This window comes from Quercus lobata, chromosome 2 (assembly GCF_001633185.2).
Source record: "Quercus lobata isolate SW786 chromosome 2, ValleyOak3.0 Primary Assembly, whole genome shotgun sequence".
Lineage (NCBI taxonomy): Eukaryota > Viridiplantae > Streptophyta > Magnoliopsida > Fagales > Fagaceae > Quercus > Quercus lobata.
Genome location: NC_044905.1, coordinates 97,258,859 through 97,330,947, shown reverse-complemented (window position 1 = coordinate 97,330,947; position 72,089 = coordinate 97,258,859). Strand labels below are relative to the sequence as shown.

The window sequence follows — 72,089 nt, the reverse complement described above, 5'->3', positions numbered from 1 at the left end:
ATATTAATTTGGGAGACAGAAAATTGTAATATATCCTAATTTTAAAATGCCATTTATAGTTTTTCTACAGAAACAACTTTTGCCACAGGAGGTTTAAATGCCGTAAAACTTACAACCAAAGATTTTGGAAGGAAAAAAAGAAGAAGAAAGGTTGCTTCCTTTAATAGGAAAAAATAAAGCCAGAAAAAGGGTTTATGAGCAAACACTTGATAAGCACATAATTCAGGTTGCTCCCAAGCTGAGCTCTTGCTCTCACAGGTAGTGAGTACCTTTCATTTTTCAATTCACACCAAATTTCACATCATTTTGAGTTGTCAACTTATAATTTGAGTAATGTTATTTTCACATGGTCTACCACTTGCACTCAACTTATTATGTACCAATCATAACTTAACACAATAGTTGGACGGTTGAATTTGGTGTGAAATTTGTGTGTCCTTGGACTTATTGTTCCTTCTTGTCAAATTAATTTTCATTAATGTGAAAAAACCGATAGAAAAAATTTGCTACAAGACCATGGACTTCATGCTCACGTAGGTCTAAAAAATTGTGCTCCATGACTCTGAACTTTAAAAAAAATGCTATGTCTACAACAGTTTCACAATACTTTCATAACAAATCTTATGTGGTAGGTTGTTATTGGTTGTTATGGATGAGCAAAAATGTAATTTAAGTCAGGTATTCAAATTAAAATCAATAACAACTTTCCACTTATGATTTGTGCTCTGTTTGTTTTATTGGAAGACCTTCTGTAAAAATAGTTTTTCACATTTTTCAGTATTTGGTAGCACATAAAAAATTGATTAATGGAAAACTATCTTTAATCAATGAAAAACTCTAATAAAAATAAGACTTATTTTCTATAACTTGTTTGCCAAAAAAAAAAAAAAAAATGGAAAACAATCTCTCTGTCATGCTTTCGGCTTCCCATCTCCTATAAATTTCCTTCTGTCTGAAGTATGTGTAATGAAGTGATATGTATACCTATGTAAAAACCAAATCAATGGCAACAACTCCATTTCCAATCTTCGTCTGGTATACATAGTGAGAAGAAGTATATTATGGGTACTCCTATTTCTTACACTAAATATATACTATTTCAAATGCTTCTGTCCACAAGACTGAGGATAGGCTGGCCTCCAAAAATGTTGATTCGATCAACCATAAATACATGTTAAAAATATATATGCATCTCCATGCCAGTTTCCCATGTGTCTGACATTTAACCTCTATTCACTTTATAATTGCAAATTACTAAATTGCCCATTAGTCCAATATTTAATAAGTGTAAGTTATACTTATACATTAACCCTCGTTACATTTAGTTGTAAAATATCATATTTGACCAAAAAATCTACACTAGGGCTCTGCCAATAATTTCTCATGTATGGTTCAACAATGAGCACCTTCAAAGAATTATCATTATCAAAGATCTATATTGTTAGTTTTTAGTTTCATCATATAATTTAAAGAACTAAAACTGATCACTTCAAACTTCAAGTTCTTTTTAGTATGATTACCCATACTTACTCAAGTCTTATGAGTAATTGATGTTCTTGTATATTAGATAATCGGTGTTATTATATACATGTTCATTCCTCTCTTCCAAAATATTTATGAAGAAGGTATGAAGATGGACAAGTTTGAGGAAACTATGCTTGTGTTTGCATTTAACAATTTGAATAAGGATGAAAAACAAGCTTGGTCATTCATGTTGAAAAATGACAAGCTCCGTAGACAATGGCTACAAAACTTCTTTGACAACTATTTAAGCCAATTTTGATTATGTGGGTGCATTTCGTTAGAATTTGGAGGTGTCTATTTGGACAATTTGGCATTTTGGTATTTATCAAACTATTTGTACTAGATTATCTTGCAGGTTCAACTATTTAGCTTATATGGCATTTTGAACTATTTGAAATGGGGTTTATGATTATTTTGAATTATGAGGAGTATGTCTATTTTGAATTAAAATTTTAGTTTGATAACCAAATTCATGCTTGGTTATTTATTATATTTATTTATATTGTTTACATTAGTTGGGTTTACATAAATTTCATATTATATAAGAAATGTTATAAAAATATTTGTGCATACCAAACATTAGAAAATGTTCTCAAGTTCATTTTCAAGGAAATTACCAAACACCAGAAAATAAGATAGTTTTCCAAAAAATGTTTTTAAAAAAATGACAAGTTTTCCAAAAAACGTTAATGCTGAACCAAACAAAGTGTTGTTGTGAAAATACTGTAAAAATATTATAGATATAATACTTCTCAATCTTCTTGAATCAAAATTTTTAACTTCTAATATTTTCACCTCTTTGTCTTCTTAACTTTTTTTCTCTCACAATTGCAAGGTTATTGCACCTTCTCCAAATCCGTCTAAAACCGAAAAAGGGGTTTATGAGGAAACCCCGTGAAGCACATGGGCTTGACTACATGCTCAAGTAGGACTACCCAGATAGAAAAACTGTCCTCCAAGTCTATGTTGTATGGACTCTAATAAGTCGTGCTACTTTAATTAGTCAAGCTCTGAGATTCCATATATCTGCTGCGTTTGATTCTTCTCCGTCATTACTAGGTCGTTTTTCTTTGTCATGTACTGTAGAAAATTAGAAATCTCGTGTGATAGCTCCTCTGTTCTGTTTTCTCCGTTTACTTGGCACCATTTATTCCTAATCATGTTGTGTGGAAGTCTTGTGTGATTGACCTCTGCGTATGTGTTTTTCTTTTTTCGTTACGTTCACGGGAGTGGAAATTTTGGGACGAGTGCATCTATACTCTATAGATTAGCCAAGTGAGATTGCCAATCAGGCAATGACCTCCATGAGTCCATAATCAAAGGGCATTCCCTTTTATCTCAAGGAAAAAAAAATCGCGCCTTCTTTTTCATAGGATTAATATCTCCTGGTTGCGTGAGTAAAATTACGTACTAAAATTAGAAAAATAGAAAATCTTCAAAGTGAGATTACTGTTTATTCCACCAGAATAAAAAAAATAAAAATAGAATAAGTTTAAGGACACAACTTGTTCTACAATTTGTTTAAGTGGAAGGTTTGAAAGCGATGGAAAATAAAAATGATATTAATGGTAGCTCTAGGGTTTGTTTGGTTAGGGGATGAAAAAAATGGAAGGATAGAAAATGGGAAGGGGTTGAAAAAATAGAGTATGTATAAATTTACTCTCAAAGGTTTCTCTTAGTAACATGATTGTAAACTAGATGCAACAACTTCACTTAATCATCAAATCTTAAGTATGCATATAGGTCTCCAGTTGAGGCTTTAAGAGACCTTGAAAAATTCTAGATATATACACACACACACACACAAATACACTGCTATCTTGTATATGTAAAAATGTGCTTTAGGGCTTGCTTATATACTCTACTTGAGATCCACAAAATCCTAGATCCAACGGCTGAGATGAAAAGCTGAAAAACCAATTTGCATGAATCTCAATTCGTCGAGATGTGTCTTTTGATCGGTTGAGATAGGTGACTCTCGACCTGTTGAGTTGCAATCGAGAACCTGTGTAGTAGCACTTCTATTTATGCATTCTTGAGTTATAACTAACTGACATTATCAATCCCATTGAATGTGTGGAGTCTTGAAAATCTGCTATTTTTTATTTATTTATTATCTAATTCCCTTTGTGGATCTTTGTCTCAAAACATGAAAATATTTGATGCTATTAAACACGTGAATTTAGATTGTAACCAAATTAATGTTCCAAGTATCATTGGCGCATTTGAAAGCCTAGGTGATCTTGATTTGTCAAAGAACTTATTTCAAGGAGACATTCTACAATCTTTCGAACAATTAAAATGATTGGATCAATGGGACCTCTCAAACAATAATTTATTTGATGTTATTCCTAAGTTTCTTGAGACACTTCCATATCTCAAGTATTTGAATTTGCCCTTCAATAAAGCTATCAAGTGAGATTCCATCTGGTGGCCCTTTTGCCAACTTCACGGCTAAATCATTTTTAGATTATGAAACACTTTCTAGGAATCCAATTTTTGGAGTTCCACTTTAAGTCTTTGTCTCACGTGTGGATCGTGTGAGAAATTAAGTTCTCTAACAGAAAACAGCATCGTTCTTCATAGCACTGTAGTAATTCTTTCTTAAGTAGAACGGCATCGTTTCAACCTCCTGATTGCCTCTTGTTATATGTAAAACGCAGTCGTACTTCTGAAGCTGTTTTCTTCTTTGCTTAAACGACATCTTTTCAAGCCTTTGCTCCTCTTTATCTTCTTCAGTTTTAACACTCCCCTCAAGACTTGATCTCCATGCTTCAAGTTTTGCTTTGACATATAACACTGAACTGTAGAAACTGAAGGAGTGAAAATATTAATGAGCTTCTATCTGTTCACCAAATTGTAGAATCCAGCCACCCCAAGTGCTTTAGTTAAGATGTCTGCCGATTGATGTTTGCTTTAGTTAAGGAGTGAAAAGCTTTGATCATACTTCATACCTGTTCAATTTTTTCTCTTATCAAATGACAGTCAAGTTCTATATGTTTCGTTCGTTCATGAAACACTAGGTTAGGTGCTATGTGCAAAGCTGCTTGGTTGTCATAAAATATATAACATTGCAGACTTAGGATGAGAAACACGTAAATCTTGTAGCAAATACAAATAACCAAGTGATCTCACATGTGGTGGTTGCCATTACTCTATATTCTGCCTAAGCAGAAGAGTGAGAAACAGTACTTTGCTTCTTGGTTCTCCATGAAATAAGAGAGTTTCCCAAAAAATACACAATAACTTGTCAAAGATTTCCTGGTGTCTAGACAGCCAGCCTAGTATGCGTCACGAGATATTAAGGTAGCAAGTTGTAATTGATGGAAAATAAAAATGATGTTTGCGGTGGTTTCATATGAAATCGATTAACTACCGCTTGCAACTTATCGTCTCAGTAAGTTGTGTCCATAGCAAAATATAATAATAATAATCAATTCTTGTGCATACACGGCCCAAACCAATACCCTATTGATGAATTTGTTTTGTTGTACACCACTCTTGCCACCAAGCACCAAGGTATAGAACATAAGAGGAGTTATGAATACAATTAATTTTATTATATAAGGTAAAACTGATGCTAAGAAACTTGTGTCTCAACTAATACATTTTGGTGTTTCAAATGAAGATGTTCAAGATGCAAAACTCCCCTCCCCATTGTTATAACTAACAAATTATCAAAAATAAGTAAATAAATAATTAAGACTTATATACAGATTGTTACTAATCAAAAAAATAATTCAAATATTCATTCATTTTGTTATTTAGTTCACCAATCACATGTATTGTCATATTAGTTTGTAGTAAAATAGTAGTAGTTTTAAGTTTTAACATTTTCCAATTAAGAGAATATGGGAAATAAATCTCATTGGCCTCTATGCAAGCTTAGGAGTTAGGATGCAATGGCACACATTGAAAATTAATCCTTTGTAATAAGTAATGTCAAGTAGTAAACAAATTTCACAAGTTTTTTGCAACGGATGATGTGAAAAGTTGTGATTGGATTAACATCACTTTTACATAGATCCACTATATATTAACACCGATTACATGTCATCTCAACTATTTTGAAAAAGATCAAGCCATAGAGGGTGAGGATGATAACATTATACTTTGTGGCTTTTCTCTTTCTATGGCCAAATTTCAATGGAAGACTAATTAAAGTCAAGAAACATATAGAAAGCAAGAGAAACCATGGCAAGATGAGTGGCTTTAAGCAAAGCAGAAACCATGGTGAGATTGGCTATGTGTGAAGATTGGCGGCTTATGAGAGAGGAAGAGAGTGAGAGAGAGAGAGGCTGAGATAAGGAGAGAGAAAAAGTCAAATAAATAATTGAGAGGAGAGAGAAAAAAAAATTATTTTCTTGATTTAGCATTTGCGTTTGTACCATTTTAAATTTGGAATGGTACTGTTCATCCATACTAAATTTTTTAGCATTTAGAACATCTGTTATAAAAGGTTTTTTGGTCTTAGTGTGCCAAATGTCAAATGTTTGGCATTTGGCACACTTGATACTAGTACTCTTGGTAGATGGTTTTGATTGAGTAAATGGGAAGCTGAGAAATAAAATAAAATGAAAAAACAAACATTAATTGCAAAAGGAAGGGGAAGAAAAGAAAGGGAAAAAAAAAGTGTTGTGTCTTCCATGGCATCATACGAGGAGGATCTTTATTTTTATTTTTTATTTATAAAGAAATATATAGTTTCTACCTATATTGTGTGTTCTTGATAATTTTTTTTTTCATCATCAGACCAAAATAAGAAACTTTACTCGTTGAATTAACTGGAACTTACAAGAGGAAGACTAAATTAATTGCAAAAGCTTTTCTTTTTATATCAAGCTTTTAATTTTTGATATAAAGAAGATTAAGTGTTAGAATTCTAAAATCTCTAATGAACAAATGCATCTAGGATCTTGCGATTAAGAAAAAGCTACTAAGGTTTCTTTTGATATATCAATAGGTAAAGCATGACTCCCACGAGTCCCACAACTCCCACGGTTTCTTGAGCATTGTATCTTGGTATGTTAAGAGTTTTCTCAATTGAATTCAATCACAAAATTGAATTTACCAACAATTTTATCGATTAAAAAAAACAAAAATTGGCCATCTTAATCTTATCTATTGTAGTCAATTCCATATTTTCCATGCCCGCGCATCTCTCTTCCCCTGGAAACAGGTAACAGAAATTTCTGTCAATTTTACAGTCCACTCTCAGATTCCATGTGTCTGCTACCTTTGAAGTTGTTCTCTGTCGTGAGAATTGAGATAACGTGTAATAGCTAAAGGTATTGCATCAGGTGTTTTTTCAACTTTCAAAGTTGAAAAAACAGCATTGAAGTCCCTGTCATGATGTCCCTTCCACAATTACTTGCGCCATTTGTTCCTTGTCACGTTGCATGAAAGTCTGGTGTGATACTGATAGCCACTTTATTTTTACTTTGCTTTCGTTGACAAGAATGGAATCTTGGGACATACGCAACTCTTATTATAGCTTTAACGAGGAAAAACTTACAACCACAATAATTTCAACTTGAATTTCCAGTCATAGGAGATCAATTCTTGACTTTCTTGTGTACAATGGAGCACGGCGCTATCCAATTGCCTATTATTGATGAATTTTGAATTTTTTTATTTAAATATGAAATTTAATAATTATAATAATTATGAATAGATATTTATTTATTATAATTGTGATGGTATATGGATTTATATATATTAGCATTAAAATCTATTATGCAATTTGTATATGAAATTATATATAGTACTATTTCAAGAAAATATGATTAATTCTAAAAACAATGATTTACTAAGATTTTAAATGAGAGTTTAAATATAAAATAAAATTTTAATTCAATTGAAAACATTTATTAAAATAATGTTTAAATTTGTGGCATCTCAAAAATTTATGTGGCATAATATTATGAGGTTAATTAAAAATCAAATATCTTTGGTTTTATATATACTAGCTACAGACTCATGCAATGTGTGAGATATATATAAATATTATATAATGAGATGTAATATATAAAAATTAACAATTACTTCAAGAATTTTTTTTTAATAAAAGATTTCTACAAGTATTTTTTTTTATCTTTTTATCTCTACAAATATATCATACTATTATTTTTTGTATGTTTGATTAATATTTTTTTTAAGGTGAACCATATTCTTCTAACTTCTGTTGTAGTGTATTATATTTGCCTAACATACAACTAAACTTTATAAGTTTCAAATTTCTCATCTCTTAAGAAATAAGGAGTTTATTATTATAATAAAAAAATTATCACAAAATTACAATGTTATCTTAACCAAAATTAAAATGAAACCAAATGAATAAAAGATAGACTTTATAATAATTTATTACATAAGCAATTGGTAGACATATTCAAATCCATAGCCATGTAGACTGTGTTTTGATATAAATTGAAATTCCTATATCCAAAAAAAACTAAGTATTAACCAAAACCAAAATTCAATCAACGCTATAAAAGGAAGAGAGAAGACTTTGTGATGGGAAATTAAGAAAACCAATACCAAAACACATTAAAGAAACCATCAACCTTAATCAGAGTTATAAGAAAGAACAAAAAACTACCGAAAGAGAGAGAGTACTCACAATTTTTTTGTGGGAAAAATATGAATTGAATGAGTGAAATGATATTGAATGTATACAAAATAAAATAGGGAGAAGAAAAGTCAAAATATAAGAAAGAGAAAAGGATAAAAGAAGTGTAACAGTAAAGTAAAGAGTAGTGAGAAGATAAAGAGATAAAGAGGGAGGGGAAAGGTTGGAAGAAGTATAACAGTAAATATGGACTAATTGGGAGGATAAGAGTTTTTATTTTTATTTTTTTAGAATAGGGAGAATAAAAGTTTAAAAAGAGAGGAAAAAAAAAAAAAGAGAGGTAGAAAAGAAGTGGATGATAAGGCTTAATAAAAACTTAACAACAATAAATGCTATGCTTCAGCTTATAAAAGTTTAAAAAGAGGGGAAAAAAAAGGCAGAAAATAAGTGGATGATCTGGCTCAATAAAAGTCTAATAACAATAAATATTACGCTTTAACTTTTAGATATGTATAAATATATAGATTAATTAATTATAGATTATTGATAAAAAGATGTGAGAAATAAATAATTTTTTTAGAAGAATATGAGAAATAAATCTCATTGGTCATTGGGCATGCTTAGAGTACAATTACTCATTTTCACAATGATACTTAGATACACAATAATTTTTATAATCTTTATCACAAAATTTGACATGATAAGTTATATTACTATTAGACCACCAATATTTTCATAATGGCCCATTATACTTCACCTTTATCAGTACCCATCAAACTATGTCACTTCAATAGTTGTAAAAAATATTAAAAATTTTACTCTCTATACTTACTGATTTAGCCCACTTATCAATCATGATTATCCCACATCTTTTAATTAATTAATTAATTTTAAGAAGGTTGCAATGTAACTATAGATTGAATGAATGAAACGCATTGGTATTCTATACAATATGTTTGATCAAAAAGTTAATTCTAACTTCTTAATTACCTTTTTAGGTTATACTAGTCGTATACCCGCCCGCTGTGCGTGATAATTTTTTTAGGATGATCTCATTAAATATTTTATTAATACTATAATTTTGGTTATTAACCATTGGTTTTTATTAGTTTTTAAGTTATTATAAACCTTAAATATTCTTTTTTTTCCCTTTACACACGCGCGCGTGCACACACACGCACATATATATAATGTGAATCTTTACACATACTTTTAAGAAAACTCTATATATTCTATTTCTTTGGATGTGTAAAATTATAGACCACTACTCCATAATGATAGTGGCTAATTAATTTTATATATATTTTTTAGCAATCTCATTTGCAACACTTTTTACCATTATCATATATTTACTAACTGATGATTTACATAACAAAGACATTAAATGAGAGGTAGCATTATTCATTAGATTTTCAAAAGTAATAGTGTATGAAAATTATATATATATATATATATATATTAATTTTTTTTTATATTATAAATAAGGTTAAATGAAAGGTCAAAAAAGAAATTTTAAAATTTTCTAACTTTATTTCTTATGTAATTTCTACTACTACCAGAGAACATCTTTTTTTCTTTTTCTTTTTTTGGTTATGATTAATATAGTTTCCATAGTTAGAGTTTGATTAGTTTTAAATTTAAATTTATTACTATGATTGTATTTAATTATTGATTTAATTTTTTAAGTGAATTTAACGGTTTGTTTTACTATACTGTAAAGTTTTTTATGTTCTCCACGCGATAATCTCTATTTTATTTTTTACTTATCCTTACAACCTCTTTGTTTTCCAATCAATGGTTGCTAATTGACGTTTGATTTTTTTTTCTTTATCTACTCTTTATTATTTTGTATTTCTCTCTCTCTCTCTCTCTCTCTCTCTCCATTGGCAACCTATCGTTATCCAAAATTTGATGATGATTCCATGACATTAAATATGCATTATTAGTTTTTTATTTTTATTTTTTAATTTAGTCTTTCTAACTTAATTAGTTTTGTATTTCATTTTTCCTTAATTTGATGCATTGGGTGTGAGAATGAGTGTTTCCCTGGCATTACTTCACTTAATAAGGACAATTTTATTTATTTAATTTAGGCAAAATATTATATTTTAAATTTTTTAAATTAAAAAGGAGAGGAAATATAAATAATTTAATGATATATATGGGGGGATGTGGTTGAATTTAAATTTTGGCTAAAATTATATGAGAAAAAAAAGTAAAAATAAAATATATAATAGTAAACATTAACTTATCCAAATCATTCTATGAAATATAATAATAGTATATTCTTATATACTATCTTTAATTCTTTATAATGCAATATGATAACATTTAACAATCAAAGTGATAAAAAAATAAAAAAAAATAAAAACTTAAAACACAAAACTAAATTTCATCAACCAAAATAGAATTCTAAAGAACACAACACTTTATCAAGCTAAAATAGAGATGCAAGGAAAATAAAAATAAAATCCACCAAAAAATTGAGGGAGAAAGAGTGGGAAATAACCCATTTTTTGTGAGAAAAAAATTATGTAAAGAATAGAAGTGAATGAAAAATTTATACTAAGAGAATGATAATAAAAAGAAACAAAATAAAGAAAGATAAAAGGAAAAAGGAAGAGTGATATCAAGGTAGAATGTTTAGGGAGATGAAAAGGTAAAGGGAATGAGAAAGGTTGGAAAAAGTGTAAATGTTAAAAAAAATGAGTACAATTTGATGAGCACAATTTTCTTTTATTTAAATTTAAGTAAAATATTATATATTTATTTTTTAAAACAAAAAGAGAGAGAAAATATCAATAATTTAATGATAAGGAGGATGTGGTTGAATTTGAATATTGAATAAAATAAGATGGGAAGAGAAAAAATAAGAAAAATTAAAAGATATAACAATAAACACTAAATTATCCAAATTAACCTATGTAATGGAATACTATTATTGTAAGGACAAATTTGCAATGACCCATGAAATAGTGTTGGGTTCGCATGTTAAGGGCCCTAACAATACAATTTGTAGAGCGTGGGCTTGTAAGGCTAGGGCTCAGTCACCGGATAGCGATTAGCCATGGTTTCTATGAATTTTGTACAAGGGTGAACCCAGCGTGTCTAGCAAAAGCTTCTTCTGGTTCGACTTGAGTAGTTTTGGTCTTTAGACCTCGTCCGAGGAGATTCCTGCTCCATTCATTCTCTTTCTTTAAGACCCCTTTTTCTACAAGCCCCCCCCCCCCCTCTTCTTTTTGTTCTCTTTCCCTTTTATATTAGCATTCACTCTCATTCCAATGTCCACGTGTCAATTCCACTTTCGGAGGTGGAGACTTGTCCTATCAATCCATACCTAGAATGGCTGGGGGTGGTTGTAAAAGCTGAATGGCATGGTGAAGAGTATGAACCTATCAGATGCAGAGTTCTTTACTACAATATTGGCAGCTTTCTCACTTGTCCTGCCCCTGCACTGAGTTCGTCCTTTCCTTTAGGCGTTCTGTGAGGTGCCGAGCATAAGATTGTCCTCAGTCATATCCTTAGGCCTTTTTTGGACTTTCACTGTGCATCCTCGGCAATTGTTCTCCTCGGCTTAGGCCTTGGGCCTTAATGTAAAGTGGGCCAAGATCGCAAATTCTCTGGCCCCATAATAGCCCCTCAAAATCCTGTTGCCCGACCTCTTGGTTGGGGAGGAAGGTTTTGGTAATGTCAGGCCTACATTATGGCTTGTCCAGCTTTACCCTTTATTAGTATCGGTGTCTTTTCATTTGTCTGGGAGCTGCGCCAGATTATGGGACACCCCTCTTAGGTTTGCTCACACTCCGTCTTTGCTGTTTCATTGCTCGAGGTACGACTTGAATATGTACCCTTTACACGGCTATCCAAATCTTATGGTTGCAGACGGTGTTGGGAGTTGAGCAAAAACCGTCTCGTCTATAGAATTTCTTGGGAACCTACGTAGATTAAATGCCACCAACTTGCCCTCTATATAAGAAGTAGGATAGGAGGTTACTCCCTTTACGTATAAATCCTTCTGCCCCTTCAAATTCCTAATCCTTCAGCTGTGCTCCCAGTCTTCATCTCCAGTGCAATCAAACTTTAGAGTAATATGTTTGAGGCACGAGTGGGGGTGAAGGAACCACACCCGCTCCAGAGGCACTGGGTCCTTCCGAGACTCAAGGTGGCGCGGTCTGGACAGGGAAGACACAGACTCAAGACAATCCTCTACTTTCACAAGGTGGGAGCGATGTCTCCATCTCTTTCAGTCAAAATCCGAAGCAGGTGCTGGTCGCGTCAGATTTTTGGTGCGATAGCAGTGGGGTTTCTCATCGTCAGTACCATCCGCTCTATCGCGAGTGTTGCTAATATGTCACCTTCGTGTTAGGAGTCAAGGTTGATGCGGGGATTAAGTATCCTTGCTTCCTCCTCTCTTCCTTCACTGGTGCTTCTTTCTGCCTCCCCTTCTTCTTCTTTCCTATCATCGGGGCCACCCTGGTGTTTTTATTTTGTCTGCTGCTTTTTCTTCTCTTCCATCAGCAGGGCCATCCTGTCATACATAATCTCTACCAGAGCAGAGTTTTGAAGGATTTTTCTCTCCCTTGGATCTTTTCTTTTTGCTTATGTAGTTAACTTTTAGTATAGGCTTACTTAAACCCCTTCATTGTATGTTGTACGTTGTACTATTTTTTTGTCTTAATAAAAGATGATTTTGTTCCATTCTAAATATTTTTTCTTTTCTGCAGTAATTACTTTGTGAATGGATGTGTTTCATGTGTATTTTTGCTTTAACGATACTTAGGGCAGAAAAACTTGTAACAAAAAGCTATTATTTTAAACTTATTAAGACTATCAATCATAATAATACTAACCCACAGTAGTTTAAACATACGAGACTAACCAAGATAACAGCCCAAGTGCTCTGTAATGCGCATGAGGCAGTCATCCGAGAATGAGTAACCTAGAATAAACCATCCGAGAGGGTTGTCGAGTAGTGAGGGACTTTGGCCGTGTTCTTGATAATACCTAGCTTTAATCGCTTTATGGCCTCTGATCCGAGGACTGAGGTATGGTTTACCGGGCCCAAACACATTCGCATTAGTTCTCTTAGAATTGAAGATCCGAGGATAGACTAGGACTTTCATTCGGTTTGGAAATTAACCTAATTTTTAATTGGTAACCTCTCCATGGGACAGAGTCCGGCGACCATACAATGCTCGGGTTGTGTCCAGTGGTTATAATAATAATTAATTAATAATAATAGCAGTTGGTTTCCCCATAGGCTTGAGTCCGAGGACCATACAAGGCCTTGGTTCTGTCCAAAACTTGTAGTTTTCTTTTAAGTAATTGGTTTCCCCATAAACTTGAGTCCGAGGACCATACAAGGCTTTGGTTTTGTCCAAAACTTGTAGTTTTTCTTTTAAGTAGTTAGTTTCCCTATAGGCTTGAGTCCGAGGACCATACAAGACCTTAGTTCTGTCCAAAACTTGTAGTTTTTCTTTTAAGTAGTTGGTTTCCCCATAGGCTTGAGTCTGAGGACCATACAAGGCCTTGGTTCTATCCAAAACTTGTAGTTTTTCCTTTTATGTAGTTGGTTTCCCCATAGGCTTGAGTCCGAGGACCATACAAGGCATTGGTTCTGTCTAAAACTTGTAGTTTTTCTTTTAAGTAGTTGGTTTCCCCATAGGCTTGAGTCCGAGGACTATACAAGGCCTTGGTTCTATCCAAAACTTGTAGTTTTTCCTTTAAGTATCGAGGATTAGTCCCCCGGCCAAAGCGTGGGGCATCGAACTGATGGTGAAAGCCCCTAGAACTGTCCTTGTCGCTAGTGCTTTGAAGCATAGTCCATAGTAGAACTTTATACTAGGGCAACAATATCAGGTCGCTGGAAGTAACGTAGGGGCCCTCGCAAGCCCTGGGTTGATAGGAGCTCGACCCACTGTCTACGCCAATGCACAAGCTTTCCTATAGATGGCGACAATTGTAAGGACACAATTTGCAACGACCCACGAAATAGTGTTGGGTTCGCACATTAAGGGCCCTAACAATACAATTTGTAGAGCGTGGGCTTGTAAGGTTAGGCTTCGATCACCGGACAGCGATTAGCCATGGTTTCTATGAATTTTGTAAGGGGTGAACCCAGCGTGTCTAGCAAAACCTTCTTCTGGTTTGACTTGAGTAGTTTCGGTCTTCAGACCTCGTCCGAGGAGATTCATGCTCCGTTCTTTCTCTTTCTTTAAGACCCCTTTTTCAGCCGGCCTCCCCTCTTCTTTTTGTTCTCTTTCCCTTTTATATTAGCATTCACTCTCCTTCCAATGTCCACATGTCAATTCCACTTTCGAGGGTGGAGACTTATCCTATCAGTCCATACCTAGAGTGGTTGGGAGTGGTTGTAAAAGCTGAATGGCATGGTGAAGAGTATAGACCCGTTAGATGCAGAGTTCTTTACTACAGTATTGACAGCTTTCTCACTTGTCCTGCCCCTGTACTGAGTTCGTCCTTTCCTTTAGGCGTTCTGTAAGGTGTCGAGCATAAGATTGTCCTCAACCATATCCTTAGGCATTTTTTGGACTTTTACTGTGCGTCCTCGGTAATTGTTCTCCTCTGTAATTGTTCTCCTTGGCTTGGGCCCTAGGCCTTAATATAAAGTAGGCCAGGGTCACAAATTCTCTGACCCCACAATTATATTTTTATCTACTATCTTTAATTTTTTATAACGTAATTGGATAAAATTTAACGATTAAAGAGAAATAATAATAATAATAACTTAAAATACAAAACTAAATCATATCAACCTAAATTAGAGTTCTAAAAAACACAAAAATTTGTCAACCTAAAGCGGAGATGCGATAAAAATAAAAGTCCACCAAAACATTGAGAGAGAGAGAGAGAACCTTTTTTGTGAGAGATAACTATGCAAAGAATGGAAGAGAGAATGACAAATTTATAGTAAGAGGAAGTGAAGAGGAAGTGAATAAGAAGAGACAAATAAAGAAAGATGAAGGGAAAGGTGAATAGTGATATTAAAGTAGAGAGTAGTGGGAAGATGAAAAGGTAAGGGAATAAGAAAGATTGAAAAAAGTGTAAATATTTATGAAAAAAAAAAGTGAATGTCAAAAAAAAATTATAGGAAAATTAGAAATAAAAAGGAAATATATATATATATATATATATAGATATAGATATATATATATATATATATATGTTAAAACCAACAAAGATAAATATGTAAAGTTAATAATTTATTTATATATTTTTTTTTGTTAAAAAAAGAATAATAATTATATGGCAAATGATGTGGCAATGAGGTGGCACAACAAGAGCTCAACAGCAATAAATGCTACGCTTCAGCTTTTAATAATATATAGATGAGATGGTTATGTATACGTTGATATTACCTTGAGATTGTTCTCAAGATAGTTGCATTTGCTCGAAGTGCTATTTGACCTCATAGACTATGATATGGATATGGGGTCTGGAAACGACTAACTTAATAATACTTTTGAAATACGCATAAGTTAACGACTAGAGAGTGAGAAATTCTAAAAGACTAAGTTTCTAAAGTAACTAAGTTAAGCTAAATGTTTGCCTGATTAAGTCAGATTGCATCATCACAATATTGAATAGGTCAAGGTAAATTATTTCGATTGAATTTAACATAGAGTAAATCATCTCAATTAAAGTCATATCATAGAAGTTCAGTTGATTAAAGAGTTATATTAGTGTCAAATAAAGTGACACAAGCATAATCTCTACCACTCACAACACATCACGTGGGTGAGTTATTGCATAAATTGTGCCATTTTATATGGTACAAGCATAATTTGTTGATTAAATTGCAGTAACACAAAATTGCACTGAATGGACATTCAAACGCATCAAATTATCACAAATATTTACCTGTCACGTCAAACTTCAGAATTTTCACATATACAAGTACTAGCAACTTCAAAATTTTAATATATTAATCATTGTGGCTAGGAACCGACAAGTACAACATTGTGAAGAAACTTTCCTTCAATCAGAGTGAACAATAAGTCTAATTTAATTGGTACAAGACTTAGACTTTAATCGTGCAATTTAAGTAGTTATTTTCCTTATAAATACGACGTTAGTTTGGAAACCATGTCATACACGGGAAAATTAGGGCTCGTTTGGTAGAAAAGTTTGAGTAATGTTGTTTATAGTTTTTTGAAATATGTGTGAGTATCACCGCATACCCTTGGTGCAGTGGTCACTCCACAAGTATAAGTGCTTGTGGGATGTGGGAGCAAGGGCTAGGGTTTAAGTCTCCAAGAGAGAGTTTCATACACATATACACATAGATTAGGTTAGAGTAGAATTTCTATCTTGTATTGAAAAAAAAAAAAAAAAAAAGGTACGTGTGAGTTAAAAAGTATGTGAAAAAAATGTATGAAAATATATGTAATATTGTTTAAAAACTGAAAATGTGTTCTTTAACTACTTTACCAAATATGGCCTTAATTACTGAAAATGAAATCTAAGATTTTTTTTGTTTGTAGCCTAATTTTTTTTAATAATTAAATAATTAAAAGTAACATGATGTAAAAAAAATATGTGGAATCATTTTATTTGATGAATAAAATATTGTGGCAAGCTTACGTGGCAGTTAACGGAAAATATGGAGGAGGGATTGTTGATGCAAATAGAATAAACCTTGAGGGGTAAAATTCAAATTTTAAAATTTCAGGGTGTAAAATCCAAACATTCAAATTTTAGTAGTGCAGTTTGCAATTTAGCCTTTTATATATCTATCAATCAATCTATCTATCTATACTTCTATACTACTACTAATAACAGGATTTCCTATTTGGATTTCATCATTTTGCATACTTTTGCATACTAAAATATTCACACACAAATTCTAAAATAACGTACCCTTTAGTTTAATTTTTTTTCCCCTACAAAAAAGCAAAAAAAAGGTTAAAAGGGTAATTTAGCATTCTTTAACTTACCCAAAATTTTGCTAACAATAACAAACATTCCACAAAAAACCCACTACCTCATGTACAAAGGAAAAAAAAAAACACTATTATTCCAACCACCCATGACCCATTTGTATTAAAATGTCTGATTTCTATTTGTATTTGTTATCTATCTGAATTCAAATACTTCAATTACATCTATTAAAAAAAATTTAATCACATACACGATTACTTCTTCAAAAAAAAAAAAAAAAAACTATTCATTCTTATCCTACTCCATACAATGATCACATCAATTAGATAGATTTAATAATAAAAAAAATGAAAAGTTATCATTTTGAATACAAGGGAAAAAAAGGTTTCTATCTAGAAAAACAAGTAATAGATACAATTTTTTAAAATTTTATTAAAAGATAGGGTAGTTATAATTTTTCTTTAATGGAATATTTACAATTTGAAACTATAACGCCTTATCCATATCTCTTAAAATTAGGCACTTTCACATTTCCCTAATCCTTTTGTAGCGCAAGTCAGTTGCCAAAATCAAACATAAATAATTATCTCTCTTCATACCATTTTCCCCAAAAAAAAAACTTTTTCTCTCTCTCTCTAAGAAGGAGTAGTCCTTCCCTTCTAGGTAATCTTAATTTTCTTTCTTTCTTTCTTTTCATTTTTATCTTTCTTTCTTTTTTTTTTCTTTTTTTTTTTTTTTATCATTTATTGCTTATATTATTTTGATTGTTGTATGAGATTTTGATTTATTTGTTAAGAAAATTGTAGGAAAAATATTTGGAATAATACAAATTGTATATAACTATTTTCAAGGTTGTTGGAGCAATTACCATTGTACATTTGCTTTTATGGGGGGCAAAACTAAGGAACTAAGTATCAAATTGGATCAAAGTCAGAAGATGAAAAATGATCAAGGGATAACACCATTTTTTTTAATCCTTTTAATTCTCATTAGAAGTTATTATTTGTTGAATTTATCCATTTTAGTAGTAAAGGCACATGTGTCAAATAGTGTTTTTTTTTTTTTTTTTCATTTTCTTTTGCATTCATTTTGTAATTTTATAACTGTGAACTATAGAATTTCAACTAAAATAATGCAATTATTTACTTTATCTTATAGGAATTGGTTTGTCCATGAAAGACATGGAAATAAGAGAGTCAAATAGGAGGAGATTCCCGTGAAAAACAAGTTCATTAGTCAATTTTTATTGTTTGAGTCTATGTTTATTTGCTTCAATTTTTATTTACTTAGGGTACGTTTGGTACACTGAATGTAGATTACATTAGGAATAGTAATCTTTATTACTGGGAATAGAAGACATTGTAATGGAATAACTATTACTATTCATAAGTTTAGTTGTTATATATGAAAAGCTTGTAAAAGATGATGTATAAGGAAACTTTATATTTTTGGAAATCTATTAATTTTAAAACCTATTATATATACTAAGGAATAGTTATTACATCCATTTTAAAGAGGAATAGCTATTCTTCAATTTAAAGAATAGTCATTCCAATGTAATAACTAATCCATGTAATAAAGATGCAACCAAATTACCGAATTGCTATTACACATGAATAACTATTCCATTACAGGAGCTATTACAGCATACCAAACGTACCCTTACAAATTTTTTTAGTCTCAAATTTTCATTCTAAATTGCTAATTTTTCACCATTGGAAATTCTTTGATTGGCGAGTCTCCAAAATTTATGACAATAGCTGATATCTTGCACGATGCATGGTGCATTTTGATAAATTTTCTAATAAGTTATTTATGATCCATTCATGAATGCTATTATTATTAGTCATAGTTAATCTTTGAAGTTTTGTAGTAAAACTAAATTCAAACTAAATACATTGGGAAAGAAATTCCTCCAATTTATGCAACCAATAAATGTCATCAAATCATAGGTCACATTATCGCCTACAAATTGTTGATTCCTAGGTGTCTTTCTTGTATGATTTATGCTTTATAAATAGATTCTATAGTGTTTATTTCTACATTTCTTATGCCACTAAAGTCTTTATATCAACACCTACAATTTTTTTTGTCAATGAAAGTAGCTTTTCATTGATTTCAAAATTGATATGAGAGATAAAATTAAGGCACATTAACATTTTAATTGAAGAAAAGTTTGAATTTCAAAGATCGTAATTATAATAGAATGAAAATTGATAGGAGGATATCTTAATCAATTAGCAATAAAAATTGCTAGAATTTTCATGATACAATAATAGAAAAAATAATGCCATAGTGATGCAACAATATCACAATTTAACCTCCAAATTTTAATTGAACTAAAAGCTACAAAATTCCAAAAATACTACAAATCTTTACCAAGTATATGCATCATACGGAAAACCAAAAATCTCAATTGGCACATAATACGAAAAAATCAACCTAAACACATCAGAATTCTACATTAGTAAAAATGTGTACAAAAAATATAAACAAAATATATAAGATGAACATAATATTTTGGAAATTAACATACCTTTCAGAAGGGGAATCAAAAATATTGTGAGAGAAATTATGGAAGTTTAATTTTTAAGTCCAAAGGAAATGGAGATTTATATTGGACAAATGTGAAGACAAATAATCATATTAACCAATTCGTTGAATCTGACTCTTGCAATTTTGCATTGAAGTTAGCTTATGCAAAAAATTGAAAAGTTTTCTTAATTCGTACTTTTTTGATAACTTTTTAGATCCATTAGTATCTATCCAAAGCATTTAAAGTTATAAATGTATACAAATTCTTTGAGTTATATTAATACATTGAAATAAATGCATCTGACATAAATGCTAAACTTGGATGAGGTGGAAGCCCAAATGAAAAAAAATGTCATACAATGCGTCACTTGGCAAAACCTCATGCTCTCTTACATGAAGTCTCTGCCTTTATATATATATATATATATATATTGATATTGATTGATAGAAGGATATCTTAATCAGTTAGCTATAAAAACTGCTAGGATTTTCATGATACAATAATAGAAAAAAATATGCCATTGTGATGCAATAATATCACAATTTAACTTCAAATTTTAATTGAACTAAAAGCAACCAAAATACCAAAAATACTACAAATCCTTACCAAGTATATGCATCATATGGAAAACCAAAAATCTCAATTGGCACATAATATGAAAAAATCAGCCTAAACATGTTAGAATGCTACATCAGTAAAAATGTATACAAAATATATAAGAACATAATATTTTGGAAATTAACATACCTTTCAAAAAGGGAACCAAAGATATTGTGGGAGAAATTATGGAAGTTTAATTTTTAAATCCAAAGGAAATAGAGATTTATATTGGACAAATGTGAAGACAAATAATCATATTACTCGATTCGTTGAATCTGGCTCTTGCAATTTTGCATTGAAATTAGCTTATGCAGAAAATTGAAAAGTTTTCTTAATTCATACTTTTTCCATGACTTTTTAGACTCATTTGTATCTATCCAAAGCATTTAAAGTTATAAATGTATACAAATTCTTTGAATTATATTAATACATTGAAATAAATACATCTGACATAAATGCTAAATTTAGATGAGGTGAAAGTCTAAATGAGAAAAAAATGTCATGCAATGCACCACTTGGTAGAACCTTATGCTCTCCTACATGAGGTCTCTGTTTTTATATATATATATATATATATATATATCAACATATTCAATTTAATTTGGGTTAGGAACCGACGAGTACACCCTTCATTTTGAAGAAACTTTTCTTCAATCAGAGTGAACAATAAGTCTTAAGAGTGAACAATGCGCCACTTGGTAGAACCTTATGCTCTCCTGCATGAGGTCTCTGTATATTTATATATATATATATTGATTAGTAGAGATGAATAAATAAAAAATTATGACACTTAACTAAAAAAAAAAAAAAAAAAAAAAAGAGCCTTGTATATATATATATATATATATATATATATATATATCAACATATTCAATTTAATTTGGGTTAGGAACCGACGAGTACACCCTTCATTTTGAAGAAACTTTTCTTCAATCAGAGTGAACAATAAGTCTTAAGACTTTGAATTTAATCTTGCAATTTAAGCTCCCAAATTCCGTGTTTTTGACCTTTTAAGTTTTAATACTATTTCTTTTTTCACAGCAATTATTTGGCCATTTATTCATTGTCATATAAGCGGTAGAGGATAGTAGGATACATGCACATGCTTCACCCCGTATGTTACCCACACTCGTTGACCTATGTTATTAGAGTGGTAAGTGAGATTTGTACCCACCTAGCCCTTCAATCTGATCGGAGAAATTCTAGTACCACATTAAAATATCATAATTTTTGTTACAACTATCTTATATATCAAACTATGATAGATTGTTTATTACTTTCTTATATTTTTCTCTCTTTTCTTTTACCACTTATAACCTCCACTAGAACAGTAATGACAAAAATTGTGATATTTTACGTGGTCTTAGAATATTTGAACAAATAATTCCCTTAGTACGAGAAATTATTAGGTCCATTAGGAGGACAGCTGACGTGGTCTTCATTGACCCCCAACAAATAAAATGTTCTTATTTACATAGTTGTGTCCATCACATCCTAATAATTTCTCCCTTACCACACCCTCTTCCTCTTATACAATCTATTCCTTTGCTAAATATAAGCACTTTCCTTTAGCACCAGCACATACCAAATTTATAGCAAATTTCCTTAATATTAGTAGCTGTTGTAGACAATCAAAAAGGGGAAATCATGGTCGACTTCCATCACGGAGGATTTTTCAACTGTCTCTCTTTTGCACACATGAAGCTAACACAAATGCCATCCATTCTTCTGCTCTTGGCTTTTCTGTTGGTGCAGCCATCCATACTTCACTTTACCGAATCCTCCAACAACTTTACGGATCACTCAGCTCTCATTGCCTTCAAATCTAGAATCACTTTTGGTCCAAATGATACCATCTTCTCTGCTGGTAACTGGTCCACAACAACAAACTTCTGTGACTGGTTCGGGGTCTCTTGCAGCCGACGCAGACAAAGAGTCACAGCCTTGAACCTTTCCTTCGTTGGTCTCCAAGGCACCATTTCCCCTCAAATTGGTAACCTCTCATTCCTTGTCTCACTTGATCTTACTAACAATAGCTTCTATGGTTTTCTGCCGCTTGAGATCTGTCGTTTACACCGTTTGAGGAAACTTCTCTTGCCAAACAACCTATTGGAAGGTAGAATTCCTCCAACTATACATTATTGTCAGAAGCTTGAAATGTTAGATTTATCAGGAAACAAGTTAAATGGGAGCATACCTAAAGATTTGGGCATGTTACCAATGCTTCGCAAATTAGACCTTAGTATAAACCATCTAGGAGGTACAATTCCATCGTCATTCAGCAATATGTCGTCATTAGAGATACTGGCTTTGGAATTCAATAGTCTCACTGGTCCATTTCCTCTTGTCATCTCCAACTTGTCTTCTCTAATAATTATTGCTATTTCAGAAAATCACTTCTCAGGAACCCTTCCAATGGACATTTGTGGCCACTGTCCTAATCTTGAAGGACTGCATACTAATCACAACGAATTCAGTGGTAAGCTCACCTCACAGTTTAATAATTGTATCGAGCTTTCAGTCTTATCTGTGTCATACAATAGGTTTGATGGAAGTATTCCAAAAGGTTTAGGGAGTCTAGAAAAGCTTGAACTGCTATTTCTTGCTTATAACAACTTGAATGGAAATATACCTCCTACCATAAGCAACTTGTCGATGTTACAACAATTTGGCATTGCACATAACAACATTGAAGGAAGCATTCCAAGTGATTTATCGCATCTCCAAAATCTGAATTTACTGAATTTTCAGCACAATGCTCTCACAGGGATACCTCAAGATATTTTCAATATTACCTCTCTACAAGTGCTTGCCTTGGTGGGAAATTCCTTGTCCGGAAATCTTCCACTTGATACTTGGATCTCTTGTCCAAATATTGAATTTCTGTTACTTGATTACAACAAAATTAGTGGTCCTATCCCATCATATTTTTCAAATTGTTCCAGACTCATCCAAATAGATTTTGGTAAAAACTTATTCTCCGGACCAATACCCAAAAGTTTTGGAGACTTAAAATATCTCAAAGCGCTTGGTTTTAATGATAATCAGCTAACAGAGGATCCTGGACATCAAGAGTATAATTTCCTTTCAACTTTAACTGGTTGTAGTTCTTTGGAAACACTATCCATATCCCTCAATCCCTTGAATATTAAAATTCCGGATGCCATTGGAAATTTTTCAATTTCGTTGGAAGTCATTGATGCAGGTTATAGCGAAATAAAGGGTCATATTCCAATGGGAATTGGTTCCTTGAAAAACTTGAATTGGATTGAATTGAGGGGTAATAGTTTGTCCGGCAACATACCATCAACAATTGGGGGTTTGGAGAGCTTGCAAAGATTACATCTTGAGGATAACAAGATTGAGGGATTCATTCCAGAACAACTTTGTCAGTTAAAGAACTTGGGAGAATTGTTTTTATCAAATAACAAAATCTCTGGATTCATCCCAAATTGCATTGGAAACCTCAATCTTTTACAAAGATTAAACCTGAGTCATAATGGACTGACATCATCAATCCCATTGAATGTATGGAGCCTTGAAGATCTGCTATTCTTGGATTTGTCATCAAATTCCCTGGGTGGATCTTTGTCTCCAAACGTGACAAAATTAGCTGCTATTGAGCATGTGGATTTATCTTGTAACCAAATTACTGGAAATGTTCCAAGTATAATTGGTACTTTTGAAAGCCTTGGTTATCTTAATTTGTCAATGAACTCATTTCAAGGAGACATTCCACAATCTTTTGGACAATTGAAAGGATTGGATAAGTTGGACCTTTCAAACAATAATCTCTCTGGTACAATTCCTAAGTCTCTTGAGGCACTTACATATCTCAAGTATTTGAATTTGTCATTCAATAAGCTATTAGGAGAGATTCCATCTGATGGACCTTTTGCAAACTTTAAGGCAGAATCGTTTTTAGGTAATAAAGCACTTTGTGGCAATTCAAATTTTGGAGTTCCACCTTGCACGAGACTGAGCTCTCCTCGAGTATCAAGACTAAAACAAATTTTGCTAAGATATATTATTCCTGCCATTGCATCAATTATAATCTTTGTAACATTGGTCTTTATGCTGAAAAGGCATCCACAATGTGAAATGAAAATTCCAGGTTTGCCGATCACATTGCTTGCAGTAGATCATAGAATGATATCATATCAAGAGCTTTGTCGTGGGACAAACAACTTTTGTGAAAGCAACTTGCTTGGAACCGGAGGTTTTAGTTCTGTGTACAAAGGGATACTTTTTGATGGAACAATTGTTGCTGTCAAAGTTCTAAACCTACAAATGGAGGGTGCTTTCAAAAGTTTTGATGTTGAATGTAAGGTGTTAAGGGCAATCAGACATAGGAATTTGGTTAAAGTTATTAGTACATGCTCAAACCTTGAGTTTAGAGCTCTTGTGCTACAATACATGTCAAATGGTAGCCTTGAAAAGTGGTTATACTCTCACAACTACTGCTTGAATCTTGTTCAAAGAGTAAACATTATGGTTGAAGTTGCATTTGCCTTGGAATATCTCCACAATGGTCAAGCAACATCTGTGGTACATTGTGATTTAAAGCCTACTAATATTCTTTTGGATGAGGACATGGTTGCACATGTGGGTGACTTTGGAATTGCAAAGATTTTAGTCGAAAACAAGGATGCAACACAAACTAAAACCCTTGGTACACTTGGCTACATCGCACCAGGTACAAGAATTCACCTCTCTTAATTTAATTACTAGGCTTATTTCATGTATAACAATAATAGTTGCTAATTTTAGGAATAACAATATGCGTGGTAGTGTTGGTTAGAAATCACCTCTGTTAATTTAATTACTAGGAAACAACTTATTAGAATTATGGTATGTTTACTCATGTTTAGTTACTTTGATAGTAATGAAAATAAAATCAAGGCAACCGGAGGACATGGTTAAGAACATATGTGATTAATAATTTAGAAATCATGTGCTTAAGTTGCTAAGAGCCTTTTATAGTTCAACTTGTTCACACTTTTTGATGTCTCCAACAGAGACACTAGAGTTGAAATTCTCCCTCTCCCAACAATTGAATTACCAAAATTGTGTGCTTTAGTAGAAATAATTGAATATTAGTCAATTTATTTAAGAAATACATTCATATTCTGAACCATATTAATTGTAATAATTTACATTCTTCTATTTTCAATGATGCGTAATATAACTTAAATTAACTCCTTATTCCCAAAATATTATAACACGTAAATTGGGTGTTACATGAATATCTTTTTTTTTTTTTTTTTTTTTTGAGAAACGTGTTACATGAATATCTAAATCTATATAAAAGTAGGAATTTTTTTTTTTTTTTTTTTTTGAGAAGAATAAAAGTTGGAACCTCAGCTATAATAGCTTAAGGTTCTGTCAGATAATGCATTATATGATTCTTTTTAGGTTAAATACAAATTGTAACCTTCAAGTTTGCCTAAAATTCAACTTAGTCTTATAGCTTTAAATTCATTCAATTTAATATCCAAACTTTTAAATTTATTGAATTTAATCCTCCTATTAGTGTCCATTAGGTGATCTTGCCATTAATTCAAAAAAAATAAAAACTAAAAAAAGAAAAAAATTTTAAAAATACAAATTAATTTTATTTTTTTTCCAAATTGAAGGGGAAAAAAAAAAAAGGACAGAAGGGAATTTATTCAGCTATCAAGAAAAATTCATTCAACCACCCATCAATCCAAATCAAATCCATTCAACGAAAACTCAAACCATAGCCGAAACCCATTCAATCCAAAAGCCAATCAATCTAAACCAAAATTGATACATACACAATTTTTGGGGAGAAAATAGAAATATTTAGAAAAAATAAGATATAATTATTTTTATGGAAATAAGATAAAATTTTGGTTACTTCTAATGAACCATAGGGTATAATTGACAACCAAAATTTAATGAAGGGATTAAGGGATAAAGTTTGGATTTGATGAGGAACTCCTGAGAACTAATTACTATCCAACTTGGATTAAAATAAGGACTCAAATACCAACTCAAGCTAAAATAAAGGACTCAAATACTCTCCATGATTCCACCACTCCACTAACTAAACATTTGGTCTCATCCTAACAAACCTAAGGTTAGGATGAATTCCGATAACACAACAACAATTCTGGCTAAATAACTCTACCTATGCCTTTTCTCCCAAAAAAAAAAAAAAAAAAAAAAAAAAGTCTACCTAATAATCCTACTTCTACACATCTCCTTCATGAAAACCAACCACGCTATCCATTCTTATATGTAGTCTCATAGGTGGTAAATTGTTATTGATTTTAATTTGATTTTATATTGAAATTACTTTTTTGCCTACCAATAACAATCACTATAACAACTGGTCGCTTATGATTTGTTGTAAAAATATTATGAAAATATTGTAGACATAACATTTCTCATCTTGAATACATGTACGTATCAAAAATCCATTCAAAGCAACCAAAAAAAAAAACCAAGGGGCTACCGTGGGTGATTTTACAACTATCGTGGATGGCCATGGGATCCTCCGGATCGACCTCTGCAACTTGGACTTGAGAGAGACAAAGAGAGAAATGTTTTAGGGACTTAAGATATTTTTGTTCAAATTTAATAACTTTGACAACAATGGAAACAAAATAAAACTAAAAGAAGAAAAACATATTTAAGAACATATGATTAAATAATTTTTTTAGGAAAAAAAAAAGCCTTGTGTGCTTATGTTAGTGGAAATATAATAGAATATTTGTCACTTCACTTATAAAATACATTCATATCTTGAATTCTATTAATCTTTAACAATTTACGTTCTTCTATTTTTAATGACATATAGCATAATCGAAATTAATTCTCAAAATATTATAACACGTAGTAAGTATTATACTTGGTTCACAGAAATAATTTTTTATTAAAAAAAATGACCTTATAACATACATGCTCATTGCGGGACAACTAGTTACTCCCAATACTAACGGTAAGGGAATAATAGCAAATGGACACATCAAGTATTGAAATTTGCAAACATAGAGAGTATTGTATCAACGGTAAAGAAGGTTTGTCAAAATTGTAATTCCAAGCATGGTTTTAAAAACTAAAATGGTCAAAGAATTGTAAAAGAGACTGATTCCTAGTTTTTACTGGTTCTTAAACCGGCTTTTTACTAGTTTTGGTTGTTTTCCTAGTACTTTTATGGATCGGTTTAGGGTCCAGTTCCTGATTTAATTTAACCATCTTATTCGGTTTTTAAAATAGTGAACCCAAGGTAGACTTATTAAAATACATATTTAATAATAAAAAAATTTAATTGCATAATATTACTAAACTTAAGGTATACTTTAAATCCAATTCATATTAAAACCTTATATTTGTAAAGCACTTTTTTACAAGCATGTGGATCACTAACTTAAAGACTTTTTGATAATTGTGAGCTTGGCAGAGTATGGTTCTGAAGGGAGAGTTTCTACCAAATGTGACATTTATAGTTATGGGATAATATTATTGGAGACGGTCACAAGAAAAAAACCCACTGATGAAATGTTTGTTGGAGAACTTGGGATGAGGCAATGGATTTCATCACTTCCTGACAGAATGGATGTTGTGGACCATGGTTTAACTAGGAATGAAGATGGAAGAGATGCAACTGAAATGCAAGCTATTCTTTCATCTATCTTAGAATTAGGCTTGAGGTGCTCTGAAGATTTACCAGATGCAAGACCTGACATCAAAGATGTGGTGACCAAGATTAATAAGATCAAACTGGCACTTCATGGAAACAGAAGTACTAGAGGTATCTGATATCTGTGTTATTGCTCAAGTTTCGCATGTGTGCACATGTAGCTACGTCGATATAGCTTGCTTTCCCGTTTGTCTTATTTATTTTCTATGGTGTAATTTCATGACCCTGGTTTATTCAATCCCTATGATCTAAGCCACTAGGTATGTTATATGTTGATCATGTCGTTTTTTATTTGTTGATAGCCAAACGTGAAATTCATTCTTATAATCTTGTCATGTGGAGAAGCATTATTAGGTTGTAAAGGGTTAAGTTTTCCTCTAAGGCAGAGAGTTGTACCAGGTTTGCCGGTTTTTAATAAATAATACTCCCTCTATCCCAAAATGTTTTTCCTACCTAGAAATTCTAAATATTTAGAGCATTCATGGTGGTACTCTTATATTGTCAAATTGCTATTTTTAGCACCACAAATAACAAAAACTAAGCTACATCAATGATGCTATTGTTAAAAAATTTAACAAACTTGCTATCAGGGTTGGCCCTAGACATTTTGGGGCCTAAGGTGAGAACTAAAATGAGACATTTTTTATATTTATATATTAATTAAATTAATATTTATTTAATATTTTTATATTATAATATATTTCACTTAAAATATATTTTTCTTGCCTTTTGAAATCCAAATTGACTAATTAAATTTTTGTATTCAAATTCTTCTAACATATCATTTTCAATCGATAATATAGTTAATCTACTTAATTTTTCTTAGGACATTGTCGATTTTAGATATAATTTTATTAATCTTAAGTTTTTCATATTTAAATACATATTTTCTAATAGACATTTTTAATTAAACAATATATTTATAAAGATTGGAATAAAAAATAACTTTCAAGTGTAGAGCAATAGAACTTGATTGAAATAAAAAATATTATTGTAGTTTCACTGAACAATTATAAATTTTTAACAATCTCAACTTACATAAATAAAGACTCATACATTATATTACCAATAACTAATATATATATATATATATATATGGGTAAATTCCACAAACCACCCCTGAGGTTTGGCTTAATACCAATTAGGTCCAAGACATTCCAAAATTGACCAATTTGGTCCATCAAGACAATTTTGTCCCTGAAGACATTTTAATCCCTAACCCGTTAGCTATTCCGTTAGTCATTTTACTTCTTTCTTTTTCTTTTTCTTTTTCCTCCTTTCTCAAACGTAACAGGTCTGCTCTTTCTCTCTCCCTTTCGTTCTTCTTCCCTCTGACCTCTTTGCGTTTTTTTTTAGCTAATCTTAACTTCTCTGCACTCTGCTCTTCTTTTCCCTCAGGCCTCTCTCTCCAACTTGACCTAGTCTCCTCTCTCTGACTCACCCTTTCCATTTATCTCTTTCTTCTCTCTGCAATGGCAGTGGTGCATGGGTTTGGTGGTTTGTGATTATGGTGGTTGTTTGTGGTGGTTTTTGGTTGCCGATGATGGGTTTTGGTTTGTTGTGGGTATTTTGGTGGTGGTGGATTCCAATCTGCGGCGGGTTTGTTGTGGGTTTGAGTTTTTTTATTTGGGTTTTGTGGTCGGTGGTTGTTTAAAGTGGTGGTGGTGGTGGGTCTGATTTGGGGTGGATTTGAAATGGACGTGGTTACGGGTTTTGATCTAGGGTGGATTTGCAATGAGGTGGTTGTGGGTTACGAAGTGGTGATTGGAATTTTTGGATTTGGGTTTGGTTGGGTTTTATTGTCGGTGTCACTGGGTTTTGTGGCCAGAGGTGGTTGCTGGGTTTAGTGGCTGGTGATGGTGGTGGTGGGTTCCAATACGGAATGAATTTGCAATGGGGGTGGTTTTGGGTTTTGATGTGGTGGTGAGTTTTCTGTGTTGGAGGATTTGGATATTGTTGGAGCAGATTTGACTAGGCTTTGGTATGGGTAGTAAAATTGTGTTGTGGCTCTTGTTGTAGTTAATCTGAGTGGTTGTGGCTAATTTGAGGAATGGTTATGACTGATCTGAGGAGAGAGAGTGAGGGAGGAGGGAAGAGGGAAGAGGGAAGAGTAACAGAGAGGGACAGAGAGAAGAGAGAGAAATTAATGGATGTTAACGTTTAGTGGTGTTTAGGGACAAAATAGCCTTTATGGACCAAATTGGTCAATTTTGGAATGTCTTGGACCTAATTGGTATTAACCCAAACCTCAGGGGTGGTTTGTAAAATTTACCCTATATATATATTTATATATATATATATATATATTTATATATATATATATATATATAAAACGTAAGATTATTTATTTATTTATTTTTTAAATCCAAGCCCGGCCAGACAAGAAGACGGCTACACACACGTCTTATTAGATAAGACCACCCACTAAAAACAAAACCAATCCTATTACACCTATAACAAACAACAAAAATAAAAATAAAAATAATGCAGGCCTAAAAAAAAAAAAAAAAAAACCCTACTTCAGGGCCCAACAGCCAGCAACTCAAGTAGAATAGAAACACGCCCAGATCCCAGCGGCCCCAGGCAGTCTTATACAAATAAGAAAGAGAAACTATACCTCAGTGACTCAGTCCTTAGTTCAGAGTCTTTAGATGTGATCGGATGAATCAGATCGGAGGGCCTAAGCCAGCAACAGAAGGATTTAAGATTAGGATTTAGGACCAGTGGAGAGAAAGAATGAGAGAGGCGGAGAGTAAGAGCTGAAAGAAAGAGGCAGAGAGCAAGAATGAGAAAGAGAAACGGTAATAATTTTAGGGAATTGAGATTTTTTATTTGTTTTGATTTGTGATTGTTTTGTGGTTAATTTCTTAAACCAAATTTGTAGTTTATCTTGTTGAATTTTGGTTTGTCTAAAGGATAATGAAGATATTTTTGGGACAATTAATTTTGTTTAGACTAAAGAATTTTTTATGGAACCAATGTTTAATAGGATATATCAGAATTTTTGTTCTTTGGTTCCAAGGATGTGACAGATTTTTTTGATTCATCTGAAACTAAAATTTTATTTTCTACTGGGAGAGGCTGGCCCTGCTTGCTATAGTAGACTGTCATCTTTGGCAGTATACTGTAGCAACAAAGTTATAATTTTTTTTCATTCGGTGAATCCATTTCTTTCATTATTATACCTTTTCTCTCTCTCCCTGTGTGGAGTCAATAAGTTTTGTAATAATATTCCGAACATTATGTAGACTGCCCGTATCGCTACCCAATTTTAGATCACTAGCAGTGCTAAGGGTAAGCAAAGAGAGCCCAACAACTTAGGCTAACCCTTTTCCCATGAGAAAGAAATAATGAAATATGAATGGTGAATTGCCACCTGTGCCCAAATATTCTGAGCTAGCATTGTATCCTCTCGATTCTCGAAGTGGCATCTGTTATTGATATTTCATTCGTACTATACGCGTTTGAATATTGCAGGTCATTCATCCATCTAAAGACCCAAAGGTGAAGAAGTTCCATGATGCCAAATACCGTATTTTCCGGGAGCTATATGAGCAGCAGCTATCTCATCGCTCTATAATGGCTCAAGCCTTGGCTTAGTTAATGTGATACTTGGCCATGATGTCATCTGGACGCTTTGATTAACTGATTGCATTGTGATACTTTCTTTTGGAAAGAAATGGATGCACAGTTTGAAGGTTAGATTGTGAAGATTGCAAATTCAAATAGAAGAAATTCAATAAGATTAACGTGTATAGCCTTGATTTTCAGCATCACATTGGAGAAAAATATCACGAAGAGAGTGGAAGATATAAGTCGAGCAATGATAAGGGAATTAAAATATCATTAAAAAAATTATGTATAGTCGTTCATGTGGCTTGAAACATGTCTTTTCATCGATGAATTAAGATTTTTTTTTTCTTCGAGGAACATCTATGAAAATTATGACCCCTGCTTAGTTCCATAAGTGCATTTTGCCAATTCAGCTTCCAGTACAAATCAGTTGGAATTACCTGAAAGGTCGTTCAAGGAATTCAGTCATTATATAAATCTTAGTTGTAATCTCATATTACCACCATTTTTGGGTAATCACATTACCTAATCTAATATGTGATCTTATCACTCTGTTGCCAACATTGTATTTCTTTTGACATAAAACATTTGTTCTAATTCCCTACTCACTCCCTATCTCACGAAATCTCAACATTTTTCATAACAAGTTTGTTTTCAGTTTTGGTGGGTCTTGAAATAATCTTTATATGATTTTATCTTGACTTATGGTGGATTAACACATCAAGAAGTTGATAAAATGTTGGGAGAAAAACTCAATTCTTATTTCAAAACGCAATGTACAAGACCATGTACCCCACCGCCCCCCAAAACAAAAGAAGTTACTTCTTCTCCAATAGAAGATTTATTTATTTATTTATTAGTAAATTAAACCAACTCTAGCTTCGACTAAACTCAACTAGCCTAGAGGGGTTGGACAAGTCCAAACATCTACTGTGAGTGATGATCCATTGTGTAATGTTACGGGTCGGACCTTTATTAGCTTCAAAGTTTTTGTGAGATTTCTTTTTACAAAAAATTTAAATATGGGCCGGTTCAGGTCTTTCTTAAGTACGGGTCCTGTCTCTTTAGGAAAAGTGATGGGTTCTATTGCAACCCATAGGGATCCATGATGAGACTTGAGATCATGAGAGTGAAGGATGGCGGTGTTAATAGGCAGTGCTTCAACGCTGTGGTGGTTATTGTGGTAGATCACTTTCCGCAAAAATGCAGCCACCAAACGTAAGTATGCACTTACATGACTAATCTAGTCATGTTATGTAATTCGCTATATACAATCCTGTGTTATGGTCTTTTGTTAAGTTGAACAATAATTGGTGTGTGCGCTTCGTGAGTAATTCTTAGGTATTTTTGGAGAACAATGAATAGTGTCCTCTTCTTTCACATTTCCATTTATTAAATTCATTGTGAGGTCTACCATGAATATGAGAGGAGGGAATACTATTTCACTATACCTAAATATGAGACTTTGGTTACTTGGTTGTTTTTTTTGGACTCCAAAATTTAAATTTTGGGATTTCACTATTTGGGTATGTGTTGTCTAACTCTATATAAAAGATTGTTTAGTTGTTGTTGTTTTTTTTTTTTTTTTTTTTGGTCCTTTAAAGCTCGAATTTGTAGTAAAACCCAAGAGCTTGTTCAGATCTCCAAATAAAAATTACGGTTTGATTGCTTTTATTCTAACTTAGACTAAGTACGGAATACGAGTAAATAAGTGCAATGAACCGATAACACCACCCTAAGCCATACTCATCCATCATCAACAATAAAATGAAAGTTTAAAGAGTAGAGAAGAGAGATACAAACACAAGATAATACCGAGACGTGTTATTGAAGAAAAAACTAAAGAACTCGGTGAAAAACCTCTCTACGATCCTCCAAGTCAAAATCGATCCACTAGAGAATAAAGTTGGAGTACATGAATAACAAAAGACCCTCCAAGTCTAGTCTACCCCATGTACTTGAGCCCTCAAAGCTCCTGCCACCAACAGACTTCTCTGAGTTTTGTCTTTTCTAGCTTTCTGGATCCCGTAATTTAACCTGATTGCATCTGCCAATGAATGACTTCTTCCAATGCATCCCAGCAACACCAAAACCTCACTTAACACTCTGAATAAGGATGGTAAGTGTTTGGGTTAACAACCTCTCAAGGATTTAGAGATGGAGAGGTAAGAGTTCGAGGAAAACCACAAGAAAATGTGTAGATGATTGTGGGTATAACAATTTCTAACTCTCAAGTATATTTGATAGGGTTTTCTATCTAAAAAGCACTCATTATAATTTGTGGGTAATGAGAGTATATATAGTGTGGGTAAAGAAATAGTTCATGTACCTCTTGAGGATGAATTCTAATGCATAAATCATGAAAAATTATGGTCGAAAAATAGAATTTCACCATGATGAGTGTGACATGTGTAGTTCATAAAACTAGAAAAAGGAGTTTATGAGGAAACACTTGATCAAGAAGCAAGCACATAGCCTTGACTATGTGCTCATGTAGGTCTCTACCTCGCTATCCACCAAGACTAGGACTGTTAATCGTGCTACTTTCATTAGTCAAGCATTGAGATTCTATATCTCTGGGAACAGTAAAATCTTCTCTATCATCACCTCCCTTGCGCATGAGAAAATCTATTATATTTCCATAACATGCATCCTCTCCCTCGCATGAAGGGTGGACCCCACAAGTTTGGGGTCTTACTGCAGCAGCTGCACAATGAATGGGCCATTTTTTTCTTCGGCATGTACTGTACAAGTATTCTGATTATGAAAAAAAAAAAAAAAAAAACCGAAATGTCTAAAAATAGATTTTACTATAAAGTCGAAAATGATATTCTAATGGAATCATGGGCTTGGTTACCTTCGCACGTAGATCTATTATCCTCATAGAAAAATAGAGGTTCATTGAATATGGACTTTAATCGTTCTACTTCAATTAGTCAATCACTGAGAAAAATAGTTGTTCTTCTTTGTCATCACATGATCACCTCCAATTCACAACAACTTGTCCATTTATTCCTTGTCATGTACGCTACAAGTCTTGTCTAGTGTGGATGTGTGAATTGATAGCTCTCTATTTTTTCCATTTTCTTGGCCCCATTCATTCCTTGAATGCAAACCACAAATCATATTATATATAATAAAAGTTGAGCTTAAACGCCATGATTGCGCTAAGTGGCTTCACCAAATTGCAGAAAGTTTATTAAATTTTTAGAATTTTAAAGAACTAAAACGGAATAGAATACTAGCAGGACTCTAATCATTCTTATCATTAAGTAGTTTATCTCCAAAAAAAAAAAACTATCTTTAAGTAGTTTATCTAAGAAAAAAAAAAACTATCACCTACTTCATGTAACTATCATTAAGTAGTTTATCTGGGGGGGGGGGGAACTACTTCTTTTTTGTGTTAACTTAAACGTAAACAAAATAAATAAATAATCTAACAACAATCTAGCTAATAACGTTAACTATTTTTTTGGGATAAAATATACCTAAGCTTCTTGATTGAGTAAGCTCCTTTTTCGTTTTGTTCATATCAAGTTATCAACTTCTTCACAACTTAAAATTATCTAATATAAAAGTGAGGGTATACTACCATGACTCTAATTCATTCTTATCATTAAGTAGTTTATTATCTAAAAAAAAAATACATCTTCACCTTAACTTTAACCGTAAACCAAAAAAAAAAAATCTAATAACAATCTAGCTAATAACGTTAACTATTTTTTTGGGATAAATTATTTATAAAAAAAAAAAAAAAAAACTAATATGTAATTAATCTAAACTTCTTGATTGGGTAAACTCCATTTTCTTTTTGTTCATAACAAGTTATCAACTTCTTCACAACTTAAAATTATCTAATATAAAAGTGAGGGTATACTACCATGACTCTAATTCATTCTTATCATTAAGTAGTTTATCTCAAAAAAAATAAAAATTCTTCATGTTAACTTTAACATATAAAAAAAAAAAAAAAAAATCTAATAACAATCTTGCTTACGCTACTTATGTACTTGAAGTTTGGATTAGTGAGAATTACAATGTGCTTGGGAAGGATATGCAATACATGGGCCGCGTGCAATTCAACTTTGTGCAACAATAGCTAAGGTTATAAAAGCACACATTTCCAGTTTCGGCACAAAAGCAAAGTGCCAAACCTGAAAACATTCAAATAGCGTTTTATAATCTTATTCCCATACCGTGAACTCTTCGACTTCCTCTCTCTCTCTCTTCCCCGAACAACAACAAGAAGAAGAACAGAAGAAAAATTACAAGGCAAAAATCTAAAGAAAGTTGTAAGCAAGGTTTTTGTTTATTCCTTGGCTGCTTTTGGATTCTTCAATAACACATTAGGCCTTTATTACTATTTTGGTTTTTTGTTTTCTGTTTTGAAAACTCTTCCCTTAAAAGTTTAAAATAGCTAAGGTTGTTTTTTGGTGGTTTAGAAAAATGAAGGAGAATATTGGTCACAAACAAACTATCAAAACCGAACCCACCGCACCATTGAATGATGATTGGAGAGCTCAACTTACGCCTACTATTAGACACAAAATTGTCAATAAATTGTAATTTTCTTCATTCACACTAAATTTCTTATTTTTATTTTCACATTTAATTTCTTAATCTTTATTCTCAATCTTTTTTTTTTAATCCAAAAAAGGAAAAAAGAAAGTGATTGATGAATGTTTATTTATTTGTTGTTTTGTCAAAATTCAAATATATTGCATTCAATAAGAGTGTGATTGCCTAGGCTTCATTTATTTATTTATTTTCTTTATACTTTTAAAAGTATCTTTTTTATTTAGGCCAAAAATGATTTTAGTACTTCACTAAAGTTTAAAGCTATTGTTTTTAGTTCCTAAAAAACTTAAAAAGTGATTGATATTAATTACGATTTATTTTTAGTCCCTATGGAGAATTTTTAGTTTGACCACGTCATTTGAGGGCTTAAACATAATCACTCTAAACTTTACTGACTAATCATGTATTTAAGCCATTAATTGATAAACATGTGTGTGTTTAAGAATTGATGTATAGTTGTGTTTGTGTCATATTTGTATGGTTCATGATATAGGTCTCATTGTGTGGGGTCTTACAAATAGCAACACTCATTATAGATTTTATGGAATCACTTCCATTTCGTCCATAATTTTTTGTATTTCGTTTAGTTATTAATTATCTACAATATTAATAAAAGTTTATTACTCATGAAAAAAAAATGATGTTTTAGGTATAATTTAAGACTTAAAATAGTAACATACTCTTAATTAATACTTTTTGTGGAGCAAGATAATTTGTGGTCCCGGCCCACTTTCCATTACGGCCCAAGGCCTGCGCTGAGGAGAATAGTTGCCGAGGACAAGTATTAAAATACCAAATAGCCTAGGAATGCAGTCGAGGATGACCATGTTCTCGGCATCCCAAGGCCTAAAAGGGAAGAACGACACGCCATTAAAGGCAACCTCCAAAGCGCTTCCAGAAGAAAAGACAAGTAGAATGGGACACGCACGGGGGTACAGTGTGGGATTGGTTCAAGGAGAAGACGTTACCTCCGCATTGAATGTGCCAACAAACGTCCTAGCCACATTGATGGGAAAAGACCTCTGAACAGTGTGGCTTCGGTTATTGCAACTAACAGAAAGTAGGGGGAAGCGGCTGATGGGATAGGCATTCAAGTAGGTATCTGCCTGATCGACAGATGGAATGTGAGGATCAACTGAGAATGGCTATATAATGTAAGGATTCATGCGCCAAAAAGGGGGGAGGGGAGGCTTGGTGGAGAAGATCCATGGACAAACTTAGTCCGCCTCTGCGCGTTCACCATAAACCCCATGACTAACCACCCTCCAGTGACCAAGGCCTAGCCTTTCAGCCCACACCCTACAAATTTTATTGTTTGGGCCTTTGACGTACGAACCCAACACCAGTTTGGGATCATTACAAATTTAGTCCTTATAATTGACGCCGTCTGTGGGGAACGCTTGTGCGTTGGCACAAACGGTGGATCGAGCTCCTGTCAAACAAGGGCCTGCGAAAGCACCTCCATCACTTCCAACAGCCTGTTGTTGTTGCCCTAATATAAAGTTCCACTAGGGGCTACGCTTCGAAGCACCAGTGACACGGGCAGTTCTAGGGGCTTCCACCATCAGTTCGACGCCTCGTACCTTGGCCGAGAGGCTAATCCTCGGAACTTAAGGAAAATTCTAAGTTTTGGACAGAATCAAGGTATTGCATGGTCCTCGGACTCAAACCTATGAGGAAACCAACTGCTTAAGGAAAATTCTAAGTTCTGGACAGAACCAAGGTATTGCATGGTCCTCGGACTCAAACCTATGGAAAAACCAACTATTTAAGGAAAATTATAAGTTTTGGATAGAATCAAGGTATTGCATGGTCCTTGGACTCAAATCTATAGGGAAACCAACTACTTAAAGAAATTATAAGTTTTGGACAGAATCAAGGTATTGCATGGTCCTCGGATTCAAACCTATGGAGAAACCAACTACTTAAAGAAAATCTAGATACCAGGCTTGGCCTAACGACATACATGGCATCTCGGATGATGCCTTTATCTCCCCAGAAATATGGTTAGACACAAGTTCAACGCCTCATGGGTGCGACTAAGTTAAAATTCTGGGATATGATCCCAAATATATCATATGCATAACCATTCATACATATTAAGATAACTAGTTCAAAAATCCTAAGGTTTGCAACAATAATAAATATCGACAAGGGCAACTAACATGTAGTTTAAAGGAAAAAGGAAGAAAATAATTTCATATATGTGGTCAATGAGTTCAACTACAACCAAACTCTAAAGTTTTCAAAACAAAAGGGAAATTAGTTAACAGTTAAACTAGAAACAAATACGAAAGGTGGCAAGGGTGTCTACTTCTTCGATTTCGTTTTGGCCACATCCTGGGAAGGCCGAGCAGGACTAGCTTCGAGGGCCTGGGAGACATCCCCTTCTTGGGAAGGCTAAGCAGCGTCAGTTTTGGTGCTTTTGGGGACATCAGTGAGGGGAATGGCCTGTAGGGGTTGAACAAAGATAGCTGACTCCTCGGCACCAAAGATTTGAGCACTGACCGCAGGCTCGGCACCCTCTTTAGGCATATCGGGGTTCAGACCTCCAAGTGCTTCCGTCGCATCATGAGGCTCTCCTCCTTCAGTCGACTCGTCAGGAGGGACAATGATCGGAGCAGCTTCTGACTGGGTAGCCCTAGCCTTCTGCGAAGCGCTCATAGCCTTAGAGCTGGCGGAGGCGGTTTCGCGGATGGTAGGAGGATAAAATACGCTCTTCGCCTTCCACAAGTCAGACGAAGTTTCCACCCCAGCTCATTTGAGGGCCTCTTCCCAAACCTTGGAGCAATATAGCCTGCATACTACAGGGATTTGAGGTTTAAGGGAGGCCTGAGTTTTAGCCACCCCCGCCTCGTAACCTTCCTCCTCGGCCTTGTCCCTAGCAGCTTCGGCCTCAGTTCTGGCAGACTCAACCTCCTGCTTGGCCCTAATGGTTTCATCCTTCGCAAATTCCACCACGCCCTTAGTATTGTTTGCCTCGATCAGTTTTTTCTTCAAATCACTAATCTGCTCCTTAGCAATCTGCAATTGCTCCTCAGTAGCGAGCAGGCACTTTATCTGTTCTTCGACCTGTTGTTGGGCACCAGTCAAACCTGCTGTGACACTATCCTTGGCTCGGGTAGCCTTCTTTAAGTCCTTCCTAGTCTTCGCGAGGTCAGCCTCAGACTTCTTAAGGGTTCGCGCAGTATCAATACGTTTATCACGCTCAAGCTCTGCGGTCTTACTCTGCCCCTTAACTTTTTCCTCCATCCTATAGGTGGCCTGGATAGCCTGTCAAATGAGACAAATACATTGTGAATGAAAATCTGGGAGAAAGAATTGATAAAGTCTTAGGTTTCAAGAATCTTACCATACCCAAGTACCTCTTCGCGCTGGGAAAAACCTCCTGCATCCTCATATTCTTTAACTCGTCCACATCAGTAGGAAGCAGCATAGTTCTTCCTAACGCGTCAGCCACATAACTGCCATCGCCATCTCCAAGGTTCCTCATGGACGCGTTTTCCAGTAATGGTTCCCCGTGGGGCATTGGGGTGGGAACCCAAACACTCGGCACAGATTGGGTTTCGGTCCCTTTCCCCTTGCTTTGGGCGGATTGAGTTTCGGTCCCTTTCCCCTTGCTTTGGTGCCCAAGCTTTAACTGCTTTTGAGGTCGTGGGGTTTCGTCCCTCTCTTGAAAGGATTAGGATTTTCCCCCATCCATGGGTTCTTTCCCCTTGGGACTCCTCTTTCTTTTTTAGTCAGCGGGTTCCGACCGAGGAGGCAGAGTTGATTGAGAAGGAGCAGGTAGTTTTGGTCAGGGAGATTGTGGCTGCGACTTAGTAGAGGAGGACCTAGTTTGGACAGGCTGGGGCTGGAGTAAGGGAGTTTGAACACAGGGTTGCTGCTTTCCCTGTGTACCCTTCCCTAGCTGACCCTTAATGAGGTCAAATAAGCTGGTCGGGGGCTTTCTCTTAAGACCCATCTCGGATTAAGAGGACGTTCCTACTGACAGCAGCTCCACTTCGGACAAGTCCGAGTCACCAGAAGGATCCTCGGATAGGTTAACTTAGTCAAATGCCCCAAATGCCTCCTCGGATAGGCCTAACTCACCTTCGTCCTTCGTTGCCTGGTGAGACGAGGAAGAGCCCGCTAAGGAGATGCCCTCCGGAACAGGAGATCCTTCCGATATCAAAAACTCGTCCTCGACTACAGTGATTTTCGGAAGCCGAGGATTGTTAGCGCTAATCACGTGCTTTGGGTTGGCGAATGACTTCTGGATGGGATCATACCCTAGGATTTTGTGAGCAGCTCTGACTTGACCATCCTCGTCATTTATAAAAACCGCTGCTTGAAGAACAGTCTCCAAATCCACTCGATTGATCAGATGAAAGTGTCGGTGAAATGCGTGTGGATCTGCAAAAAAAAAAAGGGGGGGGCACGTACATGGTTAGTAACCGATCCACACCAAATTAAGACGACGCAAAGGAATGGCACCCTCCTATTCTCTATACCCCACCTGGTTCTCCCTCCACCATGGAGTAAGGAAAGCCATCATGCCATTCCCCAGATACGATGAGAAAGTCCTTGTTCAGCCCCTTGTTGGAGTCAGGGAGGCACTGAATTAGCCGAACCCTATCGTCTCTCGTCTTCATGTAGTAGGATTTTCCCTTTAAATTTTAGAGATTGTAACATCAGTTTATGTCATGATGGGTTAGTCTTAGCCCCATTTTTTCGTTTAAGGCATCCACACAACCCAGAATCCTAAACATATTGGCAGCACACTGGGTGGGAGCTAATCAGAAATGCCTAAGGTAAATCCTCATTACCGGCTCCATGGGGATTCTCATACCCTCCTCTATGAAGGCAAGAATGGGAATTACCACTTCACCCGTCCTTTTTTGAAGATGCCATTCTCCCACCTTACAGTGCCTTAAACTTACGTTTGAGGGAATCCTATAGTCGGCGATGAACTTTTCCATCGCCTCTTCAATCTCAACCAATTTTCTCAATTTAACCATCTCTAAAGAACTACTAAACAAACTCAGAGGATAACGGAAGAAGGAGAGGAACAAGAGAAAAATAAACCTAGAAAAGAAAAAGCATGAGTTAGTGAAGGTAGAGAACTTACAGAAAAGAGGAAAGGTTCCTTGGACAGACTTTTTGTGCTGGAGATAGACTTGAATTTGGAGGAAAGTTTGGCTGAATCGAGGATATGTGCACTAGAACTCTTAAGTGCAAAAATGAAGAGACAAATCAGTTCCAAAAATTATTTATACTTCTCATCGAAAGTAATTGCACGAATTTTCCCACCCATAAAGGTAAGGAAATCTTCACCGTTAGATCACCATCGCGCCGTTAAACGTGGGAAACATAAAGCCGCCCGCATTTAATGAAGACATGTTTCACTTTCCAAGGCTCCAAGAACGTGTTTCGGGCAAATGAAGAGTCTCTGGAACTGATAGGTGACAAGGATTGACAAGTTTTGATAGAGGCCTGAGGTCATCAAAACCCTCATCTCCGACCGAGGATCTGGACAGCAGGATTTTGAGGTGCTATTGTGGAGCCAGATAATTTGTGGTCTTGACCCACTTTCCATTAGGGTCCAAGGCCCGCGCCGAGAAGAATAGTTGCCGATGACAAGTATTAAAATACCAAATAGCCTAGGAATGCAGCCGAGGATGACCATGTCCTCGGCATCCCAAGGCCTAAAAGAGAAGAATGACACGCCATCAAAGGCAACCTCCAAAGCACTCCCAGAAGAAAAGACGAGTAGAATGGGACACGTACGGGGGTACAGTGTGGGATTGGTTCAAGGAGAAGACGTCACCTCCACATTGAATGCTCCAATAAACATCCTAGCCACATTGATGGGAAAAGACATCTGAACAGTGTGGTTTCGGTTATTGCAACTAATAGAAAGTAGGGGGAGGCAGCTGATGGGACAGGCACTCGAGTAGGTATCTGCCTGATTGACAGATGGAAGGTGAGGATCAATTGAGAAGGGCTATATAATGTAAGGATTCATGTGCCAAAAAGGGGGGGGGGGCTTGGTGGAGAAGATCCATGGACAAACTTAGTCCACCTTTGCGCGCTCACCATAAACCCCATGACTAACCACCCTTCAATGACCAAGGCCTAGCCTTTCAGCCCACACTCTACAAATTTTATTGTTTGGGCTTTTGACGTACGAATCCAACACCAGTTTGGAATCGTTACGAATTGAGTCCTTACACTTTTAAAAGAAAAAATTTGGATGAGTGAATCATTTGTTTACTCCAATTTTTTTTCCATGAAATTGAATAGGTTTTGTGTATTTTTTGTCTTTTGTTTAACCTTATTTTTTTAAAGTTTTATCCAATTTATGTGGTTGTAATTTGAGAATCAATCATTAAATATGCTTAGACATGATTTGTGTGTGTGTGTGTGTTATGACATGGGTTCAATGGTGAAATGTTACTTTCATCCTCGCAATTTTGATTCAGAGAACAATCTTCTTTTTAGCTTATTATTAAGCATATATTAATATAAATTTGATGATAAATTGTTCATTAAATTTGATGACTTTTATCGATCATTAAATTTTTTATTATTTTGTATATCATTAAATTTTAATAATAGTATTATTTATTTATTTTTTTTTTAGCTTTAAGAATTGTTACAGATTGCATACTTATATTACAGGTACTCAATGTTTTATGATCGAAGTTCCATTGGATGCACCCTACCCTAAAGATATGTGCTACCCCTTCCCCCAAATCTCAAGAAATTAGCAATTAGCTATAATTTTTTTTTTTTAAAATTTTAAAACACACTTCCTATATATGAAAATATATATATTCTATAAGTTTATGATAAAACCGTGCAACGCACGGGTCTTTAACTAGTATATATATATATATATATATTTTTTTTTTTTTCGTTTACGTTGACAGGAGTGGAATTTTGGGATGCACACGTCTATAAACTTCCAAATTCGTAATTGTTTATTGTGTAATTTAACTTACCGACTAAAACAAAAAAAGAAAAAGGGAAAATCTTTCAAGTGAGATTGCCCTGTCATTTGCAAGGAAAAATTTAAAAATAAATCCAAAGACAACTTATTTCATTATTAAAAAAAAAAAAAAAAAAACTGTGAAAACTTATTTATCTTCAAACTTATTGATTTAAAGCCGTCACCTTTGATTCTCCGATAAATGAGTTAAATATAGCATTTGTCGCCAACGTGGCAGCCAAGGCCCAAGGGTATAATTCCACCAGTCATCAGCTTTGCAAAGCAGGCAATATCTGGTACGCAACCAAGTAGTTCTGCTGCAGTCTGCCAGAATCGACAAATTTCCAATCAATTAAGTGATCTAAAAAGTTGTTTTCCTCTTTTTTTTTTTTAAGTAAATATAGAGTGAAATGTAACTTAAGGGCAATCAACCTCTCTTTCCAGACGCCAGAAACCCGTAAAAACCTCATCAAAGATAACTGGAATTTTTTTACTTCAGCACTCATTAACAAGTACCCGCTGGAAAAGTGGATCAATCATCTGCATTTCTCCAGCACCTAGTATGACTGCATTACAGTCAAAATGATTAAATGAGTAAACCGCACAGTTTCCAGGAAAAAGCAGCTATGCCAACAGTAAATATGGTATATAATATTACATGATAATTGATCGCATCTGAATCACAAATACCAATTCCAAACACATGCCTCCAAAGCGTCTTTAACCAATGATCTAACCTTCCTTCCCATTATTAAGGTTGAAATTTTAAAAACTGAAAATCAAAGCCAGTGAAATTACAAATTTATGCTGTGGTTTCAGAAAATTCACATAGAAATTGAGGGTGGAAAAGATAATTCTCAGTGAGTCATTCACAATTTTGGAAAAAAATGCCAACATATCAGAAATTATTGCAAGATGTGCAATAAAATTGAGAAGGACAAAGTTTAGCTCCAAACATGCTTGGAGCCTTGGGCTCCAACCACCAATAGGAAGATGACTATTATCCTTGCCATGTATAATGTACATGACTCACTTAATTCAACCAACCAAGTGAGTCATGTGCAATGCACATGACATGACACATATCATCTTTCTATTGGTGGTTGGAACCAAACCTTTTCCAATCGAGAATAATTAGCAGAATATTGATTTTGTAAGAATAAATATTTAAAATTAATAAGCTTGATGAGGTGATTTCCTTTTTGGAATATTTTCAAATTATTACAAGTGCACTCCTATAATTCAAGTCTAAGAAGACCTTATAAAGAATTCAACCAGACAAGAATTGCCTATAACCTTCTATGAAATTACTTGCATTTACTTTTTAACAATCAAAACATGTAAATATATAATACAGTGAGTATATCAGTAAGCATATCAAATTGACTTCTAGAGAGAGAACCAACAAACTGGAGATACAGTGAGAACCAACAAATATGTAATACAGCAAGAACCAAAATTTCTATGCACCACATCCAGCACAGGTAATTCTGATGCAGTAGATGGACTCAGAGTCAGACATTATATCCATTATATCCTTTTTCATGTTTAAGAGATAATAAAACTGAAGCATCAAGTTTCAAACAAAAGAATAAAGTTCATGAAAAATTTAATTTTAGTTTCCAAATGAATAAGAAGATAATATGAAAATTTAACAGAGGGTTGAAACAGAATAACAGTATGCTTATCTTACCTGGTTCCAGAATCAATGCTCCTATAGGGTAAAACCCTCCTGATCCTGAATATTGTGATAATTGTTCTGATATATAAGACGAATAATTTCTGGCAAGATCTGACTTATCCCTTATCTTATGAAAAATTTCATCACGAGAACTGAAGGCTGTAAAATATAAAAAGGTGGAAAAATTTTCAAATAGACACAAAATGAGATCGAAATGGCAATTAAGAATAATGGTAGACTTAAAAAAAAAAGAAATGGTTTACCCTTATTTTCAAGTTTTGGAATCTCTAAATGCAACCCTTCAGGTAAGGAAAGTTTCCAAACACCATTGCACATGTAGACTGTAGGAGGATCCAGAAAAAGGCCTCTTCCAGTGTACCTGTGAAAACACATAAATCAATGATTAACAAGGTTTGATGACAAATAGCTTGTTTTTCATTGATACCTGCTATTACTGGACTAGAATGAGGAAATTATCTTCTCGTGAAAAGGTACAAAAAGTCAAAAACTATTTGATGACCAAATTGCTTCAATATCTAAATTTTCTTTTGTCAAACTGGCTCATCTATAGCCATAGATATAAATATTTAGGAATCACAAAAAAACTGGAGACAAATCACCATTTATTAACCTAGACAAACTCCAAAATTCCAAACATATAAAGAAATATATTTGGAACTTTTTCGTACATGCTTGTATCTAAAAGTGTTTGTACCATGGTTGCTGGAGAAAGCCTGTGTAAGAAGATGGCGCTTGTGCTTCCATAGCACCCAAAGTATCACCATGATAGGATCCTTGAAGAGCTAAGACCTGTGAAATAATTAAGTCGCCTTAGTTACCAGCGTATCGATTTGAATATTAACAGAAAATTCTCCTATAACAATTGAAAAGAATTACAGCACTGTTCCATCAGAGAGTATATCTCTTAAAAAAACTATTTTATCACAGAATATGTAAACTATAAGTAATCAATGAAAACAGAATTAGTGAGGCCCACCATAAGCTCAACCCTTCAGCTAGCTGTATTATCCTAGTGAACATCTGAAAGGATTCCATGATCATAGGAGAATTTACGAAATGCCATCTTGAGAGCAATTTCAATTGCTGTAGATCCATTATCTGAAAAGTATGTTCAGGAAGCCCAACCTGCATGGTGAAACAGCCCAAGCATTATTTATATACAGCAAACAAAGAAGCAGTAGAACGACATAAGAAAAGAAAATAAATGAGAAAAACAGGCTCTTCTCAATATGTAACCCCTCTCCTACCATCAGCATTATCTTTCATTGACCAATCTCTGGCCAACCCTTGAACTACAGAGGACAGTATATTTGAGGACAGTCATTTACTAAAATATGGATTCAACTGATAACATTATAGACAGCTTAAAGTATCTGGAAGTTTCTATCAAAAACAAATGTGAAGTAATAATTTCAACAACAAAAAAAATCCTATTTGGCTAAAAAGAAGAAAAGAAACACTAACCTTTCCCCCACACCTTCAAGCAAAAGCTCAGCACATTCCAAGGCTGGTTCATAAACATTCTCAGGAAACATTACATGTCCAAATCTCGCAGCAGCATAACCCATATCTCCTGCGAGCTCAGTCTGAAACCACCTAAACAAAAACCACATTAAAATTTTCAGAAATGCTATCGCTGAAGAATATAAATTGCAATAACTCTATACTCAGGGCAAACATTCAATACTAAAATGGTGGGGAAATGATGTTTAGCACACTGACTGTATGGTTTAGATCCCCTAATAAGAGGAAACTATCACCCAATTCATTCCTATGGACTCACATTCAATAGGTACTAATGAGATTGACCTGTAAAGTAATGTCAGGACCCTGAGTCCACCAACTAGCACATGCATCAAACTGTTGAGTTATGAATTCATTATTCTGAGCCTACAATGGAAATAGAAAGGAGTTAATTTAGCATATTACAGCAGCAGTCAATTGGGGGAGACAGACAGAAAAAGAAACATATGAAAGGGAAAGGAGAAAATATAAAACCATTGACCATTGCTATCACACGAACCTTGAAGACCGCAAAGTTCTCACCATGTCGTGAATCAATCACTGTAACAGCATCTTCAGGTACAAGTTGGTGCTGAGTAAATGGCCACCAGAAAATCTCTCCTGCTTTCTTTGGCATGTCTTGCAATCTCATCATTCTTTTTGAATAAGCTGATAACATCTCTTCCTTCAAGAACCAAATACACCACGAGATTCATCAAACCATTCCATCAAGTCATTTGATAGATCTTTCGGAACTGGTGGCAGGACAAGTACAGGCACCCTAGAAAAAAAAAAGACAGTGGATTAAATACACATATAGATCACACCTACTACACAAGTATAAGAAAAATTAACAATTAGTTAGATGATGGAAAAACAATATCAGGTCATGAGAAATCAAATTATATAACCTGTGATGAACATTATGTAGTCTGCATATAATTGCTTAAAATAATAATACACAAAAAGGGAAAAGATTAGTAAGAGCTAATTTACCTATTTCGCAGATAAGACTGTAATGGCATCTCATTTAAAACGCCATGATCTTCAAAAACAACAGCAGCAATGTCATAACCTCGAAGTTTCAAACTCTCATAAGCTGAAATGGTTCCAGAAATACCACCCAGCCGCCCATCTCCAACTAGAATACCAGGTAAACGGAAAGGCCTGCCGACATATGCAACAAAGATCATAATTACCAAAAAAAAAAAAGCAAACTATTAAAAAAAAAAAAAAAAAAAAGGTCTTGCTATATAGGTCCATTTGGTTAGTCATTTTGGGAGTTTAAAAGAATGTTTTTAAAACCCAAAACTTTGTTTTGCAACTGCAACTACTCATAACTATTTTACAAACGCTAACTTTAAACTTAAGACACCGTTTTCTAACGGCTAATATAAATGCACCCATAGCCTTTGTGACCCCTGTGATATTCTGTTGAATGTGCAACGTTGACCTAAGCAAAGCAAGTGTATTTTACACAATAAACTAAATAGGCTGATGAAATAAACTCATCCAAACACACAATCTTCTTTACTTATAATACGAATTCTTATATTTTATTTTCCTCAATTGGAAAAAAAAAAAAAAATCTTAACTACTTTAGTTTAAAATACAGAAGAATTTAGAATTTGACCAGTCAGCCAATTTTTTTTTTTAAAGATTTAGGAAAGCAAAGCACCCAATATAATTTTGAAAACAATTAAAATTTCACAGAATTCATTACTATCATTGTAAACCAATATTAAGCCAGGCTATGAAAGATTTAGATACTTATACAAGTCACATTGAAGAGAGCCCGAAGGCCCGGGACTCATAACCCTGCTGGCAGTAAAATCCGAGAACGTCTTTTCCTAGTAAACTTTTGTTATCTTTCTTTCTTTATCATCAAAACCTATTGGTTGATCATCTAATTCGCAAAAGTCCAGGTTTCCAACTCATTCTCTACAAATTCATTGTATTTGACTCATTGTACCAAGACTCCATACATTTTGGCTTTGGGTCTCAAATCGTGACCCTGCAGGCATGAAATGTTTTTCCCTTACATTAATATATATAAAATCGTGACCCTACAGGCATGAAATGTTTTTCCCTTACATTAATATATATACTAGCGTTTAACCCGCGTAATGCGCGGGATCATTCTATAGTTTAGGCTCACCTTTACATCACTCACACCATAAAACTCCTTTGATAGGTTTGACCTTTGTGTTGCATGTAAGACACGCAAAATTAATACCCCATCTGTTGTTATCATTAACAATCTTGGCTTTGCATGTCACCAATTAATTTGATCTATCTGTGATAAAATTGTATATATGTTAACATTATGCTATTCCTTTTTATTTCTTTAACAGATTAACAGCTTTCCTAATACTTGAACAACTTGGACTTCAAAAAAGGAAAAAAGTAAGACCAAGCACAATAGATTAATAGGTTTCCTGATATTTAGTTTTCCAAAAGTTGGCAATCTCTCGTAATGGTTTGCATTTTGATTTTCTCAACTCCAAATATTTGCCTTGTTCATGGCCTTTAGTTGTTATTTGTATAATATAAACCTAAAAGGTCAACAATCAAGCTCAATACTTAAAATTAGGACTTAGATTCATTACTTGAAATTAGAAGCTTTTTAATGTAGCACCTATAAAAATGCATACTCAGCATTCTAAATTTTCATCAATCTTGTATTCCCAAAATAAGGCTACACTAAACAGTGCGGCAATCTAACAGAGACAAATGAATTACAATCTACAATTATAACTGAATTCAAAATTAGAATCACATATATTATCTTCTCAAAAAAAAAGAATCACATATATTACAAAACTTAAATTCATGTTGATATAAGAATCTTAGGATGCTTAGATTACAAAACCATAGCCTAAATACAGAAATTTAAATCTCTCATAATCTAAAATAAAACAGAAAACTAAGTAAATAAGAAAAGGGTATAAGGAATAGAACTTGGTGCATAATTCTTAAACATTTTTTATGCATCCAAGTCTTCTATTTTAGCAACTATTTTTCTATTATGTAAGAAAGTTATCCATCCAATCCTTTAGGAGGTCCTTTTGGCATAATTTCCTTTGTGACTTTTGAAATGTCAAAGTTGATGTAGAGCTTTGTTTGAAATGTCAAAGTTGATGTAGAGCTTTGTTGCCCATGTGAATGACAGTCAATAGTTACCTACAAATTTTTTTAATCAATTAGGCATTAACATTTGTCATGTTTTCATTTAAAGTATATGAGAATAATATCTAATAATATTTAAAAGAAACACCCAGACGATCAAATAGTTAAACTTAGAGGTGAGAAAAACATAACTTTCATTTCACAAAAATGATATAACTCTCATGCTCAACACATATTGCAAAGATCAAAACCACATCTATATTTCATGCCCAACTGACAAAACACAAAGTAGCAAGGCACAGATTAATTAAGTTTAAATATAACTTAAGAAACCAAAATGCTCTAAAACAGAAAAGGTAGTGAGCTCAAGTATAAGCGAAATCTGGTTTTCACTTATGCTTTACCCAAGGATTTCTATGGGTAATAGTGATCTGTGCATTTATTCTCTTTGGACTATGATATATCTACTCCCTTTAATTTAATTTAACTTGGCATGATGTTTCTATGGATAATAGTGATCTATGCAACATCTAGCTGAGCTGGTTTTTGGTTTGCACAACATGTGAAACCAAAAAATGACATCTCTTAAGCATTAGAACAGAGATTGCAAACTATTTTTCATGTTGCATCAAATGCTGTAGCCTTACTTCCTACTTTTAAAGTCCTACAATAGAAGGTAAGATCCAATTCATGTCTAGTGGAATTTCAAGTGCATTGTATCATGCGTGTGATCTGTAACTGGTGTTCACTATTCTTAGTGAAAATGCAAAGAGGGCAGTCCATATAATTGCAGCCATTATTTTCGATTGCTCAAAAAAAAAAAAAAAAGCATAGCAATTTTAAATTGCAGTAGAGAAAGATAAAAGAAATACTGCAAACGAAGCCTAAGAAAACGTTGAAAATATGGGTTGAATTGTAAAAGGTAATGCAGCAGTTCAGTGAAAATTTAAATATGAAAATGAAGGTTTGGACCACGACTAATCAAACCTTGATTCTCCATTTGTTAGTGGTTCATGTATAGCCCAGAATTCAGATAGCTACAAAATCTATCAATAATTAAAATTATTTTAGTAATAGGAAGGGGTAAAAATAAGTTGGTTCCAAAAAATAATTAGTGGAGTACAGAGCAAAAAATGATGATATAAATACCAAGAAGTGTTTTGCTAGCAAACAAAGAAACCACATCAAGTGTCAAATTCACTTTTTGGAAACTGGAAAAAAACGAATGAAATGTTATTGTCCTAAAAACACTAATGAAATGGTAAAATTAACAAATAAAATAGCAAATATATTGAAGTGGGTGATAGCTAGTGGCTAGAACACGTGAGCCACACATGGAGTTGGAGCAATCCAGCAAATTGTAACGTGAAAAAAGAAACCTTCGACTTAGAGATTCATAAGTAAAAAACTGTAAAAGGGACAAAGAAGTAAGGACGAAGAAGAAGAAGAAAAAGAAGAAGAAGAGAAGAAAAACCAGACTAAATAGTGAGTGTAGATGCCATATACTAAGGAGTCAGAGAGAGAGACCAAGAAATGGGTCTCCTTTCATGGTCAACTCCAACTCTCCAATGTAAGTTTGTTCAAAAAAAAAATTTTATATACATCCTAGTTTTTTTGAATGCCCATTTAATATAAGAAAATTCTTCCTAAGTCCAGCAAAAACCAATGTGGCTTGATCCAAGTTGGGGGAGAAAAGGAACTCTTGTGTTAGAGCTGTGAAATTATAGAACATAACAAAAAACTTTCATTATAATCTAACTTTGTCAATAATATTGGTTAGTAAGGTGGGTCTGAGGATCTGAATTATAACACATGAAATCAAGTCAAACAAAGAAATTAAATTAACTTGCATTGTGTACATAACTAATAAAAAATTCGTCTCTTCCCTCAAAAAAAAAAAAAAAACTAATAAAAAATTCAAACAGAACAACAAATCATGCATAGTCCTAAAACACAGAACAAAGGATAAGGATTTTCCTAGACTCAAACATGCATGTGGTATAAACTTATAGTAAGCATTTAGCAAATAAGAAGCAGCACAATTTAACCCCCCACCCCACTCATATTTTATATGATAATGATATAAATCATATAATAGGTAGTACATTCAAAACAGGATTGGCAGGGTGAAAATTCATCAGTTATAGATGTCTCATTCAAACACGGTTTCTTCATGTGGGTTTGGCAGCAACAAAAAAAGGAAACCATTTAGGCAATAAACATAAAGATAAAAGAAGTAAAAAAAAAAAAAGTAGGAAAACTATGAACATTAATCTCATGAGCTATTCCTTTCTGTAGATACCATGGTACTATAACCTAATATACACTATACAAATCACATGCATGAACTAATTAAAATATCGCTTGTCAATCCCTAGCAAATATAGGAAAAACCATGGGACTGCAGTATCATTCTTAATGAACAAAACATGCAACCCACATGATTTTTTTAAACTGTGATGAGAATTTGTAAAGAATAAAACATGTTAGCCACGGGAGTTCTTCAACACCACATTATCTTAAAAGCGAAGTTTAAATTTGAGTCAATTGATGTTTTATAAAAACAAAAACCCTAAACAAAATTAAATCTAACACAAATACCCAAAATAAAATAAATCTCTTAAAGCAACTATTTGATTCTAACCAAAAGACTTTAGTTCAAACGGATTCCAACCCAAATTCTAGACTTTAAAGCCGAATTTGTTATTTTTATTTAAAAGCTTTACCTGCCAATGGGTGGGAATACTCTGTTTCCTCTTTCTCGCTGTCCATCTCTTCGTCTTTGTGCGTGACTTACAGTTACCAACTTTCTCTTAATGTTGATTCTAAATGTTTCGGTTTCTTTATATGTAAACAGCAAAAGGTAGTCAGTCATAAGGTTTAAGCAAAAACAATCAAAGCAAAATAATGAAAATACCTTAATCTCAGCCAAATACGTATAGCAAAAACAATCCCAAGCCTAAATAATATTTAACGCCAATTTCTTTCTCAAAAAGTAAAAAATGTTTTACAAAATCGAAACTTGCTGATAGCAAGTCAGCGAGAGACCGGATGAATCATGATTGTGGAAGGCCAGAATGGCGGTAATGGCAGTCCTCAAATGTTTCTCTCTCTGCCTTATGATCTCTATCAATCGCTGTTTTTGGAATCTAAATATCTACCAAAACATTCAAAAACCTAAAATCAAAATTAAAAGTAGGATTGGATTCTAACCCAAAATATAAATCCAACAAAAGAAAATTTGGGGAATCCTTCTTGACCTTTTAGTTTCAGTCGAATCTCCACTGTGCCGCAAACTTTTTTTTTTGTCTCCTTCCCTTAATCAAAACCAAATCTGACCCAAAATACCAATCAAAACCAATTGATTCTCCAAATAAAAACCCAAAACCTTAAATTTTTAAATTTAAAACAGAACTTACCAGTAGTGATTCCGATGGTCGGGTAGCGAGTGGAGGCTTACGGTGATGGCAGAAAATCTAACAGGAAGTGAGAGACATCTTTTCATTCTTGATTGCAAACTGCAGTTTTTGATCTCTCGATCTCTCTCTCCTTCTCCGTTCTCTGCCTCTCTATTTTTCTGTCTCACTTTTCTCTCGGTCTCTCTTTCTCCTTTCTCCGTGTAGCAGTCTTTCTTTTCTTTTTTTTTGTCTTAACCGGTTAGTTTTATTTTATACCAAGAGGGCTTCAAACAGTAGTGAAAAATTATAATTTATCGCTTTTAAACGGTGTTATAGCGTTATGAAAAAATATAATGTATCGCTTTTTAAAGTTACATATGTCTAAATTTTAGGTAGGAACTTTTTCTATTTGTCATTATCTCCTTAATTCTAGGAACTCATTTTCTCTCAGCTTCTGCTTTTATATATATATAGATATAGATATATATATATATATATATATAATTATTTTTCAAGAATCATGGTAGTCCTTAATTATGCCGAAATTATTAAAACATCCTGCAGGAGAAAATAAAATTGATGAAAAATCATAAATTAACAATGAAGTTGATATAAACAATTTGTGTGTATATATGTATTGTAGGTATAAGGGTCCAAAATTGTATATTGGGCTTTAGGCTTTGTCTGAGGGCGAGTAAACAACAGTGAGGGTGTTATGTTCAAAGCCCCATAAATAACATGCAAGTGAAAAGGTTAGTAAAGATGGTTCGAGGAGGAGTGTCACCTCGGATAAACAAAATGCAGAAAAAACGTGTGTTCCATTACTCAAGGTGACCTTCTAAGAAATTCCGCTAAGAGGGATGTGCATCATGAACGTACTAGAAGAGTTGAAACTTGGAAATATCTAAGGAAAACTATTACTACCGCATTGAATGCCCTGTAACTAACTTTCTGGCCGCATTTATGTGTTAAAGATCCCTGAACAATGCCGACTTTGCTACCACAACTTACAGAAGGCTAGAAAAGGTGTCTGATGGGATAAACACTCAATTGGTGACTCAAATGATCAACAAGTGTAGAGTCAAGATCATCCAAAAGGAACTATATAATGTAAGGGGTCTTTCATAAATGGGGGGATCGGAAAAATAGAAAAAGAATACTGTAGCAATCAAAATTGTACTTGTACTCTATTTAATTGATTTATATGAAAAGTTACCTCCTTGGACAATGAATTCATTCAAATCGGTGCTTCTGGTTTTTGTTTGATCATCCTCTAAATTCATACTAGCCGTTGTCCAATTTATTAGGGTCTAGTTCTTTGACTCACTCTTTACAAATTTATTATATTGGGCTTACTGGACCAAGATCCCATACATTTTGGGCTTGAGTAGCGAAACATTTCCTTACATGTATATATATATATATAAATAATTTTTTTGAGAATAAGACAATATATATTTTTCTTTCCTTTTTTTAAATCTATTTCAATTTTTTTTTCTCAAAATTAACTCAAAAATATAATTTTTAATGGCATGGTACATATATATAGTTAGTAATTATTTTGTTCATATAATATTACTCAATTTGCCATCAAGTGCCTATAAAATAAGGTCATTTTTTCAATGGTGAAATCAAAAGTAAAAATGGATTTAAAAATTATTTTGAAAACGAAATCAAATTTGAGATTCAAAATGAATAATATCAAACTTAGAGGACTCAAATAAAATCAATCCTTTTTTTAGGTTGAAAAGCGTAACAACTTTGCTAATTTTGTGAGTTGTGAATCCCGTGACCTCTACCTTTTTCCCATTTCTAAAAGACACATATTTTTTTTAATCTTTCCATCGTTGAAAACAAAGAAAACTCCAAAAAAAATCCAGATTATTTAGCACTAACTAAAAAATCAATCACAATAATCAAATAAAAATAAAAATTAGGAGTAGATAAAACTTAAAAAAGAGAGAAAAGGAAATGACAGGTAAAAGGAGAGAGTTATCTGATTCAACTCCACTCCTCGGCTATCCCCAACCACTACAACATTACACTCCTTTCTCCTCCTCCCTCCTCGAAATGGCCGCCACCACCACCACCGTCGACTCCGCCCCTCTCCGCTCCGTCTTCCTCGGCGTCGACGTCGGCACCGGCAGCGCCCGCGCAGGTCCTCTCTCTCTCTCTCTCTCTTCCTATGTATATACACACGCAGAGACACGCACACATGCATGTATATCTATTTGTGCTGATTGAATTCTGTGTATTTTGTGTTTTGGTGAAATGGGTCATTTGTTTCTGACGCGTTTAACGTGTTTATGGTGAGCGTTTACTGTTGGATTGAAATTGGTTGCTTTGTGTTTTTTTCCATATTGGGTTTATTCTAATCCAAGTTTGATAGTTTTTGTTCATCTATGTAATTTTGCCAATCATAAACATATGAATGCATTGTGTATATTTTTAAAGAATGCAAATTCTAGTCGTTACACACTCCTTAGATGATGTGAATTGCTGGGTAACTTTTGGTTTCTAAAATACAGGTCTGTTTGATGAGAACGGGAAGCTTCTAGGTTCTTCTAGTAGCCCAATTCAGATTTGGAAAGACGGTGACTGTGTCGAGGTAATGTTTGATGAGCAATGGAACTTAAATATCACTAGACTAGTTAGGGCTGTAAACAATTAGAGCCGACCCGAGCTAAATTACATGTTTAATATGCTTGCCGAACAAGTTTGAGCTTGTTCACGAGCTACTACTTCATTAACTTATTCTTTTCCCATATATATCAAACAATAACACTAAAATATTTATACCCCTTCACAAATCTATGCCAATAATTAGCAATTAAACCTTAGTTGGAATTATATTACTTGAGTTAATTAAATAGAATGATTTATGTTTGTGAATTTATGAAAAATTGATTCACCAACCTTGTATTGTTAGGAAAGATACATAATTTTACTACTAAATGGACTATTTATACTATCAGTAAATTACAAATACTAATGTGATATCTTATGAGCTTATTTACTGACTTATAAAATCATGTTTGAAGTGTGTGTATATATATATATCACTCAAGAGCTTGTTCATGAACACATTACCATATCTGAGCTTGACTTGTTTAATAGCTGAGCCTAAATTTAGGCCAGCGTTTGTCTCATTTCTAAGTAAATGAATATAAATAAGATTTTTCCCAACCTGAACACCCGAGCTATATGGCCAAGTTACATGTAGTTAGTGTGGACGTCATTCCTTATGAAATCCTAGTAAAAATGTGTTTTTGGGGACAGCGTGTTTTCCAAACATCTGTTAGGCCAATAGAATTGTCAAGCAAAGTAATATGTTTAACAAATATGGGATATAGACATAGTTGACAACCTTTCTTTTTCCGATTCAGCAATCTTCTACAGATATATGGCATGCAATTTGTGCGGCAGTGAAATCTGCATGCTCCCTTGCAAATGTTGCAGGAAAAGAAGTGAAGGGTCTGGGATTTGCAGCCACTTGTTCTCTTGGTGTGTAACTTTCTAATTGCTTATTTTTAGCATTTGATTTGAATTAAAGAAAAATTTTCATCTAAGTTGTTTTTCATGTCTACAATATGGAGGGTGGGGCTTATTTTCTTAGCAAAAAAAGTGGTTTCTTACTGCAGTTGCGGTGGATGCTGATGGTTCCCCTGTCACGGTTTCTTGGAGTGGTGATTCAAGGAGAAATGTCATAGTATGGATGGACCATAGAGCTGTAGAACAGGCTGAAAGGATCAATTCCTGTAATTCACCAGTATTACAATATTGTGGTGGATCCCTTTCCCCTGAGATGGAGCCACCAAAGGTGCTTATTGGCTTGTCTAATCATATTATGTAGTTTGCAATAGACAATCCTGTGCTATGGTCTTTTATTAAGTTGCATGGTAGTTGGTGTGTGCGCTTAGCATTGTACTGGATTTCTATTAGCAACTGATTTGCTTTATACAGGGTTAACTTTCGAAATTGTTAGAAATACTTACGTAATATATATTTTGCAACCCCAGCAGCTTGAACCCACTCCCTCTTGCTCCCCCAAACACAAATGGCTTAGGGAGGTACCAACTCACCCAACTTGGCGGTGGTATGTTTATAGGGTGAACTTTTTTGTCTCTAAGTGTGCTCCTTAAGATTGATTAGGGTGAACTTTTTGTCTCTAAGTGGGCTTCTTAAAGTTGATTTGCAAACACTTATTACATTTCTTAAAGTGGGCTGAAATTGACGACATGGAACTATTTAAAGTATTATTTAGATTGTTTTATTTATAATTCAATACTTACAACAGGGGAGGGGGGATTTGAACCTTGGATGTCATGTACACACTAGGAGGTGCCAATCAATTGAGCTACAAGGCTCTTGGCAAGTATATTTAGAAAATTTTCTTCTGTGTTTCCTCTTTGCTGGGTTTTATTGCTTGAAAGCTTTTAAAGAAATTGTGTGCTTGACTAGGTCATTGTTGTGACACTTGACAACTAAGCTTTAACTTTAAATGATGCAACTTGACTAAAAAAACATTGGGATTAGCTATGGATCCTCAAAACACTAATCAGGGTCAGTCACATGTCATTTTCTATTGCATAGCTGGTCTTATAGCAATCTTAATTTTTCCCCCTTTAGTGGGCCTTTCAGTTTATTACCAAAAAAAAAAAAAAAAAAACTAAAGGAAAAAAAAACTAATCCCATTGGATTTTGTACGGTTCTCTTGGTTATAGGAGGCATGGAGACAGTGATGATGGGTGACAATAGCATTTCAGTCTATTTTTACATGCTATTCTTGCATGGATTGGACATCATATGCATTTTACAATCACTGCCCATCTTTTATGTTATTTTGCAATATGAAGCAGAGTATGCGTTCTCTTGTTGCGTACCCCCTGAAAGAGGTGTCACTTTAAGCAGTTTGTTATTGTTGTTTTTGCAAAATAAGCTTATCAACAGATTTAACTTTCCATTCCCAAGTCATGTCCATAATTGTTGTGTTTAATTGCTGTTTCTGAATTGTTTCGATGTCTCTCTATTGAATATCTTCTGATACAGACTAAAATTTCAGCTTCTATGGGTGAAAGAAAATTTACAAGAATCTTGGTCAATGGTGTTTAGGTGGATGGACTTGAGTGATTGGCTGTCATACAGGTACTTCAAATCTGCCAGTCATGAGTAAATCTTCATAAGTTCAGGCATATTTCTTATGTACAAGTCAAGTTGGATTTCAACTTGATGATTAACGTGATTTGTTTTGATTCTTCTAGGGCAACAGGAGATGACACTCGTAGTCTGTGCACCACGGTGTGCAAATGGACATATCTTGGTCATGCACACATGCAGAAAGTCAATGAAAAAGATTCCCGAGATATGGAAGCTTGTGGATGGGATGATGACTTCTGGGAGGAGATTGGATTAGGTGATCTTGTAGATGGGCATCATGCTAAGATAGGTATGCTTGTTGGATTTTTATTAATTTCTATATTGCTTATTTTCTTTGGTGATTGGAGTTCATGACAGCTTAACATGGAGTGTATTTGAAATATGATAAATTTCTTGAATGGGTCTAGTCTTCTTTCTTGATTTTTCTTAACTTACATGTAAACTTTGATTGTAGTAATTAAATATAATCTTTTATTTCCAACCATTATAAAACTACTTTTGTGTTTTAATTTTAATTATTTATTCTACCTTTTGCAATTTCTGCTGCTCTTTGTGACTTTGCAATGAACAATGTCAACAGGACGAAGTGTAGCTTTCCCTGGCCATCCTTTGGGTTCTGGTCTTACTCCAGCTGCCGCGAAGGCAAGAAATTTTGTACTGAAGATTTCACATTGATTTCCAGTGGCATTCCTTGAGGTCCATTAGCAAAACAAACATATTTATTTAGGTTCAAGAAAATATGATCTGCACTATTTTCCTGGCCTTTGGAGTTTGGAGGGTGATTTGACTTGATACTATTGACACCTATTTTGTAGCTTATTTCTTATGTATTCAAGTGATTTGAATTTTCCAGGAACTCGGTCTTGTATCAGGAATACCTGTTGGTACTTCACTGATTGATGCTCATGCTGGTGGCGTGGGGGTAATGGAAAGTGTGCCACAGTTAGATTCTGAAACTAAAGGTTATTATAACTTATCAAAAGATTTTCTTATTAGCATGATTTAGTAGCTTATCTTTGTGTATTATGTTTTTCTTTTAACAATGATAATATTTTCAGAGTTTGATAATGAAGCTATATGCCACCGCATGGTGTTAGTCTGTGGAACTTCTACTTGCCATATGGCCATATCAAGGAGCAAGTTGTTCATTCCAGGGGTCTGGGGACCATTCTGGTCAGGTACACTTCTGGAACTTCATATTCAGTATTTGGCTCTAGGGATTCGGATCATACTGTATCGTTTAAAATTTGACTGACTGAAGAATTATGGAAGAGGCAACTTATCTTTTTCATGTATTTTGCAATTATTTTAAAATTAATCTAGTATAGAAACATTATTAGAAAAAACAAGCAGGAAAAATCAACTGGAGTTTTACAAAGTAGCCTTGAATTTTTTTATGATGGAGGCTGCCTAGTGCATTAATCCAATTGTATAGCGATCTTAGGGACATTGACAATCGTGCAAGTTAAGTTGAGCTCCACTCCATGGAAAGTTAAATTATTCCTCCACTACATGTGATCCACACTATACAAAGCAGTACAGCAGTCCAAATTTTACTAATTGCATGGCAAACCAGAACTCCTTTCCAGCGTGATAGAATCTCCATGACTCTATTAGGCATAATCCAATCCACTCCAAATAACAAAAACACCAATGACTACAATTCCCTCTTGAAGGCACAATATAAAAGAAGACAATCTACTGTCTCACTGCTATTCTTATACATATATCATTACTTTAAAAAAATCATTGTTTTTTTTTTTAAGTTTGTCAACAATCAATACGGTTCCCAGAGCTGCTGTCCACCCAAAGAATGCAACTGTTTGTGGGATTTTGCATACCAAATGCTCTTATTGGAAAAACTTAAATGCATACTCGCTCTCAAATCCTTGTAAAAAATAGGACCTGAAAACTTTTAGATCGAGACATCCTTTGACACAACCTATTGTCATAAACTTCCAAAGGGAGTTAGAACAAATCCAAAAATTAATTGGCTGCCTCTTATCACAAAAATCTGACATACAAATAGATATGTATATGTGTGTGTGTGTGTGTGTGTGTATATCAACAATAGCAACAAAATTTAGTCCCAAAAGTTTGGATTTGGCTATGAATCCTCAACCAACTAATTGGTATTTGTCATGGATCCATTCATAAAAGAAGTGACTAAATTACACACACACATACACACATTCTATCACCCCCTTCCCACCACTAAAAGTGGTGATGGTAATAATTTGATGTATGATGACGTTTTCTTTTTGGTCATGGAAAATTTAAAAGCTGCTTCATCTTTCAAAGCTTACTTTAATAACATAACATGAAGGATAGTTTTTCTGTGTTCATAACATGATGTTCTTCTTTCGAGAATTAGTCAGTAGTTCTGTAATTTCTGAATTGCCATGTACATGTAATCCTCTTTTTCTGTGTTTTCAGCTATGGTACCTGAATATTGGCTCACAGAAGGTGGCCAGAGTGCCACTGGTGCATTATTGGATCATGTAGTTGAAAACCATGTAGCATCTCCCCACCTTGCGAATCGTGCTGCTTCTAGAAGTGAGATTGTTTACTCAATTTAGTTTCTAGTTCATGTATATTGAACTAAACAGGGTGAATGCCCTTGTTCACAATTCTAACATAGGTTTACCTACATTTTTCTTTTGTAATCTTTCAGATATATCTGTGTATGAACTTCTGAACAATATATTAGAAACAATGATGCTTGATCTGAAGTGTCCATTTCTTGCTGCTTTGACTGAAGATACACATGTCCTACCTGACTATCATGGGAACAGGTAAATGTTTACATACCAATGTTCAATTTCTCAGGTCATGGTGCCAAAATTTTTTTCCCAAATATTAAACTTCTAAATCTTCACCTCTCAGGTCTCCTATTGCAGACCCCAAATCAAAAGGAATGGTCTGTGGCTTTACCCTCGACACAAGTGAGAAACAGTTGGCTCTTCTGTACCTGGCTACTGTACAGGGTATTGCATATGGCACACGTCACATTGTAGAGCATTGCAATGCCCATGGTCACAATGTAAGAATACAGACCCTTACACTTAAATGCTTATTTGAAATTAGACATCTATCTTATCCTTTAAAAACATTTTTATATACGCACACTTTGTGACACATTCAAATATGCATGTTTGTCTATTTGTACTTTAGCAACATTTTAAAAAATGGGTGAGGTATTCTGAGAAATATTGTATGTTTTCTACTTAGTTCAAAAAATTTCCCCCTTTTTTAAGAAAATTTTTAGTCAGCTCCAGTCATGTCTGCAGTTTTATTTTAAGAGTTCTTAAAATTGCCAATGCGATATTGGGATCTAACATGCACTCTAAGCTCATCCCTCTCCAGCTCATTATCACTTGAGCCTAGGCTTTTGGGGCTAACTTGTTGAAGGTAGGTTTTCCTTAGTTTGTTATGCTGCTGCAGTCCCTTTCCTGTTGCACATTCCAATCTACAATGATTAGCGTAAGTGCCCACTTTCTTAATTAATCTGTCAATTAGTCGTTGATATTAGCACTGCATTAGTGCAAGAATCTTGTAGCTCAACTGGCACCTTCTAGTGTTTCCGAAAGAGACATTTAGGATTCAAATCCCCCCACCCCCAACTATTTATATATCAAAAGAAAATATCAGAACTGCATTAGTCAATTTAAGAATTTTGTTTTTTTCTCTTTTGGAAGATTTTTTTCCCCTTAACATCAATGTTAGACTTATGAAAGAACTAGAACCCACAGCAGCATCAACGTGATTTTGAAACTTGGCCTGGTGGAGGCTGTGCTGCCTCTCCTGAGGAATGTTAAAAGAAGTGAAAGGTTAGAGCCTGAAGTGAATGACCAGAACTGCTTTTGGTCCCCCCTCTTGCTTGAAAGATGACAAGGGCTTGAGTAGGAGATTGCCAATGAACTATAGCTCAAATGGCACCTCCTTCTTTTGTAAGTGCAAGGATTCAAGACCTACCAAGTGTGTGTAAATAAAAAAAGAGGGTGGGGGGAAGGGGGCTTAAAAAGAGATTATGATGGAAACACTTTTTGTGGCTTTAACTTTCATCTTCCACTAATATAGCTATTCAATTTGATTGGCTCACCATTACACTAAGGGGCTTCCTAAAAGAAAGTTAAACTTTGGAGTCCGGTGATCAAAAAGAGGATAAGAAAGTCGGCATGACACATGCAAGTGAGCTCTACCTCAAATGATAGCTCCTCCCCTTGCTATGGCAAGGTGGAGGGTGAGGTTGTGGGTTCAAGACCCATTGGGTGCATGGGTAATATATCAATAAAAAGCAAAAAAGGTTGGCAGCATAGTTACCAAATGATTGCTGAAGAAAAACCCTACTGTTTAGCAAGTCCATGCTCCGCATTAATATCCCCATCAGAAACTGAGAGCAGCATATTATAACTTGGCAAATATACATGTCTATCATGAATTGGGCTGATAAGGCCTGAACCAGTAAAAAACCTTGGTATAACATGCTTTGACTTTAAGTTAATAGGTGAGAAGCTCAAATATGATATATGGTCCTTTGTCTTCACCTTGTTTGGGCTAGCATGGGTGATACCTAATTAGTGCTTGCTCTGTTAAAATGTTGGGAAGATCTGTTTCAGTACCACAGAGGAGCTAAGGTGTGGCGAGCCTTGCCCTTGTGTGTCGTGGATTTGGTGGTACTAAAGAAACAGACAGGTCTTTGATCTAATTGAACGTCCTGCTGTTGTAATCAAAGAGCATATTTTGCAGTCATCGTTTGATTGGATGCATGCTCTAGGGGGCACCCCTCCATATCTTTTGTTGATTTTATTGATTCTCTATATTTTTTATCTGTACTCTTTGAAAGGGTCATGTATTTACCTTTTCCATTTCTTTTTAAATTTTTTAATTATGTTTAAAAAAAGAAGCTCAAATATAAACTCCCTACATCCCAAATTGTTGGTCTTGTTCTATTTTGGGATGTCCTAAAATTTTGTCCTATTTCTAAAATTAAAAGTCATTAATTTATTAAGTTTTCTGTTATGCCCCTACCAAACAGAAGCACTTTAAACAATAAAAATTTTTGAGAGCTTTGTTTAAGGGTAATTTTTAAAAATTCTATCTTTTTAATTAAAAAACAAGATAATAAATGATATTTCCTTAAAAAGTTGGGTTTTCTAAATAGGGCTAACAATTTGGGATGGAGGTAATATATGTATTCTAGGCTGTAACCATACTTATGCATGGAAACATTCAGCAGTGGTGAACACACAAGGTGGTCTTACCAAGATGAGTGAGGTGTTCATCCCAAATTTCATGTTGAATATTATGGATGGGTCACTTGACACCAAAATTTAGGAAGTTATTGAATGGACACTAGATGCTAACTTAGACAACAATTTGAAACTATATTGAATTCAATTTGGATTCTAATTGTGCTTCTGACTTTAATATATTGTATGTAAGTTTCTATATGTGCTTTTGATGGTTATTTATGATTCATGTCCCCTTTATCCCTAACTTACCAATAAATAAAAAGTAGTGACGCCAGAAAATATTGCTTGCTAATATAACAGGTGAATGCTTTTCGAAAGTGTTATTCTTCCTGCACTTTTTTGACCCCCCCTTTTTTTCCTCTCTCTGTTTTTGATTCTTCCTTTACAGATTGACACAATACTTGCATGTGGCGGCCTTGCAAAGAACCCCCTATTCATTCAAGAACATGCAGATATCATTGGTCTCTCTCTCTCTCTCTCTCTCTCTCTCTCTCTCTCTGCGTTTGTGTTCTTTTGGGGGTAGGAGTACACATGTGATGTATATATGATATTTCCCCCCTCCCCCTTTCTATTTGCTTCACTATATGGGATGATTAGGATGCTCAGCAATGATTGAGGCATTGCTACATGACAGCCTAGAGAATCTCTACTTAGGGGTTGACTTGCAAGGAATGTTGGTTGGATGATTCTAAGTTGATCGAATATTAGATTGATAGGGCTATATGGGCTGTTTCAGTGTTTAGATTCTGTTAATGGTAAACAAAGCTCAACTTGCAGAGAATAGTAGTGTGGAGCTATAAGAATAGTGTGTTGACTAAAACAGAAAGGAAAAGAAAAGAAAAAAGTGCCACAAGCAAGAAAGAGAAGAAGTGACTGCAGAAACCATAGGCAAATGCATCTTAAAAATACTCAAATTAGTTAATCTCTCATTAGTTTGATCACAATTGACCACATTTAAGACTTGCTTGAGTAGTAAACTCTCCTAAATGTAAAGAAGACAAAAATGGAAATCAAACCAAACTTGAAATTTACCTATTAAAACTATTAACTTAAAGACCAATAAAGCACATTTAGGGCCATAAGAAACCCTACATGAGATATTAAGTGTCTATTTCAGATTGGATTATAAGCCAATATATTGCTTATTTTTCCTACTATTTGTGGGTCTCATGTGAGTCACCTATTATTTTGCTTATTTTTTCTACTATTTACAGGTCTCATGTGAGTCATCTACTAACTTTATTTAACTTTTACCTATTATTACAATACTTTCAGCAAAAAGCTAGATAAGTTGTTCCCAAACAGACGCTAAATGTTGCCTTACAGATGCCCCAAAAAAAAAAAAAAATTATAGTAATAAAAAATCAAAATCTGATTAATACAAAAGACTGTGATTCTTTCGCCACTGCACGAGGGCTACAGAAAAAATTGCAGTTAATTGACCAGCTGATAAAGAATTTTATTTTTGATTTACAAGTGAAGGAAAGTCATGAAGAAGGTCCGTGATGTTATATTTTAGCTTCTCTTAAGCATTACTGTATGCATATTAAATATTGGCACACTTGCTGATGATTGTTGTAGGTTGCCCTATAATTCTTCCTCGAGAAAATGAGTCAGTGCTTTTGGGTGCTTCCATTCTTGGTGCAGTTGCTGCAAAGAAGTTTTCAAGTCTGAATGAGGCCATGAGGGCAATGAATGCAGCTGGTCAGGTACATAAATTTTTTTTTTCTTAACTCAATCCTATTTATTTATATTTAAGACAAGGTGAAAAAGGTGTTCAAACTAAGCAAGGGTCTTGAATGTAGTTCTGGAGTAAAACCTTCCACATGGTAATTGGTATGCTATGCCACATAGCTGGGATCATCATTGTTTGGTACTTTGGTCTTGATTCAAAAGCAGGACTTCAATTAGTTTTGATATCTCAAACTTGCGCAAATAGCATGGTATCATTTCAGATATTATGTATACAATGATTTGTTTAGTGAGATTGCATATGACGCCCAGGCTGATATTTTGTCCAAGATTGACTTGGATGGAGCTCACTTCCTTTTTTCTTTGTTAGTTTCAGGGATCCCCATTCATAGGTCCAGGATCCACATCTATGATTGAGGATTGTTGGCCCTTTTTTTAATTATAATTTTCATAGATTTTCTTCTTCTGTTTCCTGCGTGGATAGTATCAAGACAATTAATAATACATGTTTTGCACAATTGTATCTTGGTTTTTCCATAAAGGATATTTAAGTTTTGTAATAATATTCCAAACATAATGTAGACTGCCTTTATCACTACCCAATTTTATATTACTAGAAGTGCTAAGGGTAAGCAAAGAGAGCCCAATAACTTAGGCTAACCCTTTTCCCATGAGAAAGAAATAATGAAATATGAATGGTAAATTGCCACCTCTGCCCAAATATTCTGAGCTAGCATTGTATCCTCTGGAAGTGGCATCTGTTATTGATATTTCATTTGTACTATATGCATTTGAATATTGCAGGTCATTCATCCATCTAAAGACCCAAAGGTGAAGAAGTTCCATGATGCCAAATACCGTATTTTCCGGGAGCTATATGAGCAGCAGCTATCTCATCGCTCTATAATGGCTCAAGCCTTGGCTTAGTTAATGTGATACTTGACCATGATGTCATCTGGATGCTTTGATTAACTGATTGCATTGTGATACTTTCTTTTGGAAAGAAATGGATGCACAGTTTGAAGGTTAGATTGTGAAGCTTGCATATTCAAATAGAAGAAATTCAATAGGATCAATGTATAGCCTTAATTTTCAGCATCACATTGGAGAAAAATATCACAAAGAGAGTGGAAGATATAAGTCGAGCAATGATCAGGGAATTAAAATATCATTAAAAAAATTATGTATATTGGCTCATGTGGCTTGAAACGTGTCTTTTCATCTATGAATTAAGATTTTTTTTTTCTTCGAGGAACATCTATGAAAATGATGACCCCTGCTTAGTTCCATAAGTGCATTTTGCCAATTCAGCTTCCAGTACAAATCAGTTGGAATTCCCTGAAAGGTCGTTCAAGGAATTCAGTCATTATATAAATCTTAGTTGTAATCTCATATTACCACCATTTTAGGGTAATCACATTACCTAATCTAATATGTGATCTTATCGCTCTGTTGCCAAAATTGTATTTCTTTTGATGTAAAACATTTGTTCTAATTCCCGGCTCACTTCCTATCTCACAAAATCTCATAACATTTTTCATAAAAAGTTTGTTTTCAGTTTTGGTGGGTCTCGAAATAATCTTTAGTAAATTAAAGCAACTCTAGCTTCGACTAGCCTAGAGGGGTTGGACAAGTCCAAATATCTACTGTGAGTGATGACCCATTGTGTAATGTTACAGGTCGGACCCTTATTAGCTTCAAAGTTTTTGTGAGATTTTTTTTTTTTTTACAAAAAATTTAAATATGGGCCGGGTCAAGTCTTTCTTTAGTACAGGCCTGTCTCTTTAGAAAGAGTGATGGGTTCTATTGCAGCCCAAAGGGATCCATGATGAGACTTGAGATGGGAGTGAAGGATGGTAGAGTTAATAGGCAGCGCTTCAACGCTGTGGTGGTTATTGTGGTAGATCACTTTCCCCAGAAATCAGCCACCAAACGTAAGTACGCACATATATGACTAATCTAGTCATATTATGTAATTCGCCATATACAATCCTGTGTTACGGTCTTTTTGTTAAGTTGCATAATAATTGGTGTGTGTGCTTTGTGAGTAATTCTAAGGTATTTTTGGAGTTCAATGAATAGTGCTCCCTCCTCTTATATTTCCACTCATTAAATTCATCATAAAGTCTACCATGAATGTGAGAGAAAAGAGCACTATTTCACTATACTCCAGAAGTACCCAAGTATAAGATTTTGGTTGGTTGCATATTTGGACTCCAAAATAAAGTTTGGGACTTCCCTATTTGGGTACGTGTTGTCTAACTCCATCTAAAAGATTGTTTAGTTTTTTTTTTTTTTTTTTTTTTTTTTTTTTTTTGGGTCCTCAATAAGATGACTTTGCAATTAATAAGCATCATTATCAACTATTAATTTTCTATGTTACAATAAATTCTTAAATAAAAGAATTAAACATCAATTTAATGAACATATAATGAAGTTAATCTTAGTTTATTTCTCAATCCTCAAGAAGTACATGAACTATTTTTTTCCCACTTTAAATTGATGGTATATTTGTTTTTAATAAACAATTTTATGCACTAGAATTCACAAATAATGAAAAATTATGGACGAAATTTGCAGTTGATAAAACCAGAAAAATGGGTTTATGAGGAAACACTTGATCGAGAAGCAAGCACATAGGCTTGACTACATGCTCACATAGGTCTCTACCCACTATCTACCAAGACTAGGACCGTTAATCGTGCTACTTTCATTAGTCAAGTGCTGAGACTCCATGTCTGGGAACAATAAATTCTTCTCTAACATGCATTCTCCTCCTCACATGAGGGCTAAACCCCACAAGTGTGGGGTCCTGTTTGCACAATGAATTGGCCATTTTTTCTCCTCATGTACTATACAAGTCTTCTGCTTAAACGGAATTGGTTTTCTTTCCTTTAGCAAACGCTTTTAAAAACCTTTTATGAAAAAAGAAAAAAAGAAAAAAAGAAAGCACAACACGACAGTCTAAAAATAGATTTTACTATAAAGTAGAAAATGATATTCTAATAGAATCATAAGCTTGATTACCTTCCCACGTAGGTCTATTATAGAAAAACAGAGGTTCACCGACTATGGACTTTAATCATGCTATTTTAATTAGTCTAGCGCTGAGAAAAATATCTGTTCTTCTTTGTCATCACATGATCACCTCCAATTCACAAAAACTTGTCCATTTATTCTGTCTATACGGTACAAGTCTTGTCTAGTGAGAATGTGTGAATTGATAGCTCTTTGTTTTCTCTATTTTCTTGGCCTCAATCATTACTTGAATGCAAACCACAAATGTTTTTTTTTTTTTCCAATTACGTTGACAGGAGTGGAATTTTGGGACGCACACATCTATATATATAAAGTATGAATACAGTCAAGCATATGAAACAGTTTTTTTTTTTTTTTTTTCTTATGCTTGACTACATGCTCACATAGGTCTCTACCCCAATATCCACCAAGACTAAGACTGTTAATGGTGCTACTTTCATTAGTCAATTCATCAGTCAAGCACTGAGATTTCATGTGTCTGGGAACAGTAAATTCTTCTCTATCATCATCTCCCTTGCGCGAGAAAATCCATCATGTTTAGACACATCCTCCTCTTCACACGAGGGTATAAGTGCGGGGTCTTGCTTGCACAATAAATTGACCATTTTTTTCCTTGTCATGTGCTGTACAAGTCTTTTGCTTAAACAGAATTGGTTTTCTTTTGTATAGGAAATGCTTTTAAAAACCTTTTATGAAAAAAAAAAAAAAAATCTAAAAATAGGTTTTACTATAAACTATAAAGTAAAAAAATGATATTCTAATAGAATCATAGGCTAGATTACATTCCCACGTAGGTCTATCCCTATAAAAAAAAAGGTTCATTGACGACTATGGACTTTAATTGTTCTACTTCAATTAGTCTAGCACTGAGAAAAATAGCTGTTATTCTTTGTCATCACATGATCACCTCCAATTCACAAAAACCTGGCCATTTATTCCTTGTCATGTACAGTACAAGTCTTGTCTAGTGTGAATGTGTGAAGTGATAGCTCTGTGTTTCCTCCATATTCTTGGCCCCATTCATTCCTTGAATGCAAACCCACAAATGTCCCTTTTTTTTTTTTTTTTTTTTTTTTTTTTTTTTTTTTGGTGACAGGAGTGGAATTTTGGGGCGCACACGTCTACAGACTTCCAAATTCGTAGTAATTGTTTCTTGTGTAATTTAACTTACCGACTAAAAAAAAAAAAAAGAATAAAAACATAAAATCTTCCTAGTGAGATTGCCCTGTTATTTCGCAAGGAGAAACCCAACAATAAATCCAAAGACGACTTATTTCATAATTTTTAAAAAAAAAAAATTGTGAAAATTTTTGTATCTTCAAACTTATTGATTTAAGCCCGTTAATACATTCAATCTTAGGGGTGATAAAATTGAACACGACCCGCGAACCTAACACGACACGACATAAAATTAGTAGGTTATTGGTTGAGGCTTAATGGATTCTTGTTATATTTGGGTTGACATGACTAACTCATTTAATAAACGAGTTGGGTTAGTGTCCATTACATGAAACCCATTTAACCTGTTTGACCCGTTTAATCAAATGACATTTTACCAATATAACATTCAAACTCTAGATATATAAACTTATTAGTTGTTGTGGTTTTTTTTTTTTTGACATATTATGATCGATTATTTATGATATTGAGAAATGCTTTAGTTTTGAATGATTATTTGTGATACAGTTACTTGTTATTTCTGAATTTTATATTAAAAATATTTATTTGTTTGGTTTTTCATAGTTCATATCAATTTGGTTAATAATAAAATTAGTTTTTTTTTTTTTTATTTATAAAATCTGATAAATAGGTTGACATGATTAACCCGTTTAAAAAATGGGTTGTATTAGGGTTAAGGAATCTTGATCCATTTAATAAATATGTCGGGTTAAGTTTGACCTATATAGTCGAAAACTCATGAGTTGAGTTGACACGACACGTGAACACGAATTGCCACCCTTATTCAATCTCATGTATACCTCCCTTGAGATTTCATAAAAAGATTTTATCTTTGAAACATTTTATGAAATGGCATTCGCATTTTGAGGTTTGAATAAATATGACAATGATGTCCATACTTTCTCAAACTTAAATAAGGGAACATTTCATTTTAACTAGGATTCCTATTCAAATTGTGCACACTTACACCAATCTAAAAAATTTAATAAAGGAAAATTTTGTCAGTATGACTATTTTCCGTACATTTCTTGCTTGCATCTTTGGTCCCTATAATAAGAGGCTAGTTCGATCTTAGCCCCCTCAAAATAAGGGGTACTTTAGCATTCAATAGTTATGTAAATGGAAAAATAAATAATAGATTAAATTGTTACATTTGAAAATTTAGACTTTAGGTGGACAAATATCGAACTTTTAAAGGTGGAGTGACCAAAGTCGAATAAACTCCATATTTGAGGACAGTAATGTACTTATGTTAGTTTTAAAATACCCTTTATAATCAGTGGTGGAACTCAGAAGGGACCACGGGCACTAGTATTATTTTTTATTTTTTTTTATAGAAAAAAATAGTTCTACATATTAATAGATAATATTTGAGAATTTTGTTTCAAAAAATTCTTGGCCCACCAAAAATTAAAAATCAGCCCTGAAAATTGAAATTTGTCCTTAAAAACTCATAAATTAAAGTGGCCACTTAAATTATATTTGGTTATACACTATAACTATGTATTTGGAGTGAGAATTTGGCTTGTTGCTTATTTAGACTACAAAATTGAAGTTTGGGATTTCAATATTTGGATATGTGTTGTCTAACTCCATCTAAAAGATTGTTTAGTTGTTTTTTTTTTTTTTTGGTCCTCAACAAGATGACTTTGCAATTGAGCATCATTATTAACTATTAATTTTCTATGTTACAATAAATTCTTAAGGAAAAAATAAGTTAAATATCAATTAGGTGAACATATAATGAAGTTACTCTTAGTACCCGTTTGGTTACTGAGTCTACGTTCCACGTCCAGCGTTTTACGTTTTTTTTTTTTTTTTGAGAAGAACGTTAATTGAGTTTTAGTGGGTCCCGTGCACTGTTCACAGGACCCACAAACCTCTTTTTTCAACAAAACATTCATTAAAAATGGGTCCTACGGCACTATTTACACATTTAAAAATTATTTTATTACAGTGTTTTCAGTTTTCAATTTTTAGTTTTCAGCAAAATAAGCGGTATCCAAACGGACCCTTACTACTGATATTTCACAATTCTTTGGTCATTGTTTGGATCCCCCAAAGACTTTGAAAAGCTGAAGTCTTGGAAGTTTAGACTGTATAATAATTGCTTGATTCTGATTACAGTAAATTGTTGTTTGCTATCACCTCCCTTGCACAATAAATTGGCCACTTTTTCCTTGTCATATACTATACCAATCATTTCCAGTCACTATTGTTGCTATGGCTAGCTCACTGTTTTGGCATTTACTCCTAGTCATGTTGTTGTTGCGTGGAAGTATTCCATTAAAAAAAAAATTTGTGTAAAAGAATTGTCTCCTAACTTTTACTTAATATATAAATATATATATATATATATTATCATTTTTTTATAATAAAAAAGGTTTAATGAGACTATAGTCAAGCATCCAAAGTGATTTTTTTTTTAAAGCTCAAAACAATTACTTAGCCATTTATTCTTTGTCGTTTATGGTACAAATATTTTTTTAAACAGAATTGTTTTTTTTTTTTTAAATTTTTTTTAAGAAATGCTTTTAAAAACTTTTTATTAAAAAAAATAATAGTAGTATGAAATTTTTTTAAATAATTAATTAATAAATACCCTTTTTAGGAAATGCTTTTAAAAACTTTTTATTAAAAAAAACACAATAGTAGTAAGAAAATTGTTCTAAAATAAATAATTAATTAATTAATAGACCATTATTAAAAAATAGGTTTTACTATAAAGTTGAAAATGATATTCTAATAGAATCGTAGGTTGATTACCTTCCCACGTAGATCTATCCTAATAGAAAAACAGAGGTTCACTGACACTGAGAAAAAGTGAAAACAGCTGTTCTTTTTTTGTCTCTTTCACAAAAACTTGGCCATTTATTTCTTGTCATGTATGGTACAAGTCTTGTCTAGTGTGAATTGATAGCTCTCTATTTCTCCATTTTCTTGGCCCCATTCATTTCTTGAATGCAAACCACAAATGTTGTTTATTTTTTTTATTTTTTATTTATTTTTTTACATTGACAGGAGTGGAATTTTGGGACGCACAAATTTGTAATTGTCTCTTGTAAAATTTAATTTACCGACTATAAAAAAAAGAAAAACAGAAAATCTTCCAAGTG

General features: G+C 33.8%; 2 protein-coding genes, 1 long non-coding RNA gene and 1 pseudogene across 4 annotated transcripts; 3 read left to right on the top strand and 1 right to left on the bottom strand.

Moving 5' to 3' along the window:
- Positions 1-21,839: 21,839 nt before the first annotated feature.
- On the top strand, positions 21,840-28,131 carry LOC115973985 (receptor kinase-like protein Xa21). The gene is made up of 2 exons (XM_031094219.1): positions 21,840-24,822; positions 27,556-28,131. The coding sequence occupies exons 1-2, from the start codon at positions 21,840-21,842 to the stop codon at positions 27,912-27,914; spliced, it is 3,342 nt and encodes a 1,113-aa protein (XP_030950079.1). The 3' UTR covers positions 27,915-28,131.
- A 2,265-nt stretch (positions 28,132-30,396) lies between these two features.
- LOC115977398 lies at positions 30,397-31,650 on the top strand. Its single transcript, XR_004088552.1, has 2 exons — positions 30,397-30,596; positions 31,273-31,650. It is a non-coding gene; the product is annotated as an uncharacterized LOC115977398 (long non-coding RNA).
- An 11,293-nt stretch (positions 31,651-42,943) lies between these two features.
- LOC115977397 lies at positions 42,944-52,507 on the bottom strand (annotated as a pseudogene).
- Positions 52,508-54,607: 2,100 nt separating this feature from the next.
- Positions 54,608-66,187, top strand: LOC115977396 (FGGY carbohydrate kinase domain-containing protein). Of its 2 annotated transcripts, XM_031099227.1 has the most exons (16): positions 54,615-54,809; positions 55,180-55,259; positions 56,038-56,155; positions 56,293-56,471; positions 57,714-57,796; positions 57,913-58,097; positions 58,389-58,450; positions 58,662-58,770; positions 58,867-58,986; positions 60,245-60,364; positions 60,483-60,603; positions 60,695-60,851; positions 63,452-63,524; positions 64,478-64,561; positions 64,645-64,772; positions 65,560-66,187. In XM_031099227.1, exons 1-16 carry the CDS (start codon positions 54,623-54,625, stop codon positions 65,680-65,682), a joined length of 1,929 nt encoding a protein of 642 aa, XP_030955087.1. In that variant the 5' UTR covers positions 54,615-54,622; the 3' UTR covers positions 65,683-66,187. The 2 variants fall into 2 exon arrangements, with proteins under 2 accessions (XP_030955088.1, XP_030955087.1); XM_031099228.1 differs by lacking the exon at positions 64,478-64,561 and having other exon boundaries at positions 54,608-54,809.
- The last annotated feature ends 5,902 nt before the right edge of the window (positions 66,188-72,089 follow it).

Bases quoted from the DNA above. Each gene is read 5' to 3' on its own strand.
- LOC115973985 (XM_031094219.1), top strand. From the start codon at position 21,840: ATGCCATCCATTCTTCTGCTCTTGGCTTTTCTGTTGGTGCAGCCATCC. The intron at 24,823-27,555 runs GTACAAGAATTC...TGAGCTTGGCAG, and splicing joins ACTTGGCTACATCGCACCAG to AGTATGGTTCTGAAGGGAGA.
- LOC115977396 (XM_031099227.1), top strand. From the start codon at position 54,623: ATGACAGGTAAAAGGAGAGAGTTATCTGATTCAACTCCACTCCTCGGC. The intron at 58,987-60,244 runs GTACACTTCTGG...CTGTGTTTTCAG, and splicing joins CTGGGGACCATTCTGGTCAG to CTATGGTACCTGAATATTGG. The intron at 60,365-60,482 runs GTGAGATTGTTT...GTAATCTTTCAG, and splicing joins GAATCGTGCTGCTTCTAGAA to ATATATCTGTGTATGAACTT.